This window comes from Astatotilapia calliptera, chromosome 16 (genome assembly GCF_900246225.1).
Source record: "Astatotilapia calliptera chromosome 16, fAstCal1.2, whole genome shotgun sequence".
NCBI classification, from domain to species: domain Eukaryota; kingdom Metazoa; phylum Chordata; class Actinopteri; order Cichliformes; family Cichlidae; genus Astatotilapia; species Astatotilapia calliptera.
Window position 1 is genome coordinate 5643057 of NC_039317.1, and position 59309 is coordinate 5702365.

At 39.4% G+C, this 59309-nt stretch overlaps 3 protein-coding genes across 3 annotated transcripts in view; 2 read left to right on the top strand and 1 right to left on the bottom strand.

Annotated features, from left to right (window-relative positions):
- Positions 1–1557, top strand: part of LOC113007891 (piggyBac transposable element-derived protein 4-like) — a 5144-nt gene extending 3587 nt beyond the window's left edge. The window contains exon 3 of the mRNA XM_026144924.1: positions 1–1557. This exon is cut by the window's left edge and continues 161 nt beyond it. Within this exon, the coding sequence (XP_026000709.1) occupies positions 1–1502 (1502 nt within the window). The 3' untranslated portion in view covers positions 1503–1557.
- Positions 1558–12527: 10970 nt separating this feature from the next.
- Positions 12528–51466, top strand: itgav (integrin, alpha V). The gene is made up of 32 exons (XM_026143871.1): positions 12528–13129; positions 16884–17011; positions 24230–24318; positions 25010–25124; positions 26282–26343; positions 27703–27751; positions 29648–29770; positions 30263–30307; positions 30647–30690; positions 32562–32618; positions 33918–33970; positions 35474–35549; positions 36106–36235; positions 36541–36638; positions 37211–37304; positions 37459–37504; positions 38455–38562; positions 38758–38813; positions 38921–39072; positions 39253–39390; positions 39605–39672; positions 39780–39918; positions 40140–40232; positions 40518–40597; positions 44061–44141; positions 44458–44563; positions 44938–45096; positions 45674–45808; positions 46095–46208; positions 46820–46927; positions 47683–47802; positions 47991–51466. Exons 1-32 carry the CDS (start codon positions 12966–12968, stop codon positions 48081–48083), a joined length of 3123 nt encoding a protein of 1040 aa, XP_025999656.1. The 5' UTR covers positions 12528–12965; the 3' UTR covers positions 48084–51466.
- Positions 51467–51677: 211 nt separating this feature from the next.
- LOC113007379 (alpha-aspartyl dipeptidase) lies at positions 51678–58770 on the bottom strand. Its single transcript, XM_026143872.1, has 8 exons — positions 58336–58770; positions 57576–57664; positions 55680–55754; positions 55453–55532; positions 54851–55024; positions 52324–52383; positions 52131–52213; positions 51678–51829 (listed from the first exon to the last, which is right to left on the bottom strand). Exons 1-8 carry the CDS (start codon positions 58428–58430, stop codon positions 51763–51765), a joined length of 723 nt encoding a protein of 240 aa, XP_025999657.1. The 5' UTR covers positions 58431–58770; the 3' UTR covers positions 51678–51762.
- Positions 58771–59309: the final 539 nt, after the last annotated feature.

Here is a 59309-nt window from a genome sequence, read left to right on the forward strand (position 1 = left end):
TTATGCCCTCCAGGGTACCTGGTCCTACATTTAACAAGACGGCATCATGGTCTCCACTTTCGCTCTTCCAGCTTTTCTTTAGTGTACCTGTTGTACAGACAATCATTCAAAATACCAATGCCAATGCTGCGAGAAGGAAGGCAGCTGGTGTAAAGTTTCAATGGACTGATCTGACAGTGAAAGACTTTTACGTCTTCTTGGCTATTATTGTTTTCACAGGCCTTGTAAGTGTACACCACAGAGCTGACTACTGGAAAAGAGAATGGCCATACAATTTTCACTTCCCCCAAGAATATATGTCCAGGAACCGTTTTGAGGCCATTGTGTGGTCATTGCACCTCTCCAACCTGAAAGACGACGAGGAAAACAAAAAAAAAAGAAACACCCCGCAGTACGATCGGCTTTTCAAAATCAAGCCGCTCTACGACCAAATCGTGAATGCCTGCAAAGCAAATTTCCAGCCTTACGAAAACATCTGCATAGATGAGAGGATGGTGGCATCTAAGGCTAGAATTAGCGTCAAGCAGTGTATGAAGGCGAAGCCCACAAAGCGGGGATACAAGCTGTTTGTTCTGGCTGATTCAGCATCGGGTTACACATGGAACTTTTCTGTCTACACAGGGAAGAGTGAAAGCAGCATAAGCCATGGTCTGAGCTACTCAGCCGTTTTAGATCTTCTGCCATTTTCTTTGCTTGGTCGGGGCTACACTTTATATTTGGATCATTTTTATACCAGTCCTGTTCTGTTCCAATATCTGCATAAGAATTGCTTTGGCTGCTGCGGAACCATTAAAAAAACCCAGAGTGACTTTCCCCGCACAGAAAAAAATGACTTTCCTAAAAGAGCTGAGAGGGGAGATATGCGCTGGATTAGAAAAGATGAAGTGCTCTTTGTCAAGTGGATTGAGACTCGGGAGATAACGATGTGCTCCACAGTGCACAGGGCCTTCAGTGGAAAGACTGTGCAGCGTAGAGTGAAGGAGGCTGGGGCGTGGTCGGCAAAGCAAATACCTGTTCCTGATGCAGTGCTGGATTATAATAAGAACATGCATGGTGTTGATTTATCTGATGCTCTCATTGGTTATTACAGTGTTCAACAAAAAACAAAGAAGTGGTATAAGACTTTTTTTTATCACTTCGTGGACATTGCCATTGTGAACAGTTTTATTTTGCACAAGGAGATATGCAGGAGCCAGGGTCAGGAGCCGGTAACTCAGAAAAAGTTCTGGGAGCACCTTGCTGTGGAAATGCTGTCTTTTGCTGTAGGCTCAGCACCAGCAGCACCATCGCCCACACTCACCTGCATGCCGCGTTATTACGGCAGCGATGCTACACAATCCAGGAGGTACTGCAGGAGGTGCCTGGATGCTGGCATCCCAAGGGTGAAAACACCTATTTATTGTAGGGCTTGCAATGTCCCCCTGTGCCTCACGTCAAAAAAAAACTGTTTTGAGCGCTGGCATGATAAGCAGGAATATTTATCAAGTGTAAATGTGCACTGATGGCTTGCTTCCGCTCTTGTAATGAAACCTAGAATTTCAAGAAATACTCAAATCATTTTGAGAATGTCATTATTTATTTATTTTTGTTAATCAAGAACCTCACCTAATGTCAACTTTTGTCCATGTATTACAGAACAATATGAGCAGAGAAAAATCCCTGTAATGGGCACCTTATGCATCTGATTTGGAGTTCTACACAAAATGTTTTGCCATTTCTAATAGCCCGAGTATAGGTTTAAATACAACACCCAGAATAGGATCACAAAGAATAAAGTCTTTATTATACACTTAGGAGAATCCGTTCAGAATTGTATAGAGCTGTGGAAAAGTATACCTCAGGACGGTCAATCCAGCACTCTCACAGGAGTCACAATATTTTATGTTTTTATACACTGTCAACCTACAGTGCTGGGCTGTGGGCTGAAGTCAGATTCGTATTTAACTTGATTAGGATATGTATTAAATTTATATCCTTAATATATATCCTGAAAAGCCTATAAATGGATGTCCTTATACTGGCATTAGGCTCCTTCTAGCTGCAGGCCTCAATCATTGCATTCTTTTATTTTTATTAATTGAGTAGCAAAATCTGTCATTCTCCCTGGCATCCCTCATCCTCCACAGCTAACCAGGCTGTCAGTAGTGGCTCTTATACAAGAAACCTACATTAGGTGATCTGTGCCATCCCTGAGCAGAGCAGTTTTCACTAAAAAAGTTCATTTTTTTCTGTCCTTGCAGTATACTGTACTATATTCAGCTACAGTAGAAGTGATTCAGATGAACTCAGTCATGGTACGCACCTGGTGTAACGGCTAAATGTAACGAAGCACGTTGAGTAGGTGAAAGGATGGTTCCACAGTGTGCGGCATCAACTGTCAAACATGGAGGAGGAAGCGTGATGGTCTGGGGCTGTTTCGCTTGGATCCAGGGTTGGTGACTTGTACAGAGGGAGAGGCACCCTACTACAGCATTCTGCAGCACCATGCAATACCCTCTGAGTTGCGCTTAGTTGGTCAGGGGTTCATTCTGCTGCAAGATAACGACCAAAAACATAAGTCCAAGCTATGTCGGAACTACCTCAGAAAAAAAAGAACAAGATAGTAAGCTTGAAAACATGGAGTGGCCAGCGCAGTCTCCAGACTTAAATCTCATTGAGCTGGTTTGGGATGAAATGGACAGAAGATTGAAAGCAAAGCAACCTACAAATGTCACACATTTATGGGAATTTCCACATATGGGAAGAACTTTCTGAAGAATACTTGATTTCTAATGTAGAAAGAATGCAACGGATATGTTCAGCTGTTATATCTGCAAACGGGCACTTCTGGTTCCACCTGCAAGAGAATTTTAGAAAACCTTGGTGTTTTCCCGGACAGCTCTTTTAAACTCGAGAAACAGATCTCAGCTGTGGCGAAAAACAGTTTCTAGCAGCTGCGTCAGATATCTAAAGCAAAGCCATACCTCCCTTTGAAGGATCTTGAAAAGCTCATTCACACTCTTATCACTTCCACGTTAGACTACTGTAATTCCCTCTACTCGGGCCTCCCATCTTCCTCTATTCACCGGCTCCAGTTAGTTCAAAACGCAGCTGCACGTCTCTTTACTGGTACTAGAAATTATGCCCACATCACACCAGTTTTAGCCAACCTACATTGGCTCCCTGTTGATTATCGTATCAATTTCAAAATTCTTTTGCTTACCTTTAAAATTTTAAATAATTTGGCTCCCAGCTATCTATGCGAACTCCTTCATTTGTATATCCCTTATAAGGTACTTAGATCTTCCAATCAAATGCCCCTGATGTAACCGAGGTCTCGTCTGAAGTCCAGAGGTGATCGGGCCTTTGCTGTCGTAGCTCCCAGACTCTGGAATAACCTCCCTCCTTATATTTGTTCCTCCGAGTCCATCAAGTCTTTTAAATTGCATCTTAAAACGTATTATTTTAGTCTGGCTTTTGATTCAAATTAGTATGTTATTTCGTGGCTAGTTTTTGTTTCAAACAATTGTCATTTTGTTTCCTGCCCTCCTTCTATCTGTTTCTTTTTATTCTGTCCTATGCTATTGTTCTGACCGACTGTGAAGCACTTTGGTCAACTTTGTTGTGTTATTATGTGATATAGAAATACATTTTGATTTGATTTGAAGAGAATGACAGTCTATTTGTCTCTTTCCTATTTGGTGTGAACAACCCCTTCGGTAATCTTTTTGATAATAGTGGTATGAGTATAGTATGAGAGTCACAACTCTAACAGAAAAGGAAACAGAGAAAAGCCATGCGGGTAGGAGCTACTCTCCTGAGCTAAGGTTAGTCACATGGGGCATGGATACAGCTGAACCCACCCAACATGAATATCCTGAAAGAACTTTGTGACTTTAGAAAAGATAACAACGGATAATATGCGGATATTAAACGTGACTTGAGAAGAGTTGATGCTAGAGTGGAAGAGGCAGAGGGGTGAATCATAGAGACTGAGAAGGTGCTACAGGTGGTGTCATTGTTCATTAAGAGGCTAACAGCGTCAAACTAGACCTGCTCGAGCAGGAAGGCCGAGTATGCAGAGACAACCTTCGGATATATGGAATATGTGACGATGAAGAAGGGTCCGACATGATTAAATTTTTGTACAATTTATTGAAAAACTCCCTGGGCTTTTCCAGTGGCCAATCACTTAGAATTGAAAGAGCACATAGCACTTTGACAACGAAACCAAATGGGTGCGAAAAGCCCAGATCTATTGTCATGAAGTTTTACCCTTTAGGCTTATGAAAACACGCTAGTTATGGGTGTGATTGGTAAGCTTTACAAGGAAGCCTCACTCTATGCAGTATGTTAAAGAAAGACGTGAAAAGGAAGGAAACATTTCAATATGAAATTGAATATGAAACTTCAGTATTCTTTTTCTGCTACTAAAAAATGCTATATTTAGCATTGTGTTTTCTGTGAACCAATATCTTCTTGTTTGTAAAATGACAGTTTATCTGATGGGAAAATACGGTCACAGTAAAGGTTTATTCATGGACGGAAGAAAATCTGCTGTAATCCCCTACTTTACCTCTAGGAGGAAGCAAAACTATTAAAATTAGTTTCTGCTGCTGTTATTTTAGTAAGTCTTATGATTTACTTATTTAATTGGTTCCTTCTGAATTTTTCTTATACACCATGATGTTCACTTGATTTCTGCTTCAGTATAATGAAGAACAATCACAAGCACTTCATGAGATTAAAGAATTTAACTGGGAAAGAAATCAAATTTATGCAGTCAGTATGTACAGTGATGATTCTTCTTCATAACTTCTTCATAAAATTCTCTGTAGCTCTCTGGTGGTCATCCATTCCTGTCTTATCAGTGCTGCAAGCCAATCACAGGCTGTTCACTTGCTTCTTAAGGACTGACTGACTAGATTAAGATTTGGGGAGTTTTCTGGCTGTAAATGTAAATTTGATGATCACCAAATCACTTAGTTATAACTTCTGCCTTGTGACATGTTGCTCCATCATACTGGAAAATAGACAGATCACCACTAAATTCCTTCTGGATTGTTGAAAGAACTTTTGCACCATTCTTAGTTCATGACAGTGTTTGGGGGCAGAATTGTGACTGTGCAGAATCCCATGGATGAAAAGAAACCACACACCTAGATAACCTCAGGATGCTTCACCATTGGCACAAATCATGGTAGCATTTACCTTTCCTCTTTTGGACTGTCAATTTTTTAGAATTCCTTAACAGTCAGAAACGGGCATCATCAGTGAAAACAACCTTCCACTTCTTCTACTGTCCAGTCCTTGCAGTCTGTGCAGCATTTCAGTCTTTCCTTGATGTTTTTCTTGGAGAGAAGTGGCTTCAAGCATCTCCTATTTTATAGAGAAGTCTGTGCTTTCAACTGATGCATGACATCAGTGGACTCACACTTTCTCTTGTGCTATAAGATGATACAGAACTGCTGATAGCTCTTCGTATAGGGCCAAATTGTCATTGGATTTTTCAGATGAAGTTTACTTTCACACAATGGAGCTGTTTACAGTTCATGAATATACTTTTGATCACCCTGCATTAACCTTTTGCAACAACCACAAGACATAATTGTTATGAGATGCGCCACACATACTATATGCAATATTACTATAAAACTCACAAAAAACGTTTCTTCTCCATGTGACATTACAAATATGTAAAATAAACAATACAAATGTCTTTATACACAATGAAATTACACAAATTTTTCCATAAATGTGCAGAAATTGCTACTTTGTCTTGTATGAAAATCTTGAGGCACACATGGTTACATTGTATATTGCTAGGAAAATGGGAAATTGGTTGAAACATATATGGACTCCATAGCATATAAGATGTTTGTGCAGTTCTAACAATATTTACTTTTATTCTTCAGTCCTTGAACTTAGGCAAGCTTTCTTGCCATTTCTTTAAGCAGTGTTCAGCAATAGTTCTCCAGGCTTCTCGGAGGACACTTAAATCTCTTCTTTGGATGCTGGCTGTCTTATTCTGTCAGTCCTGTCAATACGATCCCACACTGCTTTATTAATGTGGAGGCTAGGCATTACATTGTGTGTTTTTCTAACTATAGCAATGGAAGAGTTTAAGAATCTGCAACTTTTCTGTGTGAAGTTGACCTTGTTGGATTAAACGCACTATGTTGTCTCTATTCTTGAAGGCCACTACTTACAAGAAGGCTTGCCCAGTCTTTCCAATATGCTGCATGTAGATTTTCGAGTTATCTTTTGCGCACTGTGTTCTAAGACAGTCTTTGGGCTTGCAGTCTATGTAGTTAAAAAAGAATTCCTTGTCTGTACTAGTGTTTGACCCCTTAGCAAAGGTAAATAAAATTCACTTCAACTCAATTTATCCTAGATTTCTACAACACCAGGTATGTTTTTATACCATATTTAAAAACGTTTAAAACACTGAGGTTTAGTGTATCTAAACACAATCCTTACAAACTTAAAGCTCAGGTGTCAAAGTGGAAAATGAGGATCCGCACTGAGAGACAGAAAATACAAATAAGGAACTGTGCACTGTGACTCATATAAAGCTACTCTAGAAAGGTCCAAGAATAAAAATAAGGATATAAGCATAAAAAAATCCTCTTTGAGTTTGTTAGGTGGAGACAACCCCAAAAGTCGTAATTTTCCTCTGTAAGCGCTAGATGTTTTAACTGTGTGCTAAGAAGTATCACTGACTTAAAATGGGGTGTTATAGTAGTGTGCTAATTTTCATCTGTCGCCACCAACTCTTTTAGGCCTTATCATAATATCAACAAGTTTAACCTCAAACCATAAAAAAACAAGACCGAATCATCAGATAGCTTTTAAGGAGACAGACACAGTCCAAGCAGAGGGCCAGCCAAAATGTCCTCACTTTGCAAAAATTTCCTCACTCCTCCCTCTGCAACTTTAATTGGCCCTCATAAAGAGAGAGGTTCAAGAGGATACTTGGATTTAAACATTAAAACCAGGCTAATGTGCATCTGTGCTCTACATGGTAGTAATCTGCATAGTTATGCTTTACGCAATGTCCATTACAACATCTCTCTCTCTTTCACAAGTAGATTCTCTCTCTCCTGCTCACTCTGATTTCGCTCCTTTACATTCATACAAATGTGACCATGTCACCAAAACCACGCTTAAGTGTTTATCTTGATGCCTTATGCCATCAACATATGAATCATGCTATGTATTACACCAATGCTGTTTCCCTTCCAAACATAAACATATAACCTCCCCCTTCCTGTGAATCTCAAGGGAGTCCTGCCACACATTCTTGAGTGTACACTTCATTGGCGCAATGATTCAGAGCAGCTCATAGCCAAATAAGACGAAACCCCCTCAGCTTGCCTACTTTGTCCGCATATGAGCTGCTTCTGTAGCTACATGGACTTGGCCACTTGTGGATTCATACACAAAGACAGAAAAACTTTGGGCTGCAGTTCTGTTAGAGCTGAATGCTATTTGTGATCAGCGACTCTGAAATTTGATTTTTAAACCACTATTATGTGTACAGCAAAAAAGAGAGAAAAGAAAAAAGGGGAGAGGGGGTGTTAGCATAGAACAAGTGCAGAGTTGCCCTGGACTGGTCTGTTTAGACTTGACAGATCTCTTTTTACTTGAGCTGTGCCATTTGGCCTTCAAAAATTCCAGACATGTGCCAAACTGCAATGAACTTTGACTCCATTGTCTTGATTTTTTCAGGCTTCCCTGTTCTAAACTGGCCTGTATTGCTGTATGTGATTATTCTGAAAAGTCCCAAACTGAGAAAGCAGGAGATTGTCACTCAGCTCTTTTGATTACACGTTGGGCTCAGGGCTTTATTTTTTGAAACTTTTTGTTATCAGACTTAGTTCTTGTTTTTTCTTCATTCTTTTACCCCATCGCCTTTTCTAGAGCTAAATTTACAAAAGTTGTAACATGACTTTCAAGAATAGAAAAGAACAAAAGTGGTACCTACCTATCCCTGAAAAGGGGCTCATGCTAGTGACTAGTAAACAATAAAGTTGTCCCCTTCTCAGAGAAGCTTTAATCATAGGCATTTTTAAAGCAGGCAGATGGATACTTCCTTTTGCAAATATGTTACAAATCCGTAGAAAATGTGTAATGTTGTTAAAGACTTACAAAAGTCACCTTTTACTGTGTTGGTTTCTTTGGGGCTATTATGTGTGGACAGGCATGCCCTCATTGTGCTTGCATGGGTTTTCACCTCCTCTTGGATAATTCTTAATCAACCTTAGATGGGAAGCAAATTACATAACACACCGAAGAGCATAAAATGCATAGAATGAGGTGTTAGATGAATAAAAAAAGAGCAATACAACTTCAGGTGTAAAGTGCATTAAGTGGTTGATAAGAGTTGAAATGTAAGTCTGTTCTGTTCCATTATTATCCATTATATTTCAGAGTTTTATATTCGAAACTTTAATCATTTGGATCTGAAAGATTGGAATATTTTACTATAAGAGTCAAATCATGAATCTGTCTTATAACAGTGAGGGCCCAACAATAAAACTAGCTTTGCTTGCTGTAATCATTGATCTTTTCCAGTTTGTCCCAGAGAAGTCTGTTCCCGAACCACTTGTACTGCAGAGGGACAAAATCCTCAGTCATTACTCTGTAAATTTACATGGCAAAGTTGATCTGAAGCAAATATGAGGCTTGAGCAGTCTAGCTTTGTCAAATCTAGGCAATGTTTCCCAATATCTAAATTAAAATCACCTCTTTTATTACTATCTCTGCACCACAGCTAATTAAGGGAAGGGGGGGGGGGGGGGGGGGAATTGTGAATTCTTCTGTTACTTCAAATACAATTAATCAAGAAATTGCTTTCTTTGGTCTGTTTAAGGAGCAAAACCCTTTTCAGTGTCCACTTCAAACTGCCTAAACATGAGAGGTTGAACAAATGAATTAATTCTGTTGTTTAAAGTTTCCATTATCTAGTAAAAAAGTTTCAGCTAACGAGACAAACCAGTCCTTCATATTATCTGCTGACAGTGGTGAAGGGTTTTAGAGGTGTAAAATGTGTAATGTTCTCACAAATAGGAAGGTCCTTTTAAACTTTTATTTATAAAAGTAAACTATTGACTATTACACCTGAGTCATAATCCAAATGTATTTGTGATGATTAGTGCTTCAGGGAGCTTTTACACATGACTGATGATAATAAGTTGATGACCCAGAATGAAGCAAAACAGAACAGGAAACAGCTACATGACAGTCAGAATTCCTCCTTATGTCTGTCTTAGAAAAGTGTGTGTGTGTGTGTGTGTGTGTGTGTGTGTGTGTGTGTGTGTGTGTGTGTGTGTGTGTTCATGCTGTTTGATGCAGGGGAATGGACTTCCTGTTCAGGATGTGTTGTCATGTTGACTAACCAAGGACACCAAGAAAGGGAAAGGACCTGGCCTTCAGAATAAAAGCTTGGTATGTGCCGTCTAGTTAATATGATTAAAGGCATTTTAACAATCCCAAAGCTATGGAGGCTAAATAATTTGCTAATAGTCTATAAATAGAGCATTATATTAATAATGTGTTATATAAGGTCACAAACAAACATACAAACAAACATTGGTTTAATAAATATACATAGATTAGTGTGTAATAATGATTTCCAAAACAAATTAATATGTTCTCATAAACTTGCCTGAATTAATCCATTAAAATATGTAGGACTTGAGCCAGTTTGTGGAAGTCACAGTGTTGCCTCTCCAACTTGAATACAGTGTCCGAGATAGTGAAAGGGGCATCCCTTTCCTGCCTAACTGTGTCTTGTGTATGTGATTAGAAATTGGCCAAATACATAGTACGCCAAAGGTGGAGGACAAGAGAATTCATGAGCATTTGTGTGTTGTGGATGCAAGTTTTAATTTGTGTCTGCACCTTCAGATTCAAAATGGGAAGGTGTTTTATTGTCTGATAACAGGTCTCTTTCACCAAAGAACCGAAATGTGAAGAAAAGAGACAGCATGACTGGATTCTGGATAAAATGCTTTCCTCTTCTTCCTCAATTCACCACTCATCTCCTGAACTGAAGTCAGGGCACTAACAAACAAAAATGTGCATATCAATTTCTTCAGATTTTGTTGCAGTTACTTATTGCCAGCAGATTACACATGCGACCCTGTGACAAGCTGACAACCAGCTGTAAGACAACAACTGGAACAAGGAAAGTTTCACTAACACAGGCAAACAGAGGCTAACAGTTGCGAACAAGTGTTATTGGCAGAAAACTTCAGGATGTTTGCGACAACTCGCCTCAATATAGGGCTGGTTAATCTGGGATACCAGGCATTTTCCTGGTGGGCCGATGGGCCCAAAAAGTGACTCAAGGGTAAAAACATAAAATACTTGACACATAGCCTTTTGTTTATTATTATTTTTAGCTCTTACACCTATTGTTAAGTATATGTATTCCTCAAATATATTTAAAAAATTTTTTTTATATACAAACAGTAACAGAAAAAAAGTTGGTTATGTGGTACAGCCTAAATTTAATGTTTTGATCTCTTTTGGCTGACTACAACATGTTTGTCCTATAGCAGCCACCATAGTACTGAGAAGAGTTGACTGCAACAGTGTTGGGGAGTAACGGAATCCGGTTGTTCAGTCTGACGTCACTAGCCGTGTCTGGGTCTAAACTCCGCTGCAGGTCCACATATCAAACGATCACTGTGGCATTACTGAGAGTTGAAAAACTGTCTAAAGTCTTTCATCTTTAATAAAATGATCAGCGTTCTGCTCTACCAGGTGTAAGAATTGAGTTTAACATCCAGGCATCCATGAAAACGGAATTTATGACATTTAACGGAGTTAGAAGTTAGCAGGGCGTTAGCTCGCTAGCTTCTATCTAAATACAATATAGCATGTCCTGACTGCAGGGTTTTGGAAACAAATTAAAACGTACAGCTCTGTTATCACTTCCAACATAAATGAAGACAGAAAACTAAACAGCAGTGATGTTTGTAGGGTTACTGAAGTTGGGCTAGCTGGTATATAATGATGTGCTAGGTGACCGCTAGCGACACAGCTATGTTAACATAATATAAACAAGCTAACTTTTTTTCCACTCGATAAAAGTTACCGTGAGTGTTCTCGGTGGTCAGGAACAAATGTAATCGCATGGCAGGATGCTGTAAAAGGACCAAACTTCAGCCAGGAGAACAACTGAGATAATCCATCCACAATACGAGGTTAGTCATTCATATACTGCTGCATAGGCTGGGCTGTAGCTACATCCTAAGGTTTTAAAGACTGAGCTTAAATAAATGATTAGCGGTAATAAAAGCCGAGGGAGGTCAACAGGGATCACTGACTGTTTTAGGAGCTTTTTGAGATCAAATAGAAGAAAATACATAACATTAAACATGTTAACAACACAAAAGCCATATTAAACGCAGACTACTTTAGACCCGGAAGTAGGATTCGTCGCGTCATCACTGAACAACCGGATTAAGACTTGACTGTACACTGTGTTCGTGTTTTCCTCCGAAACAATAAGTTCCGTTGGAGCAGCCTTTCAATGCCTCTCTCTGTCTCTTGCTAGCAAACTTGACCCAGGCAACAAAGTAAAGCTATTTTTTTCGGCTATGAGCCCGACACGGAACCCGACATATTCGCCAGAGGTCCCTTTACTATGGTTCGGAGCCGCGGACCTTAAGTAATAGTAATAAATCACATTCATGTAGTTGTAAACAGCATGATAATATATTAAGTAATCCAAAGTATTCAGAATACGTTACTCTAATTGAGTAACGTAACGGAATACGTTACACAATACATTTGGGGCATGTATTCTGTAATCTGTAGTGGAAAACATTTTAAAAGTAACCTTCCCAAATTCAAATTCATATTTTATTTGTCACATACACAGTCATACACAGTAGGATATGCAGTGAAATGCTTAGACAACTGCTCGTGACCTAAAATAAAAGACTATGAATAGGATAGGAAATAAATATCCTATTCTACTGCAATTATGCAATCTGCATAACTGCAGTAAGTGCAGTAAGTGGTTTTTGATGGAATTTTACTGCTTTTTCAGCAGAGCATCATACATAGTGTTTCTCACAACTGTAATGAATTGTAGTGGCACAAACATTTCTAGGACTTTTTTTTGTATGCGTCTCCTGATGGGCTGGATCCAGTTTATTTCTCTTATATGTATTTTCTCTCTATTAATGGGAGTTTTTTATTTGGAAACGGCAGTGCTTAGTGGCCAGCTTATTTTTGGCAGGAAGAGAACCTGGGTGTATATGGACTTGATGGAATGTCTGAGCATTTATGAATTATCATCACAACAACAGTAACTACCAATGATACCATGGCAATGATTGAAAATAACTTTAACTATCTATTATTTATATTTATTTATATATCTAGCTATCTTGAAATAAGCTCAACTGTCCTGAATCCATTCCTACATTTGAAATTGTACATTTGATTTAAATTCCCAACTCCCGGTACAGCCGAAAAGCATGCTTTTGTTTTGAAGGGAATTAAACGGAAGTTGTTTGCTGTGTTTGGATGTTTAACTTGACTTTAGCTAGTTGGAGCGAGCCTATGCTTGACACACTTACCCACACCATACGCATACACAGTGTCGCGGCCTCTCCCCGAGCTTGTTCCGAGATTACGCCGCTTTCATCGGTTAGACAAACTAACGAATCGCCGGTGAAAGACTGACTCTCCCCCCGCCCTGCGCTGTGTGTGACGCTGGTTAGCTCCGGTACAAGCTGGGAATGTGTTTTATTTAACAATTACATGACGACTTGTTCTCCGTACGGTTGCGGGGGGGGGGACGCTTGTTAGCAGGGCTGAGATTTTAGGCATTTTAAAGTTGCACCGTGGGTGCATACAGGCCACAACACCTCTAGCTAACTGAGTAACTTGATAAGGGACAGACAACATCTTGGGCGTCTGTGTTTGTTTCGGTGAAGCCGCGGAGGTCTCCAGCAGCAGCCATGGCAGGGACACGGACAGCTGCTCTGCTGGTCCTGGTGTGTTTACACTTCCATCGCTCCAGCTCTTTCAACCTGGATGTGGATAATCCCTTCGTATATCCCGGACCCGAGGGGAGCTACTTCGGCTTTTCGGTGGACTTCTTTAAGCCTTCAAACAACCTACAGTAAGATTTGTAGCAGAGTAGATGGTTATGGTAATGATGGTGATGGAGAAGCGCCTGTTCAATGTAACCTTTGGTTTGCTTTACTTTACATTATATATGCTTCTGTTAAAGTACTTTACTAAAGTTTTACACTTGGACCCTTTTCTTTTTTAGTGACAAGTTCTGAGTTGTTAAATCTTAAAAACATATTACTATGACAACAAATTAGAAGACAGTCCATTAACAGCAGTCCATTAACTTTTAACTTTTACTTCAGTTCTTTATTAACCAAATTGTAAGGGCATAACTTTCAAGAAAAGGTTTTCTCTGTTCACAGCTACACCAGCTGTAACTTTATTTAAAACACAGACAAACAGGAACAGTGCCCAGAGGCCATGTAGGCTTGTTGCTCTAAACTCTCGTCTACTGAAGCAGTGGATATCCATGGTTATCCAGTTTTACTGAAGTGAAAGTAGTTCTCTCAAAAGAACACTACTGATCTAGTTGTTTTCAGACTCTTTTTGTTTAGTTAATTTACATCATTAACAGACTAAGTGCAGTCCCAAAATAGTGCCGATGCCCTCAGTCATAGAGGAGGTTTAACCTGAGGTGCATTTAAATTGTGTTTCCCATATTGTCAAGTGTCATAAAATTTCCTGAAAAACGTTTAAAAAAAAAAATTCCCTGGAGTGTGTGAGATATCCTAATAACAGTCTTATCATCTGCCTTGATGCTTCCTGGTCTTGTTTCTTGCTGTATCTTTAGAGTGTCTGCATGAAATGATAGCAAAAAGCTGCCTGTCATCCTCTCTCCCTGCACAGAGTTTCTGCAGCAGTTTTGTAGATGCACATTAACAAACTTGCACCGTGCTACTTTTTATGTATATTAAGAAAACAGGTTTTTTCCCCAGACATCTTTAAAACATCATCCTATAACCCATACCCCAGTTGTTCATTTTTTTGTGTGTGTTAAATCAATTCTTGTGGATTTCATTCCTTGTTCAACTAAACATATATCAGTAGGTACCCAGGAAAATGTCACTTTATTGCAGATAACTCCCTCAGAGCAGAGCCCTGTTGACCTTGGTACAGGAACATACTCAGATTCTGTAACTTTGTGTTTTAACTTAGTATCTAAAACCACTATGCTGTGTAGAGAAACATCGATTGCCTGCCATTTCTCCATATTTGAAAAAATATCAGAGGAATGTTGCAGTCTCATGTGACAATAGACTGACAGAGCGGACAGACAGTTAGAGACTTTCATCTACAGTAGCCTGAAAAACATTGAATCCTTTTAGTAACACTAATTAGATCAGCACTGAAATTCACTGCTCATATTACAGTTATTGCCATGGTCAGAGGGGATTTGTATAATATGATATCAGGACTGAAGCTGGCTGACCATGGCTTAATAATGTAAATATTTCCTCATACAGAACACGGTCACTGTGGAGACTCGTTTGGTTCTAGTTATTAAAAAGGAACTATACATCTTTTTTTCCTCACAGGGCCTAATGCATATCAAGCATTTTGGTTTACTGAACCCAGAAGTGACTGTGGTTAGATGATAGGGTGGAATGATAAGTTGTCGCTAGGAAACGTCATCTATAAACCATATGGGTTGAATGCACAGTTACAGATGCCTACTAACTAGTGCTAAATAACAGACAGACACTACAATTTCACTCACCAAAACTGAATCACAAACCTCTTAGATGCTCCGTACCACACCCATGTCGTCAACAGTTGTTTAAACATAGTGACTCCAGTTAGTGAAGCTGAAACCCAGCGGGTACCAATCAGCTACAGCTAAACATGTTGTCAGCATTCAGATGGATGAGTTATGAAAATAAATACAAATTCCCTCATACTAGAATTGTTATGAAGGTGGACACTCTCCACGGAGGCCAAAAACAGTTTTTACACCAGGCTGTAAACAGGCCTTGTAATGCATCTATGGGCACTGTCTCACATTTAGAGCTATATATTGTGTTAAATAAAAAAGGTGTTACAAACAATAAGCTACGCTAAGTTCAGGCTATCATTCAATTTTTATTAGCTAGTTTGAGGCAGCAGTAGTGGCTGGAAGCTAAAAAAAAAACCCCAGCGTAACAATGTGTGGCCTGCAGTAATTACACGTATTGAGAGATCACTTGATTTGTAGCTGTTTTCCTGTTGTTGTTTTACTTTTATTCTACTGACTGTGGTTCCTGTCAGCTTTTAAAGCAACCACATCAATCAGTACAACCACCTCGGTCTCACTGAACCAGCAGCCTTTTAGCACGGCAGTGCTTAACGAATTAAAAGTATTCATTCGTTTTATAAGTGGTCAATACATTAGGTAGTGAAAACAGTTGAAAAGGAAAAATGTCCACTGAATGGCTCTTTATAAACAAATCCTGTTTCGCACTGCAGGGAAACCTTAATGCTTTGAACAAAGACCAACTTCACATGAAAACTGTTGGCTGTCTCTTGCAGCATCGCTACAAGCAGCCAAATTATGTTTTGTATTGCTGAGGAAATTTGTCATGTTACTGCAGCATCTACAGACGGGAGATGATCTGTGTTTCATATGTTTATTATATTAAGAACTAGTCAGTAGGGCATGTTCCAGGCAATGATACTTTTGGACAAACACTCACTGTTGCAGCACTGTGTAGACCTCTTTAAAGGGACACCAATACTACATATGAAGGTCATTGTACCAGTCTTGGTCAGTAGTACCGATAATATCATCTTGTGGTACTCTGGGTGTAGATTTGTAGTCCTGTGTGATTTATGCAGAGTAGAGACGACAACACTGGAAGAAATGAGCAGGTTGAAGATAAAAGCAGCATCCAGTGTTTTCTTTCTTTTCTTTTTAAATTTAGTTTGAACCGTATTAGAGACTAAAGTTCTGCTTTCATCACAGACTTCCTGGGGAGTATGAGTCTTTTGAGGAACTCCTCTACTTAAGATTTAACTGGATGAACCAGAGTTTAAAGTTCTGTGAGATGGTTAGATCCCCAGAAAGTCCTTGCTTTGGTGCTAGATAAAGTGTGTTTATTAGTTCACTGTTCTTCAGTAAATTGAACACACGGCTGAACTCTTGGCCTTTTTATGCATTAATGCATATCCTTATGCTAACAATATCAATCTCAGTGCTAAATATAAAAACCTGCCTGAAATGTGCTGTTGTTGGTATTACTTACACCACAAAGTTGGACAGTGATGACGCCCTGACTATGAGAAGATGGGGAAAATCCCACTACCTCATCACTGCGCCTCAGAACCTGAGCGATATTGAATTGAATTAAAAACAAAAACAAACAAACTGTATTTATTGGCTGTTATAAATATCATTGTGGGTATATCAACAAATAGCCAGAATTAACCAATATATTAACCCTGTCTATTTATCTATCAAGAAATATACATATTCGTATAGCTAATATGCACATTGCATATCCATATGCAAGTATTTGATGAGTTCTTACTCACAGACTTTCCTCATATCGAGTTCATTCACAGAAATTACTATGGCAGTAAAGCTCCCATACTTTGAAACACCAGCTGACTCATGTATGCACAGATTTTTAGACTGAGGTGGTAACAGATGACTGAAAGATTAAGCTTTGTTTCCTAAGCTGAATGAGACACAGTTTAGCCTCTCTTGGTCAAAAAGCCACAAATGCTCTCATGTAGTAATTATACTACATGAGAGCATTTGTGGCTTTTTCTGTATGAGTTGGTGGCTGTTTGTGTTACGGAATAACGTCCTCTCCTCTCCTCAGGTCAGACGTTCTGATTGGAGCTCCTCGAGCTAACATGTCTGCGGACAGCATTGTGGAGAGAGGAGCAGTGTACAGCTGCCCCTGGGGCAGATCCAGCGCCTGTCAGCAGCTGGTGTTTGACAACAAAGGTACCAGAAGACCCCTTAGTTTGGTTAAAACCTCTTCCCCATCACCTTAGGGTGGGTTTAACCTTCAGTATCTCTCCCTCCTTTAATGAAAACCACTTAGAATTTACATTTTAATTCCAGACCATGATAGATATCATGAACAGTTTTCAGTAAGCATATTACTGATTGAATACTGAGGGTTCAGCTCAGCCTGTTTCTGTTGTTTTCATGCTAAGACGCATTCAGGAATGTGCGTTGAAGCAGAATGTGTGTGGACTCGTCCATGTACTGTGAGTGACTGACAAACTGCTGCCTCCTTCTGTTTATCCATGTTGCAATCATCTCTCTCCAGCATTGATCATAATTTAGTAATTTACTGTTTCTCTTTGATTGTGAAAGGCCAGATGAGCAGAGCACTGTCTTCACTGTAAATATTTACACAGTGATAAACAGTTAGAATTTGGTAATGTTCTGTGATGTGGGTATTAATCCCTTTATTGTCTTCGTAGAATTTCAGTCATTTTTTTTCTGTGAGGCAGCAGCACCCACACGTTCCAGGAATCCTGGAAGCTTCACACAATAAAATGTCCTTTTCTTAGGTGCAAATGGTGATTATTTCCTTTATATGTGAATGAAATGATTATGAAGAACAGCAGAAGTTGTCAAGGAAATGTTTTTGGTCATGTCTGTTGTTTTTACCAGGGGAAGCCAAAGTTACTCACTTTCAGAGAATATGTGGCATTTTGGATCTATAAATGAGTAAATCTGTGTTTCACAGACTTTTCTGACTACCCCAAATGTGATCCAGAGCTTTAAATGTTCTCGAGTACTAATTAATCTGTGTTTTTGGCTAAAAACTGCTGTACACTGGTATCAAAAATAGCGGATAAACTGAAACTGACACTAGCTGGTGAACCATTGACCCACTCAAGAACCGTAATTTCTCTCAGGAGCTTAAAGAGAGTTCATATTGAGCTAAGATCTACCTAATAGTCTTATTGTCAATGAATAAGAGCTAATGAAGCTAAATGGCTAAAATAATGAATTCTACCTGTTTCTACAGAAAATGTTTTGAAAATGCAGAGCTGATAATATGTTTGCTTTGAAATAAAACAATGCTTATGTCCTCTTATAGTTTTACTTAAAGGGGCTGTTCTTGCGCATGAAATGCTACCATTCTGCATGGTGATTGGTCAGTTAGAGGTTAGTGACAGAACAAACTCACTTCATGGATTCTTTTCTCCTTCCTTTCAAGCGGAAACAAACATGTATAAAGAAGCAATTGATTTTTGTGGTCGAATGAAAATTCCTTAGAAAATTTTCAGCTGATTTCTCACATCATGCCAGAACTCAGAATGGCAAAGTGGGACTTGTTTCGGTGTCATTCTTGTGACTCATGGGATTGCATCTATTTTCATAAGCCCGTCTGTCAAAACCATAATGAAAATGTCTACAATAAAACCATTTCCTTCCCTTATGAAACCAGAGGTTCAGATGGGTGTTCTTGAGTATTTAAATGTAAAAAAGGGAACTGTGTGTTAACTTTTTGTCCAGCAGACGTTTATGTTGCTGTCAGCTTTGCATACATGAAGTGTACATTTTTAAAGTCTCCTCTCTAGACTTAAAGCCTATGTGACATTTGAAAGGTAAACAAAGAAAAGTTTTATAAGAAATCGTATCCGTTTTTGTTTTGTTTTTCCCTCCAGCCATGTTGGTGCCTGATGTTTTGGAAAAGTTGTACCATCTCCAAGCTTCTTCTTGGGAGATGATGTGCTCAGATGTGAACACACCTTCTTACTGCCTGACACATTTCATTTAATTTAATCATTTGACTTCTGCCTGCTGTTCTGTCTGGATGTCCTCCTTAATGATTCAGACTGGGAGGTGGTCAGTTGGCTGTAAGAACCTATAAGTGTGTTGTTGTTAAAAGTATTACATTCAGATGTCTTGTTACTTTTGACAACTTAAGAAGGACAAGCTGTGGTGTGTTCACCACTGACTTTAAAGCAGGAAGAATCACACCTCTGAATGCTGCGACACCCAGCACAACACTAGTGGTTTAAATTGCTTTAAATGTAAACTGGGTGTGTAGCTGGTTTATCGCTGGTGTTACCAAGGTCTCTTTGAGTGTCAACAGTATTGTGTCATATAAAGATTTGAAAGATGTCTATAAGTCTTTCAAAACAGAACTTATCCTCTGGTGAAACAGTGCAGTCACAGTGTTTCCAAATCACTGGTGACTGCACGCATTGACAGACATGATTTATAGTTTTCATAACGGGGCTGGGTAACTGTGGCTATATGATTAACTTTTCCTGCTAGCTTTCATTTTTTAAGAGTAGGTGTTAAATGAGTGACTGTCATCTTTTAGAGTGTAGGTTTAATGTCTTCTACACACTGGAGTGAAATACAAAAACACACCTAAAGATCCAAGGGAGAAAAATGGCAGGCACAGGAGAGCAAAGACAAGCCAGGTGTTGATGTTAGCTGAACAGTATGCTTGGGGCAATTGAGTTCATGTAGCAACCAAATCAAATCACTTTTATTGTCACATCACATGTGCAGGTACATTGGTACAGCACATGTGAGTGAAATTCTTGTGTGCGAGCTTCACAAGCAACAGAGTTGTGCAAAATACAATAACATAAACAGGCAAAATATACGAATGGCTAAATCTGAAACTAATAAATATATGTACAATATATATAATAGTATATGCTGACACTGACACATGCTCTAATAATGATGGCAAAGCACTGACTGACCAAAGCGATGAATAAACTTCTTTTTGGGTGCTTTGTGTTTTAAGCTATGTTTTTATGCACATTCTTAATTTGAGTTTAAGATATACCTAAGCTGAAATGTACAAGTCTTTTAAAGTCTAAAAAAACCACCCCTCTTAATCTATAAAAGCAAAGTGTGACAAAGTGCAGTGGAAAGAAATGATGACGTATATGAAGCATGTGACCTCAAGTTCCACTGAAGCTCTAGCTCCACTAAAGATGTGCAAAAACATCACATGAAAAAACAGAAACGTCATATTTCCGTTGTCTTTTCTACATTTTTATCTGGCACTCTTTCAGTTATCTCTTTTTCTGCTGTGGTGTTGGGGTAACCAACCAGCTACCTTTGGGGTTTTTTTGACATAGTTGTTAAGATTGACATAGCAATAGTGAATTAAATTGGTGGGATGGGAAATTTGCATTTGGTAACTAAGGAAATTAATTTGTTTTTCTATGCTTACATTTGCCAAGAAATCTCCAGTATACATACCTAACATATTTTACCCTAAACTGGAACCACACTTTCTGCCAGTTCCATTAAAAGAGGACATGGAAGACAAAGCGGAATGAAGGAAGCATAAATAGCCGGAGACAGGGCAGTATGTGTTTCTTTGAGCGAGGCTGTGTAGTTGAGCTTGGTTGGTATTCTGTGGGAGACCTCAGCCATGAAAATAGGAAGTTAAAAAACAAACAAACCACACAACACTCCAAAACAGTGACGTCCCGCCCCCTCCAGCATGGCGTCAATATTGCCCGTGCACAAGCTCTTTGCAGACAAAGAATACATGCAGTATCGTGTTAAAGCAGAGTTCATGTTGCTTTCACCATTTAAACCAACAGCGAATATTCTCCCTCCTCCTTTGAAAAATCTGACACTGATGTTTGACACACTTTGAGTGGCACATGAATAAAAACTGAAATCTTCACTGCCACAGTTAATGAAACTGCTTTCATTTTCCAGTAAAATAATGTTAGACATTCAAAGTTAGAACCTACAATTTAGCTCTCTAAATTTCTTTTAAAAGCCACAAATGCCAAGGATTACATTTTGTGTTGATCAACAGAATTGCTTTTGCTGCTTTTATTTTGCATTCATAAAACTAATATAGAATAGTGCAGGATTTAGTTGGAAACCTGTAGACTTAAATACCTTCAGCCTTATTATAATTTGGCTTTTTGGCAGAAGTATTCAGTGCTATGTACTGTACGTATATCTGTCTTTAATCAACTGATTTTGGCCTGTAGCTCTACAGCACTGGAATACCTGCTGAACAGTTGGCTTCATGCAGCCTGCTGTTCCAGGCCTCTTATGTCCATAAAAGGTAAATTTGTCTTACATAGCCTCAGTAAGTCTTGTAAAGCAGGCGCCTAGTGCAGGATGTTTACTTTTCAACTTGTTCAACTTCATCTCCTGATGTTACAGTCTAATTGATCAGCAAATTCCTTCCCATCTGCCTTAGAACAGGACACGGTCAGCACTGAGAGCCTGCAGGCTCGGACAGAAACCAAACATGTTCGGTGACACTCTTCTCTTTTGGTCGTAATGTAGTTAGTCAGTGGCCTAGTTATAATGCTGTGTGTGCACACACGTGTGAGTGTGTGTGCGCCCATGTGTGTGCTTTTCCCCACAATAGAGGCCTTTGTTGATGACCTGAGTAATTACTGGCCAAAAGCTTTACTGGACCAGAGAACAGAATTAACTGGAATTTGACTGTGTGTGTGTGATTGTGTGTGTCTGTCTCACAGTGACCCAGACTCAGCATTAATCTGTCCTGACTCTGGTTTTTTTCTTTTTTTGGGTTGTTTTATACTGTCTTCAAGAATATTGTGTACAGCAAATATATAATAGTTTTTATATATTTGCTTTTATGTGCAGCACATAAAATTAGGTCAGAGGTCATAGTAATGCTATTAATAATGCTCGATAGAGCTACTAAAAATGACAATAGGTTTTCAGAATGACAGGAACATGTCATCATAGGATGCTTTATATGTATAATTGATTCATTTTATTACAACATATGATGTTATGTACAGTAACTGGTTATAATCTAAACTATTTACTGAACAATGAAATGAATGCTGCTCACACTTTATCCATGTAAATAAAAAGAAAATGTACTGAAAATGATCCCAGGTACAGTACAATGTGTTTCAACAGGATAAACTTTGCGGTTGTTTTTACTGCACTACAAACTTTTTAAAAGTACGAAGCACAAAACTTTTTAAAAAGAACAAAGAAAAAAAATGTGTAGAAAATACAAAACTTCCCCTAAAAGTGAGCTGAGAGCGAGTAAGTGAGCTGCCTTGGTGGAGGTTTGTTGTTCTCACCACGTGAATGTCGATAATAACAAATTTTTTGGTTAGCAAACAACAAACAGTGTCTGAGTTTGTTCCTTTTCAGATGGTAACTAGCTGGCAGGAAACAGTTGGCATCATGGCTCCTTGATTCACCACCATAATTACAGATTAGGTAAGACTGATGCAAGTTATTGCCAAACTGGGAAACTAATCCTTTTGTACTTCATCCCTCGTGTCCACTAGAGCACTCTTTTATCAACCAAACAGCTCTGAGAGTCAAAGAATTTGAATTTAGCTGGAACTGCCGAGGCTGGAGTTTCCCATCCTGGTGGGAAAATCCCAAACTGTCCGTGTGTAATATCTGCCCAGGCTTAAATATTTATCTGCTTATTGCTTGTAAATATTTATCTGATTTCTATGGGAGTCGTCCTTTTGTTTCACTAATTCGGAGCTCAGTCTGTTATTATGTTTTTGTTGTTTTGTTGTTTGTTTTTTCACTCCAGCTGGGAGCAGTCAAATGCCAGCTGTTGTCTCCTGACAGCTTTCCTATTATACACACAGTATCAGTCAGTGAAACCTGTGGAATCACAGGCATGTGGATTTGTGTGTTATAGTCCTCAGAGTAACTGCTATTTACATTGTATATGTACAAAGCTATTATCACTGTAAGTAACATTTTTTCATAATTCACATTTAAAACAGAGCTTTTAGTGACCCAAGTGCTGTACAAAGTATGTATGGCTACAGTATGTACACACACAAGAATGTCATTAAATGAAAAAGTAAAAAGTGGGCACAAAATACACAATTTAAGATGTTTGAAGCACCTCCATTGGGTTGTTTTGTTGAATGTTTTTCAATAATTTATTAAACATTGGTTATTCTGTGAAGATATAGTCAGATAATTTTGAGATTTTCAAGAACTTTGTTAAAGAGCAGTCGAAAAAGGCATGAAATGCTGCGATGGCACATACTGTCAGTGGTGTATAAGACTGTCATCAGTGTGCAAATGCCACTGTAAGGAAAAATGACGTATACTTTCTATTACATGGCATTACATAATTCCAGATGTTGTAGTTCAAATCCTGTTGCTTGTATAAATAAACAGCAACTGTCCATATGCAGTACTGTGCGAAAGAAGGTCAGGATATCTGGACTCAAGAGCAGAAGTGCTGTTTGGTCTCTCAGTCATAGTGAGACCCACTTCTCATCAGCATTGGTGATTCTCTGTAGCTCGGTTGGTCATTTTGAAACAAAAACACTTGTGTGTTTGCTAAAGTGTGAGGTCTGTAATGAAATGTCTGATGCAGAATGTGAGTGGTCATAATGGGAATCATACAGCGGTCCACAGGTCCATGAAAAGATGACCTTCATAGGGAGACTGGGGAAATTTTGTAGCCTTTTAAAACATGCGTCATAGCACGTGGGATGTGCTTATGTGTAATGGAGAGGGTGGCTACGCCAGTCTTGAATTAAATAAAAAACAAAAACAGAAGGACCATTAAATTTCAGTGTGGTGTTCATCATTCAGTGCTTATTAGGAAAAACTGTGCTTAAGATGGTAATTAATGGTGTATGTTTGCAGTTGTAGTCATGCTGCGATCTGTCTGATTGTCTCCTGTTTTTCTTCCTGAAATACTCATCCTGTCTGTCCTTCTTTTAGGACACTGGAGATTTTCACAGCACTGCAGTCATTTATAGCCACAGCTGTGTATGTGTCATAAGTCTATCAGAATTCTAAGTTTATCCATGTTTGAATGGTGCGTGTTGGCAGAAAAAAAAAACCATATGCTGCCCAAACGTTATTAAACATAGGTCAGAGCTTTCCCGTTGGAAAACTGCTGCACTAAACTTTTAACAAAGACTGTCCCATGTCACATTATAATTTACCAATCAGGAATCTTCCCTGATTAAGATGGAGTCCCGACAGTCGACCATTTATTTCATGTAGTTATTGTTCATTTGAAAAACCTGGACAGTTTTGTGCTGCTGCAGATTTTAAAAGGGGAAAACGGACATCTTGAGTATTAGTCCAAAATTTGTATTTGTGTGTTTAAAGATATTTTTCTGCTGCTTTATTTTGTGGCCGTTTCTTTTTTTACCATCGTTGTTCTCTAATTTAAATTGTTTAACAATGATCTTTTTCTTTTTGCAGATGAAAGGACGCGTGATGGGGCTAAGATGGAGTTTAAATCCAAACAATGGTTTGGAGCGTCAGTGCGATCTGATGGAGAACACATTCTGGTAAGAAACACGGCACGTAAAATGTCTGAGGAACAGCACTAACTTCATGCCTTGCCTCATGGACTTTCTGTCCAGAGTACCCAGAATGTTTTGTCTCACTGCCGTTTTTTTCTTCCTGCTGAAGTGAAGACCTCTGAACTTTTGGATTGTTCAATGTACTGATCTAGCATTTTCAAAATCCTACAATTCCTGGTTGTAGTATGCAGATGATTAAATGAATTATTTCCATGGTCAGTCCACACTTTCACATATCTGATTTGACCACAGGAGCTGCCCATTTAGAACCATTGTTTTGGGTAAATAAAGTGTGCCTTCTCCAGTGTAGGAGCCTCAGAGTTGTTCTAAAAATCCTGAAACCTTTGATCCAAACCTTTGTGGAAAGGTGAAGGACAGTACAGTGCATATAAGCTAAGAAAATAACACAGCGTCTCATTTTGTTTTCGTCCACTGTTCTTGTTTCATTGCGGTCGGATATGTCTTAAGGTTTTGCATCAGTTTGTGCCAGTGGTGGGTTCTCCACCACAACTGAAACAGAAAGGCTGAAAGGATACACTACACCACCTTGCAAGAGTCCTCACAGTTAATGACTTAGAGGATGAAGCACAGTTTTACCAACAATCGACACCAACCATTTTTACACTGAACTAATATGTCGCTGGATTTGTTTTGTCTATGTGTGTATGCTCTGTAGGCGTGTGCTCCCCTTTACCAGTGGTCAACCTTAGGTGTCTCTGAGCGTGAGCCTGTGGGAACTTGTTACCTGAAGAAAGGAAACCAGGTGGTTGAATACTCGCCCTGCAGAACAGGTATGTTTGTTGCTTCCTGTCCTAGTATCTGCAGTGGAATTCTGTTCTTACCCCTCCCAGTTCAAGTGCATGATCTCAGCTACGGTGGCCACTGTAGGACAAACATATTTCAGAAAACATTTAGTCCGTTTTTCATAACAACCCGCAGCTGGACATGTTTCAATACTACATGTGCATTCTATATTTTAACATATTTGAGTAATATTGACACTTAGCAATACATTAGGAATAAGATAATAAGTGAGACATATTGTGCGATATTTTACATTTTTACCGTGGAGTTACCTCGAAAACTCTGCTCGCCGTTCATCTGTGATAAGCGCAGGCTGTCAGTCTGCTGTTTACCACAGCTGTCAGTATGATACAAGACAACGTGTCAGTGAAGCTCACTTCTGTTCAGTGACAGCGATACTGAGGTGAGTTTTTGAGGAATTTTTCTGTCAGCGCGTGCTGGTGGTTTTTGCTGCTGGAAGTGTTATTGAACTTGGGTACTTTTGAATAAACTCTCATACAATGTGAGAATGTAATCAAACTTCACGTCAGAAGTAAAGTGTGATTTTTAGCACACTCCAGCCCAACATTAGCCTATAACCAGCTGTTATTGTTTAGCTGGCTCATTCTCAGATATCCAGAGACTGGAGGGTCGCATTTTTAATTTGCTGTATAGTTTCAACTATGTCAGGAATAAATGAGCATGTTCATGCACATTTTCATGTTAGGGCTCTGACCTATGTTCAGTTCAGACTGAAGTAAGATCTTCAGTAAGGAGGAAAAGGATGAGGTGGAAATGAGGAAGGAGACAGCAGCAGAGTATGAGACTCATAATAAAATATTAAATAACCTCAAAAAATGACTTTTTTAGTTTTTTGTATTTAATAGATATTTAAGCAGTTAGTTTGTTAGTTTTTACCCCACTTTACAGCTGGGTGGCATGGACACCCAAGTTTGTCAGTGCGATAACTCCAGCATGAGGCAACGTAGGAATTCAGACCATAGGCACGTCTACTAAAAAGTCTTGAATGAGTTTGAATCTCAGTGACCTCGTCTTCAAGGTCAGGATGAGAGGTCACGCTTTCTGAAAATCTTGTCATCATATATCATCATATCCTTCTATTTGGTGCTTTATAATAAATTCTGCTATTTTATTTCTTCTCCAGATAAAAACTCACCAGAAGGGCAGGGCTTCTGCCAGGCTGGCTTCAGTGTCGATTTCCTTAAGGTAGGATTCACACACGCTGTCCCCAAATAACCTGTTTTGTAAATTGCCTCAAAGCGCTCATTGTCAACTACGTCAGGAGTTAGTGAGGCTGTCTGCAGTGCTGCTGCTCTTGGAAGTTAGGTGTCAGTACAAATGAACAAATGAGTACCTAATCCAATAGTAATGTTTAGATTAGTGTGTGAGATTGTTATTTTTTTTAATTTTTATCATCCCTTTAGTTTGTTTTTGTGGACAGTAAACAGGTGGAAGAAAATGTAGTTTTAAATGAGTGTATCTTAGTTTACCTAGTGCACCTTGTTTATATAGACAGGAAGCAGCATGAAGAGAGAGAGAAATCTGTCTGGGATATACAGGGTGGGCCATTTATATGGATACACCGTAATAACATGGGGATGGTTGGTGATATTAAAGATGTGTCACATGGCCCTCTTCCTATTGAAAAAACAAAAGTTGTATCCAAGATGGCCGACTTCTAATTGGCCACCATGGTCACCAACCATCTTGAGGAGTTTGCCCCCTCACATATACTAATGTGCCACAAACAGGACTTTAATATCACCAACCATTCCCATGTTATTACGGTGTATCCGTATAAATGGCCCACCCTGTAGTTTTGCAGTTCAGAGCCACATCCAGGAAATTAAATATTGAGTTTTGCTGATTAATATTTGTTTAATCAACAAAACTCAACAACTTGCTGCTGGACGGTGATTTTAAACAAGTCAAGCCTCACACTGCTGGCGCTTCCATAAATGGTTCTGCATAACAGCATTTGCTCATAAAAGAAATTTCTCACAGCATTTTTCATGTAAGACAAGTTAATGAATTCAAAAACGAGTTTAAGTTATAGGATCACTGTAGTACTTAAGATGTATGCTTTGGAGATTCTCATAGCATCTTAATACTTCAGTGTCTGTGGGATGACATTCCTATAGATAAAGGCACGACCAAATGAGAGTTGGAGAAAACAGTGCAGGCTGTGGAATGTTGTATACACTGCACAGTTAAGCGATTTTGAATCAGGAGATAAAAATGCAATAAGTCTTCAGTTGCAGCAGATTGTCCTTTCATCAACCATCAATTTGAGGTTTTTAGTTTAGTACAGCAGTGTCACATTCAGCTAGAATTCACTGCCTCTCTATTTGTTACAACATAATGCAAAATTAATAATGGTAGAAATGAAAGATTTGGGGCGAGGATATGATCCCAGTCAGGGGAGCATCTGTACTGAATCACTAGTTCAGTAAGTTGAACTGTTAACCCTTTGGAAAAGAATGTGTTTTTTTACTATGAGATTGAGTAAGGAGTGCAAGACAAAATCTGGATTTTCCTTTCCCCTCTCCTTTTTTATGTCTTCAGAATGACAAAAGGGTGGTGGTGGGAGGACCTGGCAGCTTCTACTGGCAGGGTGAGTGTAACACTGACTTACGTGTAGGCGTTTGTGTGTGTGTTTCCTGCTGCCACCTTAAAGCAAGTGTGGTGACTCACACATGAAGACAAACAGTTCATTTCCAGGTCATCCAGCCAGCCCTGTTTTCACTGCCCCTCTCTCTGTTTTTAGTTCAGGGTGAACAGACAGAGACCGGCACCTTTTTATGAATGACAAGTAGTAACAAATAAGGCTATGACAGAGCATTCAGGCCGAACACTGTGTCAAAAAGGTGTTTGTATATCCCTCCACATCGTTGATAACATGGTCTGCTGCTCGATGAGGCTTTCAGCTGAGCTGTCAGTGGTTTTAAAAGCTGCTGGATCAGCATGAGCAGTGTGTGCTGTGTCACTGTGGGGTCTGGGGGCAAGAGAACATTTACTGTAACTGTATTTAAATACAGTTTTACGCTAGGTACTTTACCCCTTTCACGCATAGTGGTCACAACAGTGGACAGTTATTCAAGGCCTGTTTTCTTGTATTTGTGTCAGTGTTGATGGTATACTTGCACATAAACCACTACATTGGAGACTGATGTGTCACTCCATACCCTGCCACCCACTCCAAAGGTGATGTTGTCCACCTAAGTGGACTTGTAAAAAAACTATTTGAAAAGTGCATGTTTAAAAAATCATGTTCAAAAATCTGTTTTTTCATGCCTAAAGATGAATAAAAATACTTAATAATAATAATAATAATAATAATAATAATAATAATAATAATAATAATAATTCATCAGAATCAGAAAGACTTTATTTATCCCCAAGGGGCAATTAACATACAACAGAGCAGCATGACGTTGAAGAACAGGACATGGCATAAACATGAAAGGGTTAAAGAAAGGTAGTTTTTCTGAGTCTATCCACTGGAATACAGAGTCATAACTATTGTTTTATAACTCTTAACTGAAGTGGACTTTGTATTCAAGTTCAAATTTGGTCCTAAAAACTGTTTTGCTTGTGAGCTGCATATAAAATTCATTTTAACTGTTGCAATTTTGATCAGCATGTGTGGTTGGAATTGAAGCACCCAGTTTTTTTTTTTTTTTTTCTACGTTGACAAAAAGTAACTCAGATTAAAAAATAATGAACAAAAGAAAAAGCTGTTATTGTGATGTTGTCTGTAGCGTAGTTTTCACAGGTACAGTTGATCAGAATGTTAACAGCTATAGGAAAAAAAACACTGATCTCAACTTGTAGTTAACGGCATTACTCACTGCACCATCTCACTCTGGACCATAGCATGCATCATCGCACGCTTAAGATTTTAATGAGCAGGTAAAGCTATGAGGTGTGTGTGTGTCTGTCTGTCTTTCTATATCTGAGCAGCATTTTGTAATGTTTGTCTGGCCATCTGATATTAGAGGGTGTGACATGGATTATACCCCGAACGCTGAGTCAGTCACACAATTTTTTTTCCCCCCTTTATGGTCATAGTCTTCCTGCGCCTTCCTGCGCCTTCCTGTGTTAGCCTAATGATTGTTTCCTGTTGAGTCAGCACTCACAGTTACACACTCCACACTGTTGTTTCTGATTTGATAGCTGTTAATGCTGCGTCTCTGTGGCTCCTTTAATTACAAGTTGTATGTTTTTTGTTTTTTTCTCGACACCAAAAGTGCGTCAGTGTGTAAACACACATGTGAAAGAACTTTTTCTTTCTGCCCTTTACCTCCTTCACTTTTTTTCTGTTCCCCTAAATTGCTGGTGTTTTTTCACTTTTGTCTCTTGTGCTCTAACATTTTTCTTTTCCATCTTTTTTTCTCTCTTGCTCTCTATCCTCACTCTTTCCTTGTGTTCTGTCTTGCTTTGCTCTTCTTGTTCTCCTCCATGCCGTCTCCTCTGTCTTTTCTTCTTCTCTCTCCTCCTCTCTCTTCAGGTCAGCTGATCTCGGATGACGTCTCAGAGATTTTTACCCGCTTCACTAATGATTACTTCACCCGTTATGGAAACACGCTCTCCACCAAGTCAGCCAATGCCCAGTATGACGACAGTTATCTTGGTAACTACACAATCACGTACACACCTTCAGTCAGATTTTCATAACTTCTATGTTTATGTCTCAGAGCTCTTTGTTAACCAGTGGGTGGAATCCATCTTTTGCATGTAGTCTGTGATCATCATATTAGTGCTGGTCTACAAGCAGGACCTGGTATAAAGAGATAAAAAAAAAAAAAACCTGCTGCTTGAGTTTTTTTATGTGTAAAATAAATAACTGTCAAATATAAAACTATGAAAGCAAAGTTTAACAGTAAAGCATTTACACAAATTACAACGTTGCAGCTGCAAGCTTTGAGAACGATCCAAACACAGAGGATGAACTTTTCTAGTGTGTCTAGCTTTTGAGAATGTGCCTGTAAATTACAATATGTTTGAATTATATACACAAATTCTTATTTAGAGGTCCTTGTGCATCTTTAAACATTTTTTGAAACGATCAAACCCCAGAAAATTTGAACAGTTTGACCGAGAGACTCTGTGATTGTGTTCACAGGATACTCTGTGACAGTTGCAGACTTCAATGGCGATGGAAAGGACGGTAAGAGGGATAATGAAGGGGATTTATATAATGCAAGTGTACTGCAAATACACCAGTGTGAAATGTTCACACAGTTTTCACACACTTATAAAGAAAAGGCTCGGAGTGAGTTGAATTAATTGCTCTGTTTTTTAAAGGCAGTGTCCCGTGGACGCCCAGCTTCCCTTTTAAAGCCACAGTAAATGTAACAGTGTTGGGTTTTTTGATTTTCATATAAACCAAGTCAATGGCATAATTATAACAGCAATATTTGAAGCAATAGCAAAAAAAGTCACATCTGTAGTTAGATGATAACCAGTCTGTTAGTGTCTATCTGTTCAACTTTTTATGCTTCCACAGATTTTGTGACTGGAGTACCGAGGGGGGAGAAGGCGCTGGGTTATGTAAGTGTTACAAGCTCACACACACTTCTCAATGTTTGAACTATGCCAAGTTACGGCTGTTGTCCTAGAGCTTCCATAGTGCAGGACATGCATATTATCCAGTCAGTCTGTGGTCAGAGAGTGTACCTACCTCAGGGCTTTAGGCAGAGTGCTTCATAGCATCTAACCAACAATTATCAGCTAGTGCTCTGCTTCAGATATTCACTGTCAGTCTTCTCAAGCTCAAGCTGTGATTGGATGATTGGTGGTTTCTCTTCATCTAGTTGTATAACAATTTAAAGCAAACCGTTATTGAGAGTTCAGAGTTTCAGTTACAAAGACTAACTTCAATTCTTCTTATGTTCATTACATATGGTTAGAGTAATAAACCCACACTTTAAAGACTTAAGATTTTTTTTCATTAGGAAACATAAGCTTGCTGTTAAATATTAATCATTGTGGCTTCATATTGCATTGCAAATAAAACACAGAGAAAAATAAGCTAAAAATACAGCACTGTCTACAGCACCATGTGTATCCGGTCGTTAAGTGATGACGTGACGAATCCTACTTCTGGGCCTAAAGTAGTCTGCGTTTAATATGGCTTTTGTGTTGTTAACATGTTTAATGTTATGTATTTTCTTCTATTTGATCTCAAAAAGCTCCTAAAACAGTCAGTGATCACTGTTGACCTCCCTCGGCTTTTATTACCGCTAATCATTTATTTAAGCTCAGCTTTTAAAACCATAGGATGTAACTACAGCCCAGCCCATGCAGCAGTATATGAATGACTAACCTCGTATTGTGGATGGATTATCTCAGTTGTTCTCCTGGCTGAAGTTTGGTCCTTTTACAGCATCCTGCCATGCGATTACATTTGTTCCTGATCACCGAGAACACTCACGTTAACTTTTATCGAGTGGAAAAAAAGTTAGCTTGTTTATATTATGCTAACATAGATGTGTCGCTAGCGGTCATGTAGCACATCATTATATACCAGCTAGCCAAACTTCAGTAACCCTACAAACGTCACTGCTGTTTAGTTTTCTGTCTTCATTTATGTTGGAAGTGATAGCAGAGCTGTACGTTTTCATTTGTTTCCAAAACCCCGCAGTCAGGACATGCTATATTGTATTTAGATAGCAGGAAGTTAGCTCGCTAGCTTCTAACTTCTAACTCCGTTAAATGTCATAAATTCCGTTTTCATGGATGCCTGGATGTTAAACTCAATTATTACACCTGGTAGAGCAGAACGCTGATCATTTTATTAAAGATGAAAGACTTTAGACAGTTTTTCAACTCTCAGTAATGCCATAGTGATCGTTTGATATATGGACCTGCAGCAGAGTTTAGGTCCAGACACTGATAGTGACGTCAGACTTAATGACCGGATAGAAAAGAGTAAGAAAAGAAGACATAATGAAGTACAAATCTCTCTTGGGTTTAATTTTGTAGTTTGGAGTCACGTCCAGGATATAAATATTGAGGTTTGTTGATTAATTTTTAAGTAATTGTTGGAGCCAAGGGTATAATGCAGCTGATGTGGGCTATTATAAACCAGTGAAACTGCTTGCACTGGCTTATTACTGCATAAGTGAAGAAGTGGCAAAGATCAGAGAAAGTTGTATAGCAGAAACAGATTTTTTTTCCCTTTCATAATGTCTGGTAAACTTTTAGAGGGGCTGGACCCTTAGATTAGGAACCAGTGCACAAAGCTGGATTCAACGGTGCTGCTGACATTTGATGATTCTGTGTTATTACTGTAAATGTGTTATGTCAATAACAGAAGCAGAAGATGCTTTATTATTGTGAGATGCACAGCAGCACTGCTGAGTTCTAAAAGCGTTAATGGGGATTTAGCTGCTGATCTGTCCTGTGTTTCGATGTTTTAGGTGAACATCTTTAACGGCGCAGTCATGGAGTCCATGATCAACTTCACAGGGTCACAGGTGAGTTGTGGGACAGCCATACTCTGTGGCACAGAAAGCCACAGCTGCATGTTTCAAAGTGGGTTTGCCCCTGAGGATATAATCAGTAAAACAAGGGGTGGAGAAAAACAAAAAATCAGCAGGCGTTCTAGATCAGTTTACAGATTGCACGAGGCCAGTTAGAAATATTGGAAGTTGACACGGGTGTTTGGTTGCCTGGAGGAGACGAGCATCAGCGTGCATTGTAATGTAACAGCTTGTACTATACCGTTTTGAACCTGCTTTGAAATACGGTCTGATTGTGGTTTATTAATGAGCTGTTCACCAACAGTTACTTTTCAAGAAGCTGTAATCCAGATGATATTCACTTATTACATTGAGAAAAATGATCGATCATGTCTACACAGAGGGGTTATATTCAGCTGCACATTAAGCATCTCAGTGAGCTGCAAATGTTTTTTTAGTTTGCTGTAAAACACCTAAATGTCAGAAGAACAGAGCAGTTTTTCCTGCTACCACAAAGAAACGTGCTGGATGCCTTTTTAGTAATGGTCAGTGTCAGATGGCAAGAAGAAGAGAGCTGCTCCTGTATCCACTGTATTATTATTTTGGTAGTTCTGAAGGGTTGAAGAAACCAGGCTTTGGATCTTTTTAGGTGTAGAAGATCCTGTGAACACTGATCTTAAATCAAGATGTAAACTGCTCCAGATGCAGATGTAGCAGAGGGGGAGGAGGGTGGGGAGGAAAACAGACTGTCATCGCTCGAGTTAATTAGTTCCTCTTCGTTTTCCTGTCTGTCCACCATAGCTCCCTCTCTGAACCTTGTAACCTCACTTTTCAGCTTCCTGCTGCCTGCTTTCTCTTTAAAGAGACAGACGCCTCTCCCTGACGTCAAGCCTCTCACTCCTCCTTTAGTTTTCTCTGAATGTCTTCTGTTTATGCGATCTCACCTCTGATATCATTGTGCTAGTCACTGGGTTGTGGTTTGAGAACGGCCTCTTATTTCACTCAGAAGCCGCTGATGGACTGTGTTTCTTTACGAGGAGAAACATCATTCTAGCTTGTATCAGAGATGCAGCCATTACATCACAACTATTTACAGAGATATAACATTGAGTTCCTAAAGACTATTAACTTCAAAAGGCCACAGTAGTCTGACAGGCAATAAATGCTTTTGATTTTGTAATGCTAATATAATATACTTAAATAAAAAGTTCAATCTAAAGATTTCCAATCTGACCAAAATGTTTGTGACTGCGTGTTTTCTTGTGTAAACTCATGATTCCATCTCCTCGACTCTCCTTCGCTCTCATCTTGTAGATGGCTGCGTACTTTGGACATTCAGTTGCAGCTTTTGATGTCAACAATGACGGGTGAGTACGTGTTTGTGTGTGCTCATACAATTTCCCCATCTGTGGTTTAAGACAAGCCCTCCAATAAAAGAATAGATATATTCTTCTGTACGTAGATATCCGTACAGCACCATCCATGGAATTTATGGCAGAACAATTTTTGTCACCACAGTGCAACAATAGGATGACAACATATTTCCACTGAACTGTCTCTCTTTGCAGTTGGTGGCAGTTGGGGGTATTATTTGCTGTGTTTTGCTGCTATTTGGTGTGGTTCTGTGTGTATGTGTGAGTGTGTATCAGTGTTTTCTGCCGTGTTAAAGCTACATATTAAACCGGAATCCATTTTTCTTTAAATATCTGAATCCTACTTCCAATCACCATTAAAATGACAAGAGCTGACACTTAGAAGAGCTAATGTTTGTCCAGCTTGGGTAGTGTTTGGGGGAAATATGAATGGCAGATATTTTTATATTAATGCGTCTCTAAAGTAGGCTTTGGTGTACTTGTACCCTCGATAGTGAAGTGAGCTCTGTTATTTTCTCTTGCGAGAGCTCCCGGGTAATTTAAAAGCACATTGAAGACTTTTTACAACTGCTTTTGACCTCTGGAAACGCTCAAACTTCAACACTGTTCACTTTGCTGTCAGCTTGAGCTTTGATGGCCTCTTTTAAGTGAAACCAGAACGCGGCTAAATTTGGAGTGTTTCGAGACTTTACACGTTTGTGAAGTTTGCGGTGGTTCATACACTTGTTTACGTGTTTAGTTGTGTGCCAACTAAAATAAGTGGTGTGAGAGAAGCTGGGTGCTAATGCCATCGCTTTAAGGAAGTGGTGAAAATTATCAAACACAACCACCAAACCTCTCAGAGGATGTTTGACCATCTTATCAGTGTTTCTGTTCAGCATGCTAACAAACACTGACTGCTTGTTCCCATCTGTTCCTGTTGTGAGAGTATTGTGTTAACTGGTTGATGATGATAAACAGCTGGTTGGTCTCTATTGGTGCGTTTAAGAAAGAGGAAATAATGAGTGTCAGTAAATCTATTAAAATCTATTTATCTGGCAAAGAATCAGAGTGGGTGAAATGTGGGTAACATCGTGGAAATGTGATACTAGAGTTGTTGTTGTTTATCAGTCGACACAGCTCTGATGTCTTCTGAGTGACATTTAAGTCTTTCCGCTGTTGTTGATGGAGCAATGCTGCACGGCACCTTCTAAAGTAAAAAAGCAGTTGAGATAAAATCACTCCATACTGAGCGATTCGATGACTCGGTGTATAGTTTTGTTTAAACAGCCTTTTCACCCGTTCTTGTGCCATCTCTGTCCTCTCTACAAGCACTCTTCTTAGTGTCAAACAGATCACAAAGGGATGTAAAGGATGACAGACGCTTTGCCCTTAGAATAATATGGATACACTGTGTTTTAGTTATAAATATAAAATGCAGATGAATGAATATTAAATTAATATAATCAAATAATAAGTAATCTGGTGTTCTTATTTTGTGTTTCATCTGTCTGTCAGTAATATGGATGTGTTCGTTGGAGCTCCTCTCTTCATGGACAGGGGCTCAGATGGAAAACTGAGGGAGGTGGGACAGGTAGGCACACACAGAGCATCCGTTGCATATGTGCATACATACATACTCATACTGTAAAAGTGTTTGACAGATTAGGTGAACTGTGCTTTCTTTGTTTTTTATTAAAGAAAGCAAATATATTTAGCTGGAAACTCATCAAATTTGTAAGAAGTAATTAGAAAATTAACAACTCTGTGCCGAAGTATGAAGCTATTTTAAAATAGTGCTGTCAGTGTTAATATTGTTAAAATGAAGTTAACAAGAGTTAGCTAAGGCGTAGGGCTGCACGGCATCAAAGCATGCAGCAAGTTAGCACGGATCGCCCCGTGCTAACTTGCTAATGGAGATTTGCCGCGTTACTGCAGTTATGGCGTTAACATCATTTTAATGAGATTAACGCTGGCAGCACTAATTTTAAAATATTAATACTGTAACACAAATTTAAGGCAAAGGGTAAATCTTTCTAAAATATGAGCAAAATATAAAAGATGTGGAGTTTTTTGTTAGGCTTCAGTTTGTTAAAACCGTGTGTGTGTGTGTGTGTCTGTGTGTGTGTGTGTGTGTGTGTGTTCTTCAGGTGTCTGTCTATCTTGGTCGGGGTGGATTTTCCTTCCAACCACCTCGGTTGCTCACTGGGTCCGAAGTTTACGCCAGATATGGCTCTGCCATTGCAGCGCTAGGAGACCTGAACATGGATGGCTACAATGGTAACAGAGAGCACCACAACACACCACCCTCTCCCCCTCCGGTGTTTTAGCTCTTTCTGTCTTTGTGAGGATAAAGTGAGCCACTAACCAGTTCAAGCCCCCACACATCCCTTTGATGATGAAGACCAGTTGAAACAGCGGTTTAAAACTGAAATTTGTCCACAGATACATATGTGTGGATACAAACACAGACACAGGTCCCTGCTGAAGTATACATGATTTAGTAAATGCATCAGCTGCTTTTCACCTTGACATCTACACAGTAGTTCTTTACCCACTCCACATCTCCCTCCACTCTTGTCCAGATGTGGCCATCTCTGCTCCTTACGGAGGCCCCAACCATAATGGCTTGGTTTACATCCATAATGGCAGCCCTCAGGGGCCCAAAGCATCACCATCCCAGGTAAATGCCACACCTGCCCCTTCCATTCACTGTGTTTATATACACTTTAGTTACCCGCTTATAGTTAGATTTCTACAGTAACTGGATTTTGTAAATGTTATATAGGTGACAACTTTTATTCTTTGTTTTCATTTTTAAGACTTCTGTTTAGTGTTTATGGTGTGAAGCGCTGTACACAGTGAAAATCCTGCCCACACTCTGAAGTCGTCACAGGCAAAGACTGCTGAAACCAGTGATTCTAACCTCACTGAAAATACAGCAAACATAAAGTTTTCACTTAAACTGGTTCACAGTTAGTCTGGGATTACCATAAAACCCTGATTAGACATTCAAAGAATGGCTGTAAGAACTATTTTAGTTATGTTTGTTTTTAGTTTCACTTTCAAATCAGCTGATTTAGATAACTGGATTCAGTTCTGACCACTGTGCAGCTGGTCACGTCGATGTGGCCTTCCCACATCCTCCCAGTCACGTTGGTGTGCTATAATTTTTAGCTGAAAGGACGTTTACTACTATAGCAACAAGAGCTCCAACATAAACTTTTAATTTGAAATGTTTGCCTCATCTCTCAGCGCCTGGAGGGCAAATGGGCATCCAGTTACATGCCCCCTAGCTTTGGGTACTCCATGTCTGGAAATACTGACATAGACCAGAATGGATATCCAGGTAAAGACACACACACACACACACACACACACACACACACACACACACACACACACACACAGAAACGTGTACATGTAGAGAAGCACAGCAGGAGGCAAATGAATGTCAGTAGCTGTGCTGTGAAAAAGAGCTGATGTGTGTTTCTGCCCCACAGATTTAATAGTTGGAGTGTTTGGAGCAGACAAAGCCGTTTTGTACAGGTAATCAAATCCTTAATCTACACTGCGTGTGTGAGTGTGCTTGCCTGCTGTGACTGTGTGTGTGTCTGTAATGCTTCTGATAGAAGCTGATGAGTTTAATGAGCAAGGCCACCTCTGATATGAAAGAGCTGCTGTTTTCATTCAGCTCCTACTGGCTTTACAGATGCTATTAGGACACGTTCAACCTTCATCCCCGTGCTCATTTGTTTTTGTTTGTTAATATTTATGTACATATATATCCTAAATGTTTAATGTGAACCCTTTTCATACAGTCATACTCATTCATAACCGCTTAGAACAACCCGATGTGCATGGAGTGTTTCCATTGTTGAGGTCTTGAAACCAGATGTGATGAGTGAGTGGAAGGGTTTCTGACTGGGGCACTGTACGCTCAGCTGTCAATTGCAATAACTGCTTTCTAAAATGTACAGTAGAATCAGTGATGTAGATCATGCAGTCATTATGGAGGCATGTACTCAGATCAAGTTAAAGGAGAGTTTTGCAGAGACTTGTTGCAACAACAGCTGTCGACCCCCTGCTGGACATTAAGAAGAATGCAGGTTTAAGGCCTAGAACATTAAGTAAAAGTGTCCACATATTCACTGGAATTCCTAAAAGCTTGTTTTTCCATACTTAATTTTCCAAAACAAACCAAATGCAGGACGAACAACAAGGTTTAAAAACAGCTTTGTCCCAGCAGCCATGGCAGCCATGTGACATGATGCTGTGTGGTTTTTAAATACTTTTGTCTGTCTTAATGTGTTCTGCCTTGAGCACCTTACAAGGCAATTTTTTAAATATACTTTTAAAAATCATTTGTAAAATGCTAAATGCTTGATTAGAGCTGTAACAGTCGATTAGTCTTTCATCAAAATCTTTCATCTTAATAAGCAACTTTTTTGTTGCTTGTATTGTCACTGACCTAACCTCGGTGTGTTGTGCATGTACAGAGCCCGTCCAGTGATCAGTGTAAATGCCACGTTGGACATCACACCCCTGATCATCAACCCTGAGGAAAAGAACTGCACACTGTCTAATACCAGCACACCTGTATCATGGTGAGCAGTCACATTTCTACTAAAACATGTACTTGTAGTCTTTTCTGACAGGTTTTTTCTTTTTCTTGTCAATACGTTCGGTTCGCCTGCACACATAAACACCTACAGTCATCCTTTGCTGTGCATTTTTGTCAATAACTGATTGAAACATCATTGTTAAACATTATTAGGGGGGACTCATGTGTTGTTTTTCAGTTTTAAGGTGAAGTACTGTCTGAAGGTCAACGGCCATAGGGCTCCAAACCTGCTCAGTAAGTAAATCTGCAGAAGCTACATCCGATTTTCCCTCCGCACAACAAGAAGAGTTGCATTAGTTGTGGCGGTGCAACATTCACATTTTGTCTAATAACTCTCCCAGCTTTCCGAGTGCACCTCATGTTGGACCGCTTGAAGCAGAAGGAGACGACTAAGCGTGTCTTCTTCCTGCACAGTGGCACCTTTCAGTACTCCAAAGACACGACCGTGTCCAACGGCAAAGGGCCGACCTGCGAGGAGCAGTGGGTCTACCTGGTGAGCGAGTCACACGGTTTAGGATCACAGGACTAACACAGGATGAAAGATGCTTTTAGAGATGCATGTTAACTGGATTTGTGACCACAGAGGTTTTCAAAGTTTGAAGGATAAAAGGAAAATGCTTCCCAGGAATGGATTTACAAACATGGCTCTTTATGTTTCCTCCTGCTCTGTCAGGATAATCGAGAGTTCCGGGATAAGATCACTCCCATCTCAGTGTCAATGGAGTACAGTATGAACTACCAGCAGGCTGCAGACAAAACGGGATTGCAGCCTATTGTTGACATGTCATCTCCATCCGAAATCAACAAACAGGTAAGTATGTGCAGCTTATTCAATGAATGAACAGCGATCTGTGACTTTTAGGGCCTTTGGTAGTCATGTTGGCATGTAGAGAATGATAGTTCACAATAAATTTTTTTGATAATGAAGGCTTTATAGTAGTTTGGACCAAACAATACTGAATGACTCCTTTTATTTATCGTTCTTTGATACTGAACATCTTCATCTTTGCTCTTCTCTCCATCAGGTTCATATCCTGTTGGACTGTGGGCCTGACAACATCTGCAAACCTGACCTCAAGCTGTCGGTTAAAAGGTGAGAAAACAAACTCAACCTAAGTTAAACCAAAAAGTTTTGCCAATGAAATCAGGACGGAAATTTAGGTTGAAACCCTCAGTTTAGTGTTCTTTGCCTCCCTTCAGTGACCGTGACCAGATTTACATTGGCGATGATAACGCTCTGACCCTGGAGATCACAGCTGAGAATCAAGGCGAGGGAGCCTACGAGGCCGAACTCCACATCTACCCTCCGCAGCAGGCTGACTTCAGCGGTCGCAGTCAGGTAATACAGACACCACTCCACTTTGCCCAGATTCAGGCAAAATCAGTTTAATGTTCACTTTGAAGTGAGGAGATACATTTTCCTGCTGCTGTACTTTGAGAAATAAAGCTGAAAAGTTCTTGCATTGGAATGTTTGTTCATAAAGTATTACTGTACAATCCAGTTCATCATTGAGCTGGTAATAATTCTTGTAATAATCAGTGATGTCTTATTTTTCTTAGGCCCTGTCTAGGCTGTCCTGCGCCTACAAGAAAGAGAACCAGACTAAAATGGTGGTGTGTGACCTTGGAAACCCCATGAAGGGAGGAACTAAGGTCAGTGATCGGTGCATGTAAAGACACACACACACACATAGGAGTTGGTCCAACTGGAAGTTGATCAGAAGGGAAAGAAAACTTTAAAGCACATTTGATTTGCCCGAATAAATATTTGAATCAAATATATTGAACTGCAGCTTTAAAATCAGAATACGTCAGTAATGAAGTTTCGATTATTTTGAGTGACCTTTGTTCACCAAATCAAGTCTAGTGATGTCTGCTGGATTTTCTTGCATCCTCCTGCTCACTGATTGTCCCTGTCCCTGTGCTCTCATTGGTCAGATGGTGGCTGAGTTGGGGTTCAGCGTGCAACAGCTATCAGAGGACGACACATCTGTCCGCTTTGACCTGCAGATAGTCAGGTACGGAACAGTGTTTGGTCTCTTTGTTCTGACCCTGCTTTAACTCATCAAATTTAACCCATTTTGATATTTGATAGAAGCAAAAATACCCTGGATGCTACGCTTTTGTATAGGTGCTATAAATGTTTGTACACCGAGACTGCTCCTGGACAAATTCGACCTGAATCGGTTCAGATCAGGTGGATTTTAAATCTTGGGGAACAGTAAAACTGTGTAGGAGTGGTCATATGTGGTACACATAAGAACAAAGGTCATAACGAGGTCAGATGGTGCCTTCACACAGAAACAAGAGCTGTAATAGGGTGGTGGGGTGGTTAGGAAACAGGGCAAGAAGGTTCCTGGTTCAAATCCCAGCTGGGGCCTTTCTGTGTGGGGCTTGCATGTTCCTCCTTTGCCTGCTGGGTACTCCAGCAAAAATGCACGTGTTAGGTTAATTGTTGATTCTAAATTCAATTCAATTCAATTTTATTTATATAGCGCCAAATCAAAACATAAGTCGCCTCAAGGCGCTTCATAGATACAGAGAAAAACCCAACAATCATATGACCCCCTATGAGCAAGCACTTTGGCAACAGTGGGAAGGAAAACTCCCTTTTAACAGGAAGAAACCTCCAGCAGAACCAGGCTCAGGGAGGGGCGGCCATCTGCTGCGACCATGGAGCCATGGAGGTAGATAAAGTGCTGTATGAAAGTCAATGTGTGACTAGTAGAAAAATGCATTACAAACATTTCATTAGGATTAATCATCAGTTTAGTTTGGTTATTAGCAATGTTCCCTCTAATTTTTCATGTGTCTGAGTGAACAAACAAACTCCCTGAGCGGTCCCTCGGACCACTGTGAGCAACATTAGACGTGTGCACTGTGGTCACGCCAGCATCAAATCCATCCAAGTCACATGGTTTATTAAAATAATCAAATTACAGCATTTATGTTTATGTTAGACGACTTTTAAATAACTGCTTTAGCCCACTTACAATGAAAAATTTAAAAAATCTTGTTCATGACCTGTGTAGTATGTTCACACTATTGGAAGTAAGTAGTAGTAGTATGTTTTTGCTCACAGGCGGAGAGTGTTTTCGAGCGTTTTCCTTATAAAACGCAGTTTTTACCGTTTCTTCCCGCAGTAAATATAAACAACGATGGTATTCAGGAAGAAAACCAAACATTAAAAATATTTTTATCATATCTCTGGTTTTACGTGGCCTATCAACACGATTTAAAAACTGGTATAAAGTCGACACTTTTTCCGTCAATTGTTCCGTCTGTCCTGCTCACACCTCCAATGGTTGTACACGTTGTCATTAACGTGGCTTCACTCCACATCATCCACGCTGCTTTGCTAGCTAAAACACCGGTGTCAGCACATAAGGACGCTGTCATAGTCTGTCAACGACGTTGATTAGCTGCGTATATACGAATGTGAATCGCATCATTGGCTGGACTATGGGATAAGGTGGCATCGTTCTAATCCCATACGGGAGCAGCCAGTCACTCACTGACTCACACTGCAAAACAGAATTGTTAAAGTTTTAATTTTAATTTCAATTCAGGTAGTTTTTTTTTTGTGCGCAGCACAGATTTTCTGTGTGCAGAGAGTGTGCCAGCAGTGCGCAATTGCGCAGCTTAGAGGGAACATTGGTTATTAGTCAAATGGGCTGTTTATACATTCTAAACAGATCTGTTGTTTAAAAATTGTTGTACACAATCACTATGATGGACTCTCTGGCCTTGGTCAAAATTGAGTCGAACTACTTCGAAGGCCTGAAATATCAACAGTAGGTAATTCTGGGTAATTGTAATGAGTGCCGCATAGTGCCACCTACTGACAGCACTTCAGTTTTTGTTTTCTTTTTCATATTAGCACACAAACACTGGTGTATAGAGAGGCAAAAGTTACACAAAGACTAAAATCAAGGCTAAAATATAAATAAAGTTTTCATTTTGTCATTATGAGGAATTAATGGTAGTCTCAAGAAGTGTTTAAAATGAAGGATTTCAGTACATCCTGTATCCAGTGTGAAATGATAAGGACTCTGCTGTTATTCCAAGGACACAAAAGAAAATCAGGGTACAGTAGCATCAACACACCTCAGAAGGTTTAGCGTGATAGAAGCTAACTGCAATCAGACTGAGTGTTAAGCCCACTTAATTCATTAAAGCAGAGCTGTTTTCCTCGTCTCGCTCATCTGAATGACAAAAGCCCTGAAACTCTGAAGGAAGCAGCTCCGTCTTCACATTCTTCTGTGTTAGTGTTTTTGTACTTCTGTGGCAGAGAGAGAGAGAGAAGTATGTTAATGAAGGGTTTTCAGCAGTCTTTGGTTCGCCTCCTCTTCAGCTCATCGACACACTCGTACTGCACAGCAGTTTCACTGCTCCTTAAATGTGTGCCAGGAGATTTCTGAAGGCCGTTTCTCTCTTTTTGTCATCACCTTTGACATGTACAGATTAACTATGTTTTAACCTTTTCTCATATTCTTAAACTTTTTAAGGTAGTTATCTTTATTATTATCCGTTACATTTGACTTATTCCTGATTTATTTTTGATTTCTTTCATGAGCTCTACATTTTAGCAACTTTGTTGGTGATTACTGTATTTATTTGTCAGGTTGGAGCAACAGATTTTCAGTCAGTTAGTTGCAGTTGAGTGTTGTGATGTCTTTGATTTGCAGTATGGCACTGACAGCATTTTGTTCACGATAAGCACAAATGTAGAATTTAGCACTTTAGCATCAGGTTCGAACTTTTAATCAGGATTTTACTTTTTTTAGTATTTATTACCATCATTCACTGGACTTATTATTCAATAGTGGCTTTCATTTTATTTTATCTTTATCTTTATTTGCCTTTTTTATGACATATATCTTCTTTGAAATGTCTTTTAGATGCTTTACAAATAAGAATAGAGTAATCAATAAGTTGTAATATTTCTCCAGCCATTCATTCATTTTCTTCAGCTTATCCAATTTAGGATCCTTACATTAGAAATGTAACAGACTCCAGGACTGAGTTGCTGCGCATAAGATAGGGTTCTGGCAGAGCCTATCATAGCTGTCCTAGGACGAGAGGCACGGTTCCCCCTGGACAATTTGTCAGTCTGCCGCAGGGCTGAATCATAAAGACAGACAACCATTCATTGCATTCAGACCTGTGCGCAGTTTGAATTACTGATGTAACTAAACCTGGCACAGTGGTTAGTACGATGGCCTCGCAGCAAAAAGGTCCTGGGTTCAAATCCAGCCTCTACGTCTTCTCCCGTGTCTGTGTGGGTTCTCTCAGGTGACTCTGGCTTCCATCTACAGTCCAGAGACGTGTGCGAGGTTAGGTTATCTTAATAAGGTTAGATCATTGTATTCTGATGTTGTTTATTTTAACACATTTAGGGGTTAGGGATTTTGTTTGTTTGTTTGTTTGTTTGTTTGTTTTTGGTCATGTGAATGTGACTGTTTGTTGTTGATTTTTCAGCTCTAACCAGTTTGACAACACCAGTCCCAAAGTCACCAGCGTCATCAAACTGGCTGTACTCGCTAAAGTCTCCATCAGAGGGTAAAACGCACAGAAACACACACTGCTGCTCCTGAAGGTGTTTCTCTTTCTGCTTAAGAAGCTTCAAAAGAAGAGGCTGTAATTTATATGATTTTCCCAATAGTGTATTTAAATAATAATAATGATAATTGATAAGCTTGTTGCCTCATCTTTAAAAAGGGATGAGGCTTTAAAAGCTACAGAATTTGTACAACTATAAAAACAAAAGTGTTGACTACACCCTCGTTTAACTGGTATATCTCTGACTTTGAAACTTGCTTTAAAAACAAGTTTTTATGATTCCAGCTTCACATTGTTCCTTAAAATGTGTTTCCAGGTCTTCATCTCCTGGTCAGGTGTTTATTCCTATCGCCAACTGGAAACCGAGAGACCCTCCTGTATTCGGTGACGACATCGGACCACAAATAGTACACGTCTACGAGGTACAGACACACGTGCACGAACATGCGGGAGAGACGGGTGATTCTGTTTTTTTTATCTCACTGATTTAACTAAGACTGCACAAGATGATAATATTATTATTATTATTATTATTATTATTATTATTAGCAGCAAGCATAATGTAATGTAGGTCAAGCTGACCTCATGATTTCACAATGAATTATGCTATATGAGACTGTATTTCTTGGTCTCCCACCCTTTTGGTATTATTGTATAGTTCAACTGCTTTTTGTTTTTTGAAATGATTTATTAGAGCTTCACAGTCACAGATTTAATGCCAGTGGTTATTGAAAATATTTCTTCTGTATTTTTATTTCTTTGGACTGAGATTAAAACTTGCATTCCCCTTTCACAGCTCCTGAACAACGGTCCCAGTACGTTCAGTAAGGCAGCGCTGGAGGTCAAGTGGCCGTACCAGTTTAGAAACAGCTCTCTGCTCTACATCACCAGCTACGACACAGAGGGACCCATCAACTGTACCACTGACATACAGATAAACCCACTCAATGTCTCTGTAAGGCACACAAATACAGAAACAACACAAATGCACACCAATACTCAAACAGTTCACAACATACAGCTTCTTTCCACAGTTTTGTCAATTGTGATCTTAAAGGTACTTCTTCTAAATTTGTGCTTAAAAATATGACTATCACAACCATGGATTATCTTAAAGAGATCAGCTGACATTAAACTATTGCCAGGCTGTACTTTATACCACTTTGTACCAAAACATGCTGAGTCAGTTTAACCTTCAGTTAAGCGGCCACATCATCACAGGACACACCTGCTTACAGTGGTGGCGAGAGAAAAAGGCAAAGCCTCTTGAGGAAATGGGGTAGCTAAATCAAATGTTCAAAGTCAAACAGCAGCGCAGACCAACAAACATGTCAGCACCAGCTGATAAAAAGCTGCCCTCTAGTGGTGAAAGTTTTTGTTGAATTCTTCAGTTTGTAATTAGACAAAGTAGCTTTAAACACCAATAAGAAGTATTTCTGCTGTTCCAATTAATAATGTGCTGCTGTGGCAGTGCTCCTTCTCTTACATGTTTCCAACAAATAAGCCTTTCTTTGTGTGTCTGTGTCTTTCAGAACCCATTGAGCACTTCAAAGAACACCAGCACTGTTACGCCTGGAGGACGAGAGTCGGAGGGACGGAATCAAAACAGCGTCCGCCAGAGGAGAGATCTGGAGTCCAGAAATGCAGAGAATGACCTGCAGACACTGGTAAATCTACACAAGCACATATGCTTTGAATAACCCATTTGTATGACATGAAATTACACCTTGACTCATGCCTGATCGTGCTAAGAACAGCTGATGCATCCCAGCAGCTTTAGATGACATCTCCCAATCAAATTGCGTTCCTAAAGAAAAGCATTCATTTGACTCCTGCTGTGCTTCTCTACATGTAAACGTTTCTGTGTGTGTGTGTGTGTGTGTGTGTGTGTGTGTGTGTGTGTGTGTGTGTGTGTGTGTGTGTGTGTGTGTGTGTGTGTGTGTGTGTGTGTAGGACTGCCACACAGCTAAGTGTCTGACACTGAAATGTCAGGTTGGTCGTCTAGAAAGGAGGAAGAACGCCATCCTCTTCATCTACTCCAGACTGGATGTCAACAACTTCCTCAGGGTAATCAAATAAAAGCACCTATGTTAGGGCAGAGCAATGTTACTGAACACAGCAACCAGCTCTGTGTCTGTGTTCTCTTAAATTATAAATGCATGCTCTTTTCTTTCTGTTTCCTTTCCTGATTAACACAACACAACATGCACTGGTTTGGGTTTGCTGTGTGTCTCCATCATATTATTGTAGTGTCTTTACCTTACAATATAGAGCACCTCGAAGCAACTGTTGTTGCAATTTGGTGCTATGCAAATAAATGGAATCTAATCACACAACAGAACATGTGTGCAACGTCTTAGAAACAAAAGCTGGTCTTTATAAAGTTTCACTGTTGCACTAACCCAGTGATGGCTGCCTGTGCATCTATGGGTGCATTACATGCAGTGGTTGCTAGTAGCTAATCCAACATTCATAATCTGGACTTTTTGCCAAAATGTAAACAAATAACCAGAACAGTGTTGCCCAGACTGTCACATTTTTAAACCTCTGTCCTAATTTCTCTAATAGCTGAAGAACACATGTCTGTTGTTAGGTAATATCCATTCTCCAGGTCGTGATTTATCCTCAGCATTTTGGACTTCATTTGTCAGACATGTGACTTTTTTCCCTCCTTTCAGCCTGAGAATCAGAATCGTTCCTATGTGATACAATCAACGGCTAGCTTCAGTGTGATCGAGATGCCCTACAAGAACCTGGAGATGGAGCTACCATCCAATAGCACCACAGTAAGACACACAAACAGAAATGATCAGCACTGCATGGAAGACACAGAATTATCTACAAACAGAAAGTCAACACAAAATGCGTGTGCACATATACGGAGGTTTCATGAATGAAATACGTAGCAAACTAGTGACTTTAAAGTTATGGTTTTCTTCTGAAGTTCAAAGAATTTCACAGAAAGATAAACAAGCATACAAAACCTCTCAGTGCAGGAAGTCAGACTCATGACAGTAGACTCGTTATCAGCAAGGAGATGAAAAATAAGCTCTCTCACCTTGTTGTTACACAAACCAGTTCCTGTCTGCAGAAAAACAAAAAACAAAAGAAAAAATCTTGATTTCTGAATGAGCTCATATTTTCACATAAACTACATGAAATGTAATCATATAAACAGTAGGAGTCCCTTAATATTAGATTTTAAATCAGTCAGAGAAAACACATTCTTCAGTGTTTTGCTATAACACAGCAGTCTCTAAATCACTGATAAAACATGTTAGTGCAGGTCCACAGCGTGTTCGGAAGCACTCGCTGGCATTTAGACTCCCGACTCTTCGTAAAGATTATGGACCGTAGACTTAATGAAGCGTTGGAACAAGTTGATACCAGTCTTGAGGAATTTATTATAACAGCCTTAAAGGAACACAGATGGAAGGACAGTGCATATTTTAAAGAGTTAGATTGGTCATTTTATAACAGCATAATGACTTTAAGCTGATCAGGACGAAGTAAGTATGTTTTTGGTTTTGTCTCGTTTCAGGTGAGTGTATCAGTGGTTTGGGTGGCTGAGCCTCCTCCACCAGTGCCAGGCTGGGTGGTGGCTCTGGCTGTGCTGGCAGGACTGCTGCTGCTGGCGCTGCTTATCTTCATCATGTACAAGGTAGTAAACATGTCCATTGTCACTGTTCTTGTGCTGCTTTTTTCCTTTTTCCTAAGCTTCTGTAGTTTTACACTGAGACGTGTGTTCAGACGTTGCTCTTCTGTGTCAGATTAATGGCTGAAACACCACTTTCACTACCAAATATAACCGACTCTTGTGCCCTCTTTTCTTCTTCTTCTCCTGTGCAGTTGGGTTTCTTTAAGAGAGTCCGCCCCCCACAGGAGGACTGCATTGAAAAGGAGCAGCTGCAGCCGGAGGAGAACGGAAACACTGATGCCTAGATGTCAAACTGTGAGGGACTGATGGCAAATCAGTAGGGGGTGGGAAGAAATCAGGGTAAAAAGGCCTCTGAGAGCATTTCACTGTATTGACTGTTGGATGGCAGATAATGATATGATTTAAGATTTAATGTGCTGGTTTTATTTTTATTTTGTTTTTTTTTTAAAAAAAAGTCAACATGTATTTGTGCCAAAAGAGAATCTGGAAAACATTGATCAAACAAAATCCACAAAGTTTAGTGTTAAAGGAGCAGTTCGACGTTTCCTGAGAAGCTGCATCACAGTGTGTGCGTGATGGCTGAACGACGCTGATGTTACGAACTGCAGATGTTTTGTGAGTTCACACATACATTTGTTTAATTTGTGAGAGTTGCATGATCAGATTGCCTGCTTTAAAAATATAAAGCTACAGCTTGATTAGCTTACCTTAACATGGGACTGGGAACAAAGAAAATTCACCTCATCTTTTCACATTAATGATATTAAAAATCACAACTCTAAGTACTATATAAACATTTAATAAATGTTTTTTGTTCCCTAAAATCATTATTGATAAAATGTGTCAAAATGCTTTTACAAACTAGCTGTGAGAGCTAGCAAGTCGATCTCTTGTATTGTATTCAACATTTGAAAAATGCAGAATTTCATATTTACAATTCAAGCATTAAAAATTAAACAAGCTAGAGCATATTAGTGAACATTAAAGCTGCCAGGCAGATCTTGTTACCTCTTCACAGGACCACGCTAGCTGTTCCCTAGCCAAGCTAATCCACTGCAGTTTCATATTTAATATTCAAACACAAGCCTGTTGTCATTCTGAACATGTCCTAAACCGTTGAGCTATTCCTTTAACAAATCGAGAAACTTAATGGTTTTGTTCCAGCAGGCAGTTGAAATCAAAATTACAGTTTTCCAGAAGTTATAAGAAGCATAAACCACCTTAATTTTCACATTTTCCATCCAAACACAAATTCAGCAATGAGATAAACAGCCTTGTTGTTATGCTACACTTAAGTCATTGTTTTAGAGTTTCTAAGAGCAGTTAATTATTAATACAGCCAGTGATTATTATTGTATTGTATTATAGAATACCACAGACTGAATCAGTGGAGTTTAAATCAGCAAAGGTGCGCTATAAAAACACATTATCCCAGCTGAGACACAAGAAGCGTAAAACACCACAAACACAATAGCCAACTGATCCAAGCAGAGCATAAACAAATAACACATATGTCACAGTGATGTGCCATATTATCTTAGTATGGACTCAAATTATTACTACGCAAAACAAGTGTTTGTTTCATATGTGAGAGTATCGGCCGATATATTGAATTTTTATCAGTCGGGTTCCACTTGTAATTTAGTAAATGTTTTTTTTCTTTTTGTTTTAGTGACGTGATTAATTTTGATCAACCAGCAATGTAAAAACAAACAAAAACAAAGCAATACGGTAACTGAAGCAGCTAGTTAGCTGCATTCAGGTCTTTTTAGATGTTTCGGTAAAACTGGTTTATCTGCTGTAGCATGGGATGATGGGAAGCTCACAATAATATATTTGCCCTTATGTACGCTTGTTTTTTCTCTTCCTGCTTTGTGTGTGGGGTAGCTGATCTGCATTTCTCTTGTATGAGTTTGCTTTGGGATGTTGGTGGTTGTTTCCTTTGTATTTTGTACACAACATTAATTAGAGTTTTAGAAGTTTGTCCAACCTTTTTCAACACAATCAAGAAAATGTTTGGCCAAATGTAATTTTGTTTGTGCAGAAAATGGTTGAAAATCATTTTAAGTTCTGTCTGATTAGTCAGTCCACAGAAGCCTCATATCTCGCATCATTATGTTGAAGCTGATCTTATGTTGTGTCTCTGCAAGCAAAGAGCTGTAACTGGCTGAGAAAATGTTTCAGGCTGTATGGAAACCGGTCTATATTTGCCATACATTAAATGCATTCTAGATCCTAACAAGTATTATTAAATGAACAATTTCAGTTATTTTTCAAGTGAATAGATAAACTTAAAAACATTTTTTTTGGATTTTTATTTTTATTTTTAACCTGACCAATTGATGAAAGTATTAAAGTGTTTAAGACATTACACATTTTAATGTTTAAGATTTGTCAACATGTGTAAATACCTTCAGTCAGTGGCTAGAGCAACAGCAATAGTAACTATGGGGGTGGAGCTTAACAGACTATTAGTAATTCTAACCTGGCAAAGTACGGGCTGTTTTAGTGTTAGTGAGCTGCGACTTGAGTGTTGACCAGTGTGTGTTGACATGATCGATTGGATTGTGTATTTGCAAGCATGTGATTGGTTCATGTTTCATTGTAATCACTAGTTGAGGCCCGTTCAGCTCACACAGCAACAAGCATAGAGTTTTATTGTGTAGTTTTAAATCACAAACTTCTTTTTAAAAAGACTTGTAGTCCTTTTCACTGAATTGGTTGTGACAGTTTTTCCTGCACTGAGGCCTTTTGGATTTCTACTTATTTACATTCAGATTTCAGACTGGCAGCTTTGCTGGGAACAAGTTAAAACAAATGCAGGTTTCTACTTTGTGTTTTGAGTATATGATTGCTCTAATACTTAAGAAAAAAAAAGAAAAAAATACTTTGCTATTTACCCATATTGGGTTCGCATTATAAATTAATGTTTATAGCTGATTATAGGTTTACAAATATAATAATGCAGGTAACATTCATCATAAAATAACAGGAAGACTTTAATAAGCACATTATACATTGTTTTCTTTCAGTGGCATCTTAACCAATACTTTGAACCAACTTGTCCTACTTGAGCAAAGAGTTGTGTGTTTGTGTCGGACGGCACTTCTTAACAAATGAGTGATTTTGGTATGAGGATTGATCTTAGGTCAGTGCTCTCATGCGGGAGATAAACTGAGCGGCTTCACTGCACTGTTAATTTTTTCTATAAAGGTTTTCTAAGGTTGATTGTGTGTAAATTAGACCAAAACAGCATGTTTCTCTTTGCCAGGAGTCAGTTGGACAGAAATCTGTTCATTTCAGTATCAGTCATTTCAAATTACTCAGAAAAGCTGCAAATCGCTAAAACATTTATTTCTGTCCTCACATCTTTGATATGACCTTATTATCAGCACCGTTGTCCTGAGCGATGATGCAAAAGCCTTTGGTGAGTAGAGGAGTTTGTGTTAAATATGGAGGAATAATAAAAAAAAACAAAGCCTCCTGGCAGATACGAGTGATTTGCAGCCAGTCATTTGTATTTAATATTGCTCCGTGTTTCTTTCTGCCCTAAGAAAATATTGACTATTTTTGATGTATGTATTCTTTCACATAGAGAATAAAACAATGATTTCATAAAGAGATGATTTTACCTTTAAACTAAAATAAACTGATTTGTTCACATCTGTTCAGTGTTTTGTGGTGATCTCTTCTTTTTAAACCAGGCAGCCTTTTACAAATGTATATACGAATATTGCATTTAAATCACATCACCATGTGTAAATTGGAAGGAATTTGTACTTTACAGACTTAATGGTCAATTTTTGTTTTAATTTATTCAGGCTTTTGCACAAGTTGCTAAAAAAAAAATACTAGATTAACTTTACTGGAGAGACACATTAGATGTTTCCTTAAAATCTTTATTCTGTTCCAACCAGAAACATTGAAAACTTTGTGCTCCTCGTCTTGCTTCCATTTGACCGATCATTGTGCATCAGTTAGCAGGAAGCTAAGGTCACTGCCTGGCTCATACTCCACTGTGGGCTTTTTCCTGAAACACATAATTATACACAAAAAGAAAGCATTTATAAAAATCCTGCTGATATTTTCTGGTCACTGGAATAACTCAACTTGTTTCGCGTTCTCAAATTGTGTGTTTGTTCTACTGATGATGTACACACCCTGGTTACACAGCCGCATTGCTGGGATGCTGTTTAGATTTAGTTAAGAACATGTTAACATTAAACTAATTTTGTTTTAGTGTAAGGCTAATAAAGGCTACAGTCGATTAGAAAGGAGATTGGATAAGTCAGTGTGATGTCATCTCAAGTCATGAAAACTTAGTGTGTTACCTGGTGAACAGTCTGGCCTTAGTGGTTCCCAGCAGTGTCGCTTTGTTTCCCTCCACTAGCAGCAGGGAGCCCTCCCTCAGACCCTGACAACAAACAAAAAAGACGGTAATTTTCTAATGAAGCCGCTTCATCTTCTCGGCATGAAAGATTTAAGCACTATTACATGTATGCAGGTCTGCTTCCCCTCACTTACCAGGACACACGGAGTATCGGGTTCTTCGTGGTACTGGATGATCCTCTGCTCTCTGGTTTCCTACATGAAAACAAGATTCAAGATTGTAAGCACAGTGGAAACAGTGGAGGCTGAAACCACAGCTGAAATATAACTATTGATGTGACAAAATGTTCAAAATAACCTCGTCATTCACTCTTCTTTTTAACAAGAAATAAGGACAACTGCTCATTGGTGACAAACTGTCCTCAGTTAATTCAGCAAGTGTATTTTAATAACAGCATTCCTGTTTTGCTGAATACCTGCTGCTGTGACCACATTACAATGACAGAAGAAAACCCAAACCAAAGGGGAAACTCGGGGTTTAGTATCTTACATGGACGACTAGAGGAGCTGGGAATTGAACCGCTGACCTTCCAAACAGATGACCCAGTGTACCTCCTAAACCACAGTTGCTCATGTCTGTTCAGCTAAATACTGCTCCCAAATGTGTGATGATATTAAAATAAATTATAAACATAAATAAAAACTAAAATATTTAAAGATACAAATCTAGGTTTATTAACATTTGTCATTGTTGCAATCACCAAGAGTGACCACCAGGGGTCGGTGGACACAGCAATATATCTTTCAGAAAATAAATTTGTGCTTTATCGACGCAAATATTTTTATGAAGTGATTGTTTTTCCTTTGTGATTCTTCTCACAGCTGTTTGTTAACAAATGCTAACAACTGCTTGTCAATGTAAATCATTTTTCCAGCACAAAATGCAATTATTCTTCAGTTCTTTTCTAGTGTCAGGATTTGGATTTTGTTTTGTTTTGTTTTTCTTCTTCTTCTATATCATTACAGCATCAGAATCATTTCACTATGAAATGTATGCAATAACAAAACTCATACTCCAGACTTCACCTTACCCTCTGACAGCTTGCACTGAGCAAACCTTTCCTGTTTTCTGACACTTTTACCATCTGAACAAGAAATGATGAAAACCACCCTTCCATGAACGAAATTTACACCTCAGGAACGTTTTTTAAACCATTTAAGAATAATAGTTCGTGTTCTCCCTTAAGCTGGACACCAGATGCTTGCTGCCACGCCCTGTAGGTAGTGCAACTGCTACCCCATGGCCTGGCTCTATGAATTCAGTGTTTCACAACCCTCAAACTAAACATTGCATGTCATCACATTGGTCAGAGCTACCCTAAATCGCTTTGCTGACACTGCAGCTTTTTTGTCAGCTGTTGCAGTTTTACAGCTCTGAGTGTTGCATAATTTCCTCAGGCTGTTTTATCACGTGTTAGCTGGAACTCATGTCAGTCAAACCTTCTGCAAATCATCTGCCCCTTCATGCAGATTGTTTATAAACCCTTAAGGTCTAGAATGCATCCAGTTTAGGCTGGAGTCCAGTCTTGGTTATTTCCTACTGTGTCTCCATTCGTTTCTGCAGAGATACTTAATATGACCACAAAATGCAGGTAGTGCATAATCATTTATTAAAAAGATTCCCACTGGTGTTATCGTCTTTCTCCTAACTATCATTCTGTGGCATGAAGTTATTAAGTAATAAAGAGCAGATATATCCATTCATCTTCTACGGTCCAGGTCAGAGGGGCTAAGGTCTCAGCAGAGAAGCCCAAAGCTCCCTCTACTCACCCACCTCATCCACCTCGTCCCAGGGAGACACGGAGGTGTTCCGAAGTCGAGAGATATAATCTCTCCAGTGTGTCCTGTGTTTGCCCTTGGCTCTTCCTGGTAGGACATGTTTGTTATACGTCATCTTGGAGGCATCCTAATCAGATTCCTGTACCACCTTAATTGTCTCCTTTCAAAGTGGACGAGCAGTTGATCTACTACTGCAGATTTACTGAGGTCCAAATTCACTCAGTGTAAGGCGACATCCTTTTAAAGCCGAGCGAAAAACCTCCATGGCACTTCCACCGTTTCACTGTTGGAGCTGTTTCAACAGCTTAATTATTTTATTTACATATTACTCATAGTGCAAACATGTTGTTGCTTTGTCGCTTCCAAACATATCTGCTTATCTCTGAGCAGAGGGCAGCCATAAAGCAATGTTAGAGTGTTACTTATAACACTGATACGGCATACAAGCGACAGCTCAGTGCAGTAATCATTTTCTTATATCTGTCAACCAGCTAGCAAAACAAAGACTCCTACATCGTTTTTCACTGATGATTTTTAACCTCGGGCTCGTAGCAGTTCGGAATTTTGAGTAGTTGTAATACTCCCAGTATCTCTGATCAGTTTCATTTATCTGTATATTAGTGAAGGCTTTGCAGTGGACTGTGGCTGGAGTGTCTGCAGCAAGAATTTCAGCTTCATCTAGTAGCAGTGTAAAGCAACAGAAAATAGAAATCCTCAAAAACAAGCATCCAAAGCTCTACTTGTTATAAAATATATAGTTATTTCCAGCTCTGACAATCAGTAACTCTGATTATAAAACTGATTATTTGCAGAGACAAAGTCTAGACTAACCTGGCCTAACGGCCTCCTCACAGCAAACAGAACCTCAGGCTGTGTGACTCACCCCCATGTGGCGGCTGGTGCGGTCGGCGTCCAGGTAGTGCGGGTTGATGTTGAAGGGGACGAGGCCAATGGCAGAGAAGGACGGAGGGAAAACAATGGGCATGTCGTTAGTGGTACTGATGCTGATGGTGGCCACATTAGTGCCTGCACTGGAGCCCATGTAGGGGACACCATCCTGGGCAAGGATTTAAAGAATGTGGGAGTAAAGAAAAGGGAGACAAGAAGTAGTCATACTACTTAACTAAGAGCACACAGGAATCATTGGTTTAATTTCTTTTTAATAATCAAGACAGAATTTTTCTGCAATTATTTTTTAAAGAATCTAATCGATTTGGTCTGTTGTTTATGTGCATATTCATATAAAATGCGTACATAACTCCCCCAAATCTATTAAATTTATTTAAAACCCTCATAAGACAATAGTATATGTTTTTATAAAACATACACAAAATTATATTGAAATGGAATGTTTTTAATAAAAAACAACATCTATCAATCTATATATATAACCATTTGTAAAAATGTTACATTTTGCAATTATAAAGTATTTTGTTTGTTTGCTGTCTTGTTTTGTTCCAGTAAATATTTTTGGATTAAATATACCTCCATCACTCTCTTCCTGATCTCCATCACCACCTTGTTGTCATAAAGACTCTTCAGCAGCCGGAAAGTGTTGCCTCCACCTACAAACAAAAGCCTCTTTTAGCATCTCCATACTGCAGATTGGGTAAAGTAAAGGTTAGATGGTAATGTAGAATAAGAGAAAGAGAAAAAGTGTGAAATCCCTGAAGAAATTCCAAGAGCTGTTGCTTTCCTCAGATGTTCCTCACCTATAAAAATGCCCTCGGCCTTCCGGACAGCATCTACAGGGTCTGAGGCCTCGTGGATGCTGTCCACCTCATAACCTGCAGAAGACAAATGCTCTTATGACATGTAGGATTTGACTGAATTACATCTAGCAAAGCATGTCCTGTAAACTATCGTATGCACTGAAATCGAAAACAAAAACAAATACTGAAAGAATGCAGAAAAAATGGAGAAAACACCAAAATGCACATAAATAATAATGGATTGCATTTATATAGCGCTTTTCGGGACCCTCAAAGCACTTTACAATACCACTATTCATTCACTCTCACATTCACACACTGGTGGAGGCAGCTACAGGTGTAGCCACAGCTGCCCTGGGTCAGACTGACAGAAGCGAGGCTGCCATATCGCTCCATCGGCCCCTCTGGCCATCACCAGTAGGCGGTAGGTGAAGTGTCTTGCCCAAGGACACAACGACCAAGACTGTCCGAGCCGGGGCTCAAACCGGCAACCTTCCAATTACAAGACGAACACCCAACTCTTGAGCCACGATCGCCCCTGGACTGTGGCTCAAGATAGACCAAATACACTGACTTACATCAACACGATGCACAGAAAACACAAGGAAATACACAGAATACACTAGAATATATAGGAGAAACTGCACAGAAAATACAGGGGAAAATTCATTTCAAAATACCATAAAGCATAACACCTTAAACGTGTGAATCACCCATAAATTATTACTATACTACGGAGGAGCGGTCTGTGTGTCTCGGTGATTCCATCGGCTATGATGTCCTATGGACTTGCCCCAGGTAGGGTCTCTTGTTGGACAGGGTTACCGGGACCACACCCTGCAGCATGACCTGGAAGGGAGGTAGAGCATCTGATTGCTGGGCCTTAGCACATGTGGTCCAGACAGGCACAGCTCAAAAAGGCAAATTGAGCCCATCTACTTGTTTGCTCAAAGAGACAGAGGCCTTCTACTTTGGTGCTCTCTGCTTTCCGCAGTTGATGTGATCCTGTTGGCTTCATTGGTGGGTCCAAGTCGTCTGAAGCCAGGGTTCTGAAAAGGAAAAGGATTGAGTTCCCACTCCGAGTTAGAGACTTGCTATCCCAAGTGGATGAGTTCAAGTATGACTGTGACTTGTTCCCAAGATAGGGAAGTGGAAGATTGACAGACAGGGCTGTATCTCCAGTGATGAGGACTTTGTACTGGTAGATTGCTCTGAGCCATCAGTTTACCAACCGATTCACATCCACACCCTCACCTGTGGTCACAAGCTCTGAGCAGTGACCAAAAGAATGAGACTGGAGCTACAAGCAGTGGAAATGAGTTTCCTTTGAAAGGCTGGGCTTTCGCTAAGTGATAGTGTGGCGAGTTCAGTCATTCAGGTAGAATTTAGAATGACTGAACCACTACTCCACACCAAAAGGAGCCAGTTACATCCTAATCAGTTGGGCATCTGATTAGGATGTCTCCTGAATGTCTCCTGAGCAAGTGTTCCAGGCATGTCCTAGACCCAGATACATTGGATTAATTACATCTCTTGCCTGGCCTGGGAATGCCATGGTGTTCCCCGACATCAGCTACAAGCAGTTGCTGGACTTCTGTGCTTTTGCTGCTACTGTCAATGACCCGGCCCCAGATAAGTGGCAAAAAATGTATAGATGGATATACAGAAAGATTCCTAGAAACACTGAAAACTGTGCTTTCCAAAACAAAATATAGAATATATACACACCCTCAAATATTAAAGTAAGAGAAAAATATAGAACACAACTCTTAAATAAATGTATGTTTTATTAAACATGAACACAAAGGCATATAATTACTTAAGGCTTTATAAATATGAAACTAACAAGCAGGTGTACAGTATGAGACTCAAAAATAATCTGTTACATGAACCTACCAAGAGTCTTAAACTTGTCTCTGGCTAACTTAGTGTAGGCGTCTCTATCATGGAGAGCATAAGGAACAAACAGCACCCTCTTCACGTCTCTGAAATACATACAAACAGATTCATGATAAACACCAGACAGGCCGTCAGGAGTCCTACCTCAAGGCCAGTCGTGAATGTCTGCACACTAAACTTAAAAAGATTTCATTCTAAGGATTTTCACTGCCCTCTGTCCATAACTTTACAGTATTACATTGATGCTGAGTAACAGAGCTAAGAATATTTATTAGGTACTCTATATAATTACATTTTATTAGTTTCATGGGTTTTCAAACACAAGTTGTGTTTACCATTAAATACAACCTTATGAACAGATTAAAAGTGCAGCATAATTTGAATTTCATACATATGAGTGGGCAGGCTTATATATGAACCAGAAAACTGTGCCCATTCTTTGCTGTTCAGGTTTTCTACAACATATTTATTTCTGATCAGCTATTCTGATTTCCTTTTCCTTCCAACCCCCCACCCCACTCTGCCACCACCCTGAAAAATTCTGCAAACGCCCCTGCTCGTAGAGGGATTTACAAAGAATCAAATACAAATGCAATTATAATCCACGTTTGCTCAGTAAACTGACAGAATAAAAAAATAAAAACTTTCATCTTTCTTTTACGTCTTTGCATGTCACTTGACTTTGGCCCCACTTCCTGTTTCCTGTCCCCTTTGTCAACTTTCTGGCCCACATATATGAACCGCGGCGCTAACTTACTTTCCAAAGAAGCTGGAGATGTGCTGCTGACAGTGCTCCAGGTAACCACTGCCGTGCAAAGTGGAGTTGGACACCAGCAGGAGTCTCCTCTTCATCTTGAATAGAGAAACAGAAGAAAACCCACAGAAGTTTCAGTGCGGCGGAGTCCAGAGGTCCGGGGTCACAGTTCAGCTGTGATTAGGCTGATAGCGGCTCCCTGACAGCCCGTAAACCGGCTCTCATCAACTCTGATCCCGCCACGGAAGTTCACCTTGAAGCCGTTTAAAGCTCACAGCAGCATTCACGGTGCAGCACACCGTGTTACTATCACAGCCGCTCTGTCCTTTCTACTTTAAACTTACACTGGATCCAGCTAATACTTTTTATAAGGAGTAGTTGTATTTGATCAATTTTACCACTAGCGGAAACAACACTAGCGCTTCTAACCAAGTACTTTCATAATAAAAGTACCTCTATTTCGTTTCTCCTCAATTCTGCCAAAATAAAAGCGTCCTTTTCCCTGCAAGTCTATCGTCTAGTTCTAACAAAACAAAAGTCCTTCTTCATGGGCTGCTCACAGTCCAGTAAAATCCTTTCAGGGTAGAATTCTCTTTTTCTCCTTTCTCTTGAGTTATGTCAAATTAAAGCCTTGTATTTCCTTTCTGGATTTCCCCAAGTTCATCAGAATATAAGTATTCTGTACTTTTTGTACTACTACTACTACTTCTTTGTTGGTCTTCCATGGGTCCATTTAGAATAACAGGTGTTCCCTTGGCCTTGCTTTTTCCCTCTCCATCTTGTTTCCTGAAAACGTGTACAAAGTGATTTCTAGATATAAATACAGAAAAAAGGTCATTTGTACTTTCATACAAAATTTATTATCTCAAGCTCAGAAGTTTTCTTCGTTCAGTGACCCAGCCAACAGGAACACAGTAAGAAAAAAAATCTTGTGAAAGTAAGTGATACAAAGTTGTGTCAGCATTTATATGTATTTG

Coding starts and splice junctions, on each gene's coding strand:
- itgav (XM_026143871.1), top strand. CDS start 12,966: ATGGCAGGGACACGGACAGCTGCTCTGCTGGTCCTGGTGTGTTTACAC. Junction 39,673..39,779: donor CTCAAGCTGTCGGTTAAAAG/GTGAGAAAACAA, acceptor GCCTCCCTTCAG/TGACCGTGACCAGATTTACA. Junction 40,233..40,517: donor CCATGAAGGGAGGAACTAAG/GTCAGTGATCGG, acceptor CTCATTGGTCAG/ATGGTGGCTGAGTTGGGGTT.
- LOC113007379 (XM_026143872.1), bottom strand. CDS start 58,430: ATGAAGAGGAGACTCCTGCTGGTGTCCAACTCCACTTTGCACGGCAGT. Junction 55,533..55,679: donor GGCCGAGGGCATTTTTATAG/GTGAGGAACATC, acceptor TTTTGTTTGTAG/GTGGAGGCAACACTTTCCGG. Junction 52,384..54,850: donor GCACCAGCCGCCACATGGGG/GTGAGTCACACA, acceptor GTTTTCATGTAG/GAAACCAGAGAGCAGAGGAT.